The sequence below is a fragment of the Temnothorax longispinosus genome, unplaced genomic scaffold (genome assembly GCF_030848805.1).
Source record: "Temnothorax longispinosus isolate EJ_2023e unplaced genomic scaffold, Tlon_JGU_v1 HiC_scaffold_17, whole genome shotgun sequence".
Classification (NCBI taxonomy): Eukaryota; Metazoa; Arthropoda; class Insecta; order Hymenoptera; family Formicidae; genus Temnothorax; species Temnothorax longispinosus.
In genome coordinates, this window is record NW_027269981.1 from 273932 (window position 1) to 346020 (window position 72089).

The 72089-nt window shown below is 36.6% G+C and overlaps 6 protein-coding genes and 1 long non-coding RNA gene across 11 annotated transcripts; 3 read left to right on the forward strand and 4 right to left on the reverse strand.

Moving 5' to 3' along the window:
- Window positions 1–16693: 16693 nt before the first annotated feature.
- LOC139823730 (uncharacterized) lies at window positions 16694–18706 on the reverse strand. Its single transcript, XM_071796239.1, has 4 exons — window positions 18545–18706; window positions 17933–18461; window positions 17711–17849; window positions 16694–17451 (listed from the first exon to the last, which is right to left on the reverse strand). Exons 1-3 carry the CDS (start codon window positions 18566–18568, stop codon window positions 17713–17715), a joined length of 690 nt encoding a protein of 229 aa, XP_071652340.1. The 5' UTR covers window positions 18569–18706; the 3' UTR covers window positions 16694–17451; window positions 17711–17712.
- A 1976-nt stretch (window positions 18707–20682) lies between these two features.
- LOC139823728 (huntingtin-like) lies at window positions 20683–24676 on the forward strand. 4 transcript variants are annotated; one of them, XM_071796234.1, is made up of 8 exons: window positions 20683–20886; window positions 21003–21614; window positions 21880–22021; window positions 22254–22512; window positions 22583–22766; window positions 22925–23203; window positions 23279–23420; window positions 23492–24676. In XM_071796234.1, exons 4-8 carry the CDS (start codon window positions 22418–22420, stop codon window positions 23998–24000), a joined length of 1209 nt encoding a protein of 402 aa, XP_071652335.1. In that variant the 5' UTR covers window positions 20683–20886; window positions 21003–21614; window positions 21880–22021; window positions 22254–22417; the 3' UTR covers window positions 24001–24676. The 4 variants fall into 4 exon arrangements, with proteins under 4 accessions (XP_071652335.1, XP_071652334.1, XP_071652336.1 ...); XM_071796233.1 differs by having other exon boundaries at window positions 20683–21614; XM_071796235.1 differs by having other exon boundaries at window positions 20683–21614; window positions 22586–22766.
- Window positions 24677–40135: 15459 nt separating this feature from the next.
- On the forward strand, window positions 40136–43101 carry LOC139823741 (uncharacterized). The gene has a single exon (XM_071796244.1). It carries the CDS (start codon window positions 40259–40261, stop codon window positions 42440–42442), a length of 2184 nt encoding a protein of 727 aa, XP_071652345.1. The 5' UTR covers window positions 40136–40258; the 3' UTR covers window positions 42443–43101.
- A 3515-nt stretch (window positions 43102–46616) lies between these two features.
- Window positions 46617–47715, reverse strand: LOC139823746 (uncharacterized). The gene has a single exon (XM_071796252.1). The coding sequence runs from the start codon at window positions 47665–47667 to the stop codon at window positions 46651–46653; it is 1017 nt and encodes a 338-aa protein (XP_071652353.1). The 5' UTR covers window positions 47668–47715; the 3' UTR covers window positions 46617–46650.
- On the reverse strand, window positions 47702–50448 carry LOC139823738 (uncharacterized). The gene is made up of 3 exons (XM_071796243.1): window positions 49307–50448; window positions 47829–49219; window positions 47702–47727 (listed from the first exon to the last, which is right to left on the reverse strand). The coding sequence occupies exons 1-3, from the start codon at window positions 50446–50448 to the stop codon at window positions 47702–47704; spliced, it is 2559 nt and encodes an 852-aa protein (XP_071652344.1).
- A 10412-nt stretch (window positions 50449–60860) lies between these two features.
- Window positions 60861–62840, forward strand: LOC139823733 (uncharacterized). Its single transcript, XM_071796241.1, has 3 exons — window positions 60861–61290; window positions 61568–61789; window positions 62031–62840. The coding sequence occupies exons 1-3, from the start codon at window positions 60980–60982 to the stop codon at window positions 62641–62643; spliced, it is 1146 nt and encodes a 381-aa protein (XP_071652342.1). The 5' UTR covers window positions 60861–60979; the 3' UTR covers window positions 62644–62840.
- A 25-nt stretch (window positions 62841–62865) lies between these two features.
- Window positions 62866–70762, reverse strand: LOC139823734 (uncharacterized). 2 transcript variants are annotated; one of them, XR_011734863.1, is made up of 4 exons: window positions 70423–70762; window positions 68938–70311; window positions 64190–65029; window positions 62866–64096 (listed from the first exon to the last, which is right to left on the reverse strand). It is a non-coding gene; the product is annotated as an uncharacterized lncRNA (long non-coding RNA). The 2 variants fall into 2 exon arrangements; XR_011734864.1 differs by having other exon boundaries at window positions 68938–70329.
- Between the last annotated feature and the right edge of the window lie 1327 nt (window positions 70763–72089).

The following is a 72089-nucleotide window of genomic DNA, read 5'->3' on the forward strand; positions in this document are numbered from 1 at the left end:
GTGCAAGTAGAAACCTGCACATTGCTTTCTCATAGTTTTTAAGTGTGCAAGTAGAAACCTTTGCTCACAAAGCTTCCTCTATTTGTTTTGGCTTCCTCATAGAGGAAGCTTTGTGAGCAAAGGTTTCTAGAGACCTTTGATCACGTATAAAGCTGAGTCTAATCAACCAAATCTTAAAGAATTATATATGAAATAGGGGTAGAAAAGACTGAAAAATATAATAAAATTAGAAATAGATCGATATTTCCAAATTTACGGAAATTAAAGCATAAACAAACATTTCTGCAAAAATTCAAAATTTTATTAAAAAAGAACCCCTTGATTATTAACAATTTTTATTAATTCTATATATTCTTCAGTTTTTTCTACCCCTATTTCATATATAATTCGTTGAGATTTGGTTGATTAGTTCTGGAGTTATAGAAATTTCGGTAAATTTGGCACATACATACACACATACACACATACACACATACATACACACATACCGACATTTTTTAAAATAGCGATTTTTAGAACATTCTGAACACATTGGCAAAAGCAACTAAAAAAAATTTTTTTACGAAAACAAAGCTTTCTCTATGAGGAAGCAAAACGAACATTTTGAGTTTATTGCAACTCAAATTGTAAAAATATTTCCTACTGAAAATAGCAGTATCTATTACGTTGCACCTAAAACTGAAGGGCCTCAACAAAAAATTTCTAAAGGAAAATTAGTGGATTCTTATAGAAATAAACTGAGAGAATGTCGAAAATGTGGATTAATAAATAGGAAAAGAAAGAAATCTCAGGACGATGAAGAAATAGAAGAAGATGCAGAGTCTATTTCTCAGAGTACATGCATAATTCATATCACACACGTGCATACACGTACTCTTACTCATACACATACATATACACACATACACACACACACACACACACACACACACACACACACACACACACATACACAAATATTTATTAGGGTGCATTCCTAGATCACCACCTAAAAGAACTTGATAAACATTAATTATACGTTAGACTTTTTCATATACAAATTATATCATTTTGAAGAAAGTATATAAATATTAGGTGTATTTATTTTTTTCCCGTAAAATCAATATTTATCAAGTTATTTTAAATAGTACATTCTACCAACTCGTCATATATATATTTTTTCTGCATGTACGTGTATATAACAATTTTTAGTTTTCTGTACAGAGTTTATAAAAAATGCTACTAACAAGTTTGTATAAAATTTTGCAGAGGAGAAGGACAAGTGTATAACCCATTTTAATTGGCTAAAATATAATACAGCATGGTTTATGGTACAAAATCATTGGGAGCATTCGCGAGCACTTAGACAAGAACGTATTGCAAAGCTACATATATAATAACTTACATACGTTATTTGAGGAATGGCCTGTTTTAAAGCAACCACACAGATATCCTTTGGTAACTATCTTCTATATAATTAATGTTCTTTATATAACTGTTATCTACTGCAAAAATGTAATGTATTATATTTGTCTCTTCTTACATTTTTTTAAAACAATTTTTCTCTTACTTAAGAAAAGAAATTTGAAGTTCAAAGAAAAACATACCTAAAAATATTAATGTCTACTTTCCAAGATTTCATTCTTTTAATATTTCAATAATAAAATCATTGTCACTTATTTTATATTACGATTTGTGTCTTAATTAACGATTTTTCACGATTAAGTTTTAGAATAATGCTTTATAAATATATTTGTATAACATGTGCCACTAGTAATAAAAGGATTATATAAACTGCATATATTTTAAGAGAATGAGTTATTTTTCTAGAAGTATTTTATATTTTACATAATTATTTGATTACCACATTTTATATATTTTTATTTTAATTATGTGTATGTATGCGTGCACACACGTACACGCGTGGATTTTATCTTTTAACATTATTTACAGATTGACAATGATTATATTTTTTCTTTTGAGGAAACGACTAATATTTATACTGAATGAGCACAATTCTCACAAAAATTACAAAAAGTTATTAAAGAGAATCTAAAAGATAAATATTATTATACATTATATCATGAGAGCACTTTAGATGAGATAACAGAAGGTAAAGCAAAAATATGATATGCATTGAAATATTTAAGAAAACCAGTACCTCGAAAAAAAACCAAGTGGTAGTATCATTAATTTTATTCAAAAATAAATAAAATCTATTCTAACCTAGGTGGTAGTAGCTTTAATTTTTTTAAACAAAATTATTAAATTACAAAATTGTTACTTTATTTAATCCAAGTGATATCTACTTCGAAAAAGCCTAAATAACAAGTGGTATCTATTAAAAAAAAAAAAAAATATGTGAAATTTTTTAATACTGCGCCAATTACAAAAAGAGAATATATACCTAAAAAAAAACCAAGTGGTAGTATCATTAATCTTAAATTCAAAAATAAATAAAATCTATTCTAACCTAGGTGGTAGTAGCTTTAATTTTTCTTAACAAAATTATTAAATTACAAAAAAGTTACTTTATTCAATCCAAGTGATTGATATCTATCTCGAAAAAACCTAAATAACAAGATAAACTCAATCCAAGTGATACGTACCAACCTAAGTGGTAGTAGCCTTATTTCTCCTTAACAAAATTATGTCACAAAATTGCGTTGTCTAACTCAACCTAAGTGACATGTATCTTCAAAAAATATATGAAATCTTTAAATTACGCCAACTACAAAGAGAATATATATATTGCTTTGAAAAATAATTGTAGTGCAACTACTTTTAAAAATAAAACAAAATTGTGTTACCTAACTCAACCCAAGTGGTATGTATCTTTGTATTCCTGAGAGTCTTTCTATCAACCCAAGTGGTAATAGTTTTAATTCTCCTTGATAAAATTATAATATTACAAAGAATTATTTTAATCACAAAGAATTAAAGAGGTAACATTATAAAATAAAAATATTTAATTAAAATAAAATAAATAAATTTTTCTTGTAAAAAACTTGGCGCTGCTTTGTCCAAGGTCAACCTAGACAAACTTGCATAGGTGCATAAGCATATGCATAAAGAGCATAACTGCATAAATATGCATAAACATATTGACGTATAAAGCGTCATCTACAATGGCAGCAGGAGTATACAGTAAGACGTAAGCAGTAAGTTATTGACTAATGGGATTTTTACAATTCAAGAATAATCGACTGTGATTGGTCAATAGAATAGTTTACTGCTTACGTCTTATTGCATACTCCTGCTGCCATTGTAGACGACGCTTAACGCCGTAACTGATACGTTTCTTGTGCGTTGACCCACGTTTCATTACACTACGTTGCCATACGACAGTCTTGTGCAAAGGTTGTAAACCTTAAAAAAGCAGCGCCAAGTTTTTTACAAGAAAAATTTATTTATTTTATTTTAATTAAATATTTTTATTTTATAATGTTACCTCTTTAATTCTTTGTGATTAAAATAATTCTTTGTAATATTATAATTTTATCAAGGAGAATTAAAACTATTACCACTTGGGTTGATAGAAAGACTCTCAGGAATACAAAGATACATACCACTTGGGTTGAGTTAGGTAACACAATTTTGTTTTATTTTTTAAAAGTAGTTGCACTACAATTATTTTTCAAAGCAATATATATATTCTCTTTGTAGTTGGCGTAATTTAAAGATTTCATATATTTTTTGAAGATACATGTCACTTAGGTTGAGTTAGACAACGCAATTTTGTGACATAATTTTGTTAAGGAGAAATAAGGCTACTACCACTTAGGTTGGTACGTATCACTTGGATTGAGTTTATCTTGTTATTTAGGTTTTTTCGAGATAGATATCAATCACTTGGATTGAATAAAGTAACTTTTTTGTAATTTAATAATTTTGTTAAGAAAAATTAAAGCTACTACCACCTAGGTTAGAATAGATTTTATTTATTTTTGAATTTAAGATTAATGATACTACCACTTGGTTTTTTTTTAGGTATATATTCTCTTTTTGTAATTGGCGCAGTATTAAAAAATTTCACATATTTTTTTTTTTTTAATAGATACCACTTGTTATTTAGGCTTTTTCGAAGTAGATATCACTTGGATTAAATAAAGTAACAATTTTGTAATTTAATAATTTTGTTTAAAAAAATTAAAGCTACTACCACCTAGGTTAGAATAGATTTTATTTATTTTTGAATAAAATTAATGATACTACCACTTGGTTTTTTTTCGAGGTAACAACCACGCGTGTACTTGGCGCCCTTTTTTTACCTTTTTTGAAAAAGGTAATTTTGTACTGATATCATGCGTTTTGTAGTGTTACGCATCCTCTTCTAAAAAGGGCATGTCATCCATACGATCTATCGAATCTATCGAAATATTGTTGTCGCTTTTCCGCAATGCGGATTGGTTATCTTGTTGTGCTTACTTCATGACCGGCTGTCATGGCATATTTTTTTTTATGTAAAATGTGTATCTATATTTGATAATAGTTGCTTAATTTTTATTATCAACTTTTTGTAAAAATAATATATAAATATTTTTAGCACCTGTAGGCCATCGTTCTTCTTTCGTAATCATTTTTTGTTTCTCATCAATTTTAGTCCATGATGTCCCTTCTCTACACATACTTGTATAATCGCCATTCTCAATGAACCATCATGAAATATAGCATTCATTACTTTATACTGCTGTTTAGCTATTGATACTTTAGCTGTTGGTATGCCATTTAAATTAAATTTTTGTGGTATTTTTATTACTTTATTATCTTGTAATGAAAACAAAACTAAATGAATAATAACTATTTCTTTTGTCAACGTTAATTCATTTTTAAACATTATATCATTTCCTGCACAATGTTCGCATGATTTGTCATATGATTGACACCAATGTGAAAATGTAGTCTTTAATAAATCATTAAGATCACATTTTTTCTTCAAATTTTTAATAGAAATTGGAACAACTATATTGTTATCAGTAATAATAACTTTCGTATTACCACATGATTTACACCGAATAGTACAAGTAACTTGATGCTCTACCAGATTTCTTACATAATCATATTTTGTACAAATAGCAGTAAGAAATTCGACGGCATCTCGTTTAATCGAAGAAAAGTATTCTTCTAAACTTTTCCGTATTGCATCAGTGTTCAAATTTTCCATATTACTTTCATATCGCTGTGCTAATTTACTTAAATCATCTTGTTTCTTAATATTAAGCAATTTTTTTCTAATAATACTTAAATGCAATAAGCATTGTAATACTGCATTTGCACAGTGCGAATTTTCATCTCTATTTTTAAAAACACGTATCTTCCAAGCAGTATTTTGTCGAACTTCTTGATGTGACTCTTGAACGGAAGCAATTGTTTTCGACAATGTCCACGGAACATCTTTTACTTTTCGAAAACGTTGTTTCGAAATAGTAATCATTTTTGCTTGTGGTATAAATTGTCGTCTTAGCTGATTACATTCGGTAATAACTCTATCACTAACTGTTACAGATGACGGATCCAAATTAATTAAATACAATCCATTCAGAGATTTTACTCGGGATAACGCAACATATGATTGACTATGACAAAATACAGAATTACCTATATCTATAACAGCGTTTCGCAAGCTTAATCCTTGGCTTTTATGAATAGTGATGCCATAACTCAAAGATAATGGAAATTGTTTTCTAACAACATACGCTTTATCCATATCCATTACTTGAAACTTGACACTTACTCTTTCAATAAAATACTCTAAACCAGACGGTAAAAGAAGTTTTATCTTTTCTACATAATCAGTATCCTGCACAACAGAAATAACCGTAGCAATTGTACCATTTACAAGGCCCAAAGTGACATCAATATTTCGTCTTATCATGACTTTAGCTCCAATTTTAATTGTAATTAGTCTTGAAAGTCCAGCTGTTCTAGTATTATCTTCATCATTATCCGTCAATTTTTTTACTACTTTCTTTTTTATATGTTTATCACATTCATACGTATCTTCAGCAATTAATAATATTTCTTTTGAATCAATACGACTTAACATTGCATTGTTAAGAACATCGCACATATGACAAGTAGGCAGTAAACAAACGGTATCAGGTGACAAATTATCAATCAAATTACATAATTCGTATAATCTTGTTTCGAAAGACTCGCCTGTAAAAGATATTTTTCTTTTTTCGAGAATCTCAATATCAGATTTTGTCAATAAACCAATACGAACTCTCGAGAGTAATTCACGATAAGATTCATCTTCTTGCTGGCGCATATTGATAGTTAATTCGTCATATTTAAAATTTTTCCATAAATTTGTAGACGCTATAGAGCCAATATATTTATCAATTTCTTTCTTTGATAATTGAGCAAAAACAAAATTTTCACGTACAGGAGGTAATTGAAGCAGATCTCCAAATAAAAGAATATGCTTTTGACCAAACCAACCATCTTCAGTGGTATTGAATATTTCAGATAGTCGTAAATGTATATACGCTAAACTTAAATTAGATACCATTGACACTTCATCAATTATAATAAGAATAACATCTTTCAGATCTGCCCGTAAAATTTTCAAAACGTGATCAGATAATTGTGTATACTTGGGAGTATCACCATGTGTAACGGGTAACTGCAACGCTCTGTAAGTGGTCAAACCATTGATATTGAACGCTGCTATACCAGTAGGTGCTGCTACAACGGTATCCTTGTTGAGATTTTGTTTTATCCAGCATTTAATTGTTTTAATTAAGAAACTTTTGCCAGTACCTCCTTCTCCACTAACGAATTTTAGTAATTGTTTATTATCCGGCGATGTTACGATGTTGATCACATCGTCAAATACTCTTCTTTGATCTGCGTTTAGATTTGAAATCATTTCAGATACATCGATTTCCTGAACTAATTTTTCACCAAGATCCTTAAAATCTTGCATCGCTTCACCAGCCTCAATATTTTGAACACCTATTGGATTATCGGGATCATCTTGAGACTCGTGCTGTTTTTCTAAATCATCTAAACGTTGCTGAACCAATTGCTTCGCAGTTTCAAATGCTTTTTGCAATTCCTCTAATTTTTCACGATAATACAATGCTTTCTCAAGATCTAACTTTCCCTTGTGAAACGATTCTGCATAAGTATCACATCCATTTTTAAGATCATCCAGTTTCCGCCATGGTTTAAACATAAGCAGCAATGAAAAGAAATAATTTTCCGGCCGCGTATTGACATCATATTTATAGTGATTAATAATATAGTTACGCTGTCGTCGTTTCAGATAATAATAACCATTATTCATCTTGTAGAATTCAATATTTTTACTTTGTGGTTTGATTTTCGTAATATCATATTGCTGTGCACATTCATATAAACACAAGCCTAGGATTCAAGTTCTTCCGGTCTCCGTGGATAATGATCATCTATTATAGATGGACAAAATATGTCTGTGGAATCTCCATCAAGAGCTTCAATTTCCTTATAGGTTTTAACTTTTCTATGTCGTATCATATTAACATCTAACCATCTAATACTCGTATTTCGATCAGTCCCATATAAAGGATTACCTAGCAATGTATCAGCAGCTTCAAGAGCTCCACATTCTCTATTACTCATGACTCGAAAAGCAATCTTCCAAAGACGGGTCGCTAATGATTCGTCTTTCTTATTTTTACTATCAAAGATAACATCAAATATTTCACTTTTTCCTGGTTTATTTATATACTTAGTAATATACCAAGTAAGCAGCGATGCTTTTTCACCGATAAATTGTATATCCATATTTCCTTCCCATGCAGTAAGAATAATAGGATTATAATCATTTATACAGGTTTCAGTATCTGTTCGAGGAAGGTCATAAAGCCTACTTCTATTTTTTAATCGTTTTCTACCTGCTATCGAACTTATGACATCTCTCAGAATTAACGTGTCTGTAACTGAACGAGGAAATCTGAAACGACAGACACGAGTCGTTTTACGTCCTGCTTTTTTAGAACGAAGACAGTAATCGTTATGTTTGTGTAGTTGATACATATTGACTCGCCTGTATAACAATGGTGAAATATTTGAATCTGGCATTTTACAACTTATATGTTGCAAAATAAATTTAGAAACCTCTTCAACAGAAGATTTACCGATAATTGGCGCGTCTTTAATCCAAATTAATAAATGAAAATGTTGTACACCTCTACCTTGGTATTCTCGTCGCCAGAAGTAATGTGTTACTTCTCCGATCGGGTGATCTTTGGAACAAATAAAATCAATCAGCGCTTTGAATTTATTATCAAGAAACCTCGACGTCGACACGGGATCTTTAGCAACGAGTACGCTAATGGGCGTCGAATCGTTAGGCCATTCATTTACTTCACGAATATATGCACCTAAATCTTCCCACATCCATTCACCAGGACTAACTGTAAAGAACCATGCCGCAGGTCCGTATTCTTGCGTCATAGCAATTAAATCACTTCTTGGTCTACGCCAGTATTGTTCCGTATTTCTTAAAGTGGAAAATATCGAACTCAAGTCAGATTCCATATCACCTTTCTGCAATGCTTCTAAATATTCTTTAGCCGTATAACGTTCTCGTTGTATACAATTTATGATAAATACCACGACTTAATTGACGAATATTTGCATCATTTAACAAGAAAAATAAGAATTGTAGACTTAATCTAAATTGTGAATGTTTGGATGTCAAACAACATTTAATAAATTCATGGCTGTGAAGTTTAACCTGTCTAGTTTCGCGTTGTCCATTAACACCAAAAGGAAATAAATCTGGAAAACACAATAGATCTAAAGATTTCTCACGATTATCCAAGGGCAAATCTTAAACTTTTAACATTTTATATAAGGCAGTAGCACTTTGACATAATTTTTTTTTCATATAAAGGATAAATAGTGTATTGCTCGTAATAACTATCTTGACTTTCGTCAAGAATCTGGGTTAAAATCGCTTCACGCTGATTATTTGAAGTAGCGTCTACGTTATTATTTTTTGTTTCTTTCATTGGAACTTTTGAACTCAATTCGTGTTCGTCATTTGATAAAATAGCGTCTACGTTATTTTTTATTTCTTCCATTGGAACTTTTGGACTCAATTCTTGTTCGTTATCCGAAACAGATTTACTATCATTTTCCGTCTCTTGTACTTCAAATTCATTATTATCCAGTTTCTCTAAACATAATCCATCGTGAGTTTCTGAGAGTGTTATATTATTGTAAAAAGGATTGTTACGTTTGAGCCATGTTAAAGCCTTGTGTACCTTTTTACGATCTACGTATTCCTCCCAAACAATTTTGGATTTTGTCGGAACACCTCTAACACGTACGAAGTACATTTCATGATTTTTATTAATTGGATCAGTATCGGAACATAATTTGTTCCATGTCTCTTGTAAAGGTAATGGTAAATGAAACGTTCTACCTTTTACTTTTTGTACCATATTTCTATGAGGCAGTTTTTTGTTAATAACAGTTCCCATTTTAACAACAGTTTGAAAAGCTTTAGCTTTTTGTATAAAAATTTGTTCAAACGTGTTAAGAGATGATATTTCTTCGGGTGTATCACGTACAAATCGATTATTTAAAACGCAATACGCAGGCATTAATCCGTTACGGAATTTTCCTGCACAATAACGACATATGTATTGTGGGGTAATATTATGTTTTTTTAAATGCGCCATTAAATCTCTCCAAATTGGAACATCTAATTGCGTTTTAAGCTTATTAATTTCAGAGACACTTCTCTTATAACAAAGTCTCTCACATGATGCACAAACATATCGAGGTGTGTCCATGCAGCGTTTGGTAAAAGCCTTAAATGCGTTGCTATAGCGAGAAATGATATCGTCATCACTCAAAACAGTACAACTCTGCTGATGTTTGTACATATTTGCTTTTTCTTGTTCCAAAGTTATAATTTCATTTAATGTGTCTAAATCAGCGGAAGTTAAAGCTTTCTGCAGATTTAACATTTTTCGATAGAAACTTGTTATTTGATAAATTAAACGTTTAATATATCTCACCTTTGGAAAATGAGGTGATAGTATTTGAACACAAAGAAACATCGCTTTGCAAAGTTTCATATCAATGTAACAAGCATGTGTATGACCCATTTTATTTAAATTTTTTATTGTACATGTATGAATCTTTTCTAACAATTGTGGTATTTTGTTTAAAGTACATGTACTTATCGTTTGAAGGAATTTTTCATAACGATCGGTTAAAAGCGGATCATCAATTTCACGCAAGGTATTACATTCCCATGATTTTTTTGCTTGTGCCTGCTGCAAAGGTAATACATTCATAGTTTGACCTTTTACGTTCATTACCAAAGGTTGTGACGAAGTAATGTTACGATATGTGTCGATAAAATAATTTTCAGACGAAGCCGTATGTCGCGATATGCCACATAATGCACGTATTTTATCGTCAATTGTAGAGCATTCTTCGGCAAGAGTGAAACACGCTTCTGATTTATTTTTAAGTAAAGCTAATATTTTATAGATATTGCGGACAAAACTGCCTCGAATATGCATACACCAACGTACGATTCTTTCGGCTTCTAATCGTCTTTCAATATGATTTCTAATATCAAGTTTCTTTTCAATATCTTCAATTGCCACAGGGCGAAATTTTATTATATAATTTCGTGACCAAAACTTTGCATATTTTTTAGTAATATTTTTAGCAACATCACGATTTTTTATTGTAGATTTTACCATCTTCTTCTGATAATATCGCCTGTTATAAAGCCATTTGCGATCAGGATCTAAAACTTGTTGTCTATGTCGTTCGCGCTCTATATTTAGAGCATAACGTATACGTTTTTGTGCATGTCGTTTTACACGGTTCTTCTTATATTGATGTCGATCTTTAGCACGATTAATTTCTAAGTTTTGTTGATATCGGCATCGTTTTTTAGCGCGATTATTTTCCAAATGTCTCATGTAAGATTTCCTCTTAGTCGCGCGACGTTTTTCCAACTTATTCTCATGTTCTTTATTTTTAGTAATATTTTCTTCTTGTGCACTTTTTTCATATGAATAACAGCTTTTAACGCGCATAATATTATCTTCGTTGTTGAGGCAAACAGTATTTTTCTCATTACTAATTTTGCAGACAGTATCACTCTCACTATTAATTTTACAGTTAGTATTTTCTTCGCTGTCAAGCCAAACAATATTCTTCTTATAATTAGTTTTGCAGTTTTTAGTATTCATATTATATGTGTTATGTTGATAATCATAAGCTTCCTCATTACACTTATTTAATGTTACTTTTATAGTTTCTTCAAAATCTAACTGATTATCACTTAATTTCTTTTCAAGATAATCAATATCACAAATCTTTTCTTTATAGTTTTTTTTACATTGACGTTTTGCACGTATATAAGCTGCTTTAGCTTCTTTATCTTTCACCACTGCTAGTGGCGCCACTTTGATTGGAAGACTATGTGAATCTTGAGGGAAATGTTCAATTATATTAGTTTCTAATATTTTTATCAGATGCGAACGCATTAAGCTGTAATCATATTTTACCTTTTCTGGTTTAATATTAAATAATATATCACTATAGTGAAACCGCAAAAGCTATTGCAAAAACTCCGCAATCGTTACAATTTAGTTGATGTTGCACAGTAGGGAATTTGACAAGATGTTGCTCAAAGTCGTATGTTGGAAATAATCTTCTCAAGAATTGCTCATGATTTTTGTGCAATGTTCTTTTATTTTGTGAATCATAGATATATATATTTTTTATATCGTAATAGCTACATACCCAATGTCCATCTGTTTGTAATGGATTTGATGAACTGTGCAATATTTGTATATGTTTTCTATCTTGTGGTATAGGATGAATTGTTTTAGGCAATTGTATTCGCCATGTTTCGACAGGTCTATAATCTGAACAATTTCGTAGAAGATTGTGAAAATGTTCTATGTGTGCGTCCGTCAGCCATTCGCCGCGAACAATTATATTTCTATCTGTAGGCAATAATTGTAGGCATAAAGTAATGTATTTTTTTGTATGCACAGACATATTATTTCTTGAAAATAGGATGTTTTTTTATAAATTAATTTTTTGCACTATGTTTATAACTGTAAAAGTGAATTTTTACAAATTCCCTGCTAATGCAGTTTATTTAAAACTATAGCCGTATAAACAGCCAAAATTTAGCGCTGATAGCAGCCAATGTTTGCCAGCGCTTATGGCAGCCGTTATACAGCGCCAGAGAGCAGCCGGATTATATATTTTTTTTTGTTTTGAGATGCGTGACAGGAGACGCATCTTCAAAAGTAATCTGCAAGAAAAAAATATATTTACGTAATACAATAATTTATATAATATTATTTACAATACAATTATAAATACAATCAATTCTACAAACTACGTATTGAATATTTTTGGTTTTAAGGATGTTTTGGAGCACCGTTCCAACCAAAAATATAAATACAGAATATAATATTAAATTTTCATCAACTTCGTAGCATTTTGACAAACTATCCAGAACATTCTTAAACTAGTCTTGAACCAAGGCCGGTATTCATACTCGGTTCTTATATTTAAGACCGTCTTAAGTACAATTTTAAAACGTCATAAATCAATCAAAACCAAATTATAGCATCTTAAGACATTACTTAAGATAGTTAATAAGAATCGACTATAAATACCGACCTAAAGCCGAAATATTAACCCTCTATGTGTATACGTGGGTCTATAGCGTTCGAACTAAAATAACATCTGCTCGTAACTGTAAAACTAACAAGTCCTTGTTTGGCTCGTCTTTCTGAAAAAAATAGGTGAGAAAAGGGACTCACAGACTCAATAGCGCGATTTTGTAACTTGTTATGCCGAACAAGTCAAATCTTGTATGGACATCTAAGACCCAGGTATGCACTAAATGTTGCCTTTTTCTGTTAATAAAATTTAATCAATTATTTATGATAAATATTGTTTTTAGTCAAAACTACGTTCTCTTAAAAGATTTTGACGAAAAGTTGCTTTTCCATTTAGTTATGCCAAATAGTATATTGTGCACCAAGGGGAGAAAGCAGCGTTTTTCAGATGAGTGTGAAAAAGCTTTTGACCCGAGGTGCACACGATATTTTTCACAACCTTTACGGAAATGTTCGACTTTTGAATGCCCGTAGAGTGTGTGCGTTTGGTGTTCCATTCGTATCGTTAAATAGAAAGAGAAAAATAGAGTGATGTGGGGTCCAGGGGCGAAACTCCCCACATAAAACAAAATTAAAATGATAATGGGATTTTATTTAGGGATATTATGTAAATAGATATAATTAGTAATCTCATTATTTAGTGATATTATATTACAATTTTCAGATTGGAAGATTGGATTATTTCCTCGATTTTGTATTGCTAATTACTTTACTTTCTGCCCGCTATACGGGGCAAGAACCAATTTTCTTCCCTAGAGAGGTAAGTAAGCCCTGGCGTGAAATTGGCCACTTTTACCCCTCTTTACAAGCATGGAAAGTCGGACTTTTCGTGGAGGTATTGTGAAAATAAAATTTCGGATTCTTACAAAGCTCAACGGACGAATTTTTTTCTACATATTCTACATATTATATTATAGAAACTTTTACTGCATCAAATATATAAAAATAAAATATTAAATAAACTATGTTTATCAAAATGACTGTAAAATCATCACCTACAATGTAGATAGGTGTTTTGTAAATTTCTTCAAATTTTTTTAAATACTTTAAAGTAGAAAAATAAAAAAATTAATAATTATTTTCCACTAATTATTAATTTTCAACAGAGATGGGCTATATTCACTAATTTTTTATTTAAATGAATAAAAATTTATTTGTTATTCTCTGATCCATTGACTAATGAATAAAAATGTATTCATTATTCTCATATCCATTGAATAATGAATAAATTATTCGTTATGCGATTTACTTCGAATAACGAGTGATTATTAATTTTCTACAAATTCCGAATAATAAATAAAAATTAATTTACAATTTATGTTTGTAACATATAATTTAGTTAGCAATTTAAATTTGATTTTCTTATTACATTAATTTTATTATATTAAATATGTCAACATTTATTTTATTAATTTAATTTGCCTTATTGATGATTAAGGAATATAAAAGATTAAGGAATGCGAAAGAACTATTACATTAAATTATCCATCTTTTTTTATTTTTAATATGTATCTATGTATATGTCTACATTTTCGTATGCAACAATGCATAATTTGCCACGTTATAATAGATTAACAGATGAAAATTTTGAACGACGTGTTCTAGCAGCAAGCAATATAAAAAAAGGTAGTAATAATATATTACATAATATTGTCCTTATCTTGAATCATTCTTATTTTGTAATGATGTATAATATATATATACTATACTTATACTATTATAATTTTCAACCACCTTACATACATACATACATGTGTTGTAGACATATACATAGATACATATTAAAAATGTAGAAAAATAATAATCACTCGTTATTCGAAGTAAATCGCATAACAAATAAATTTTTATTCATTATTTACGAGTAGCCAAATAAGGTATACATTTTTATTCATTATTCAGTAGAAAAGAAAATAACGAATAAATTTTTATTCATTATTCAATGGATAAAAGAATAACGAATAAATTTTTATTCGTTATTCAATGGTAAGGCCCGGACACATAGAAAAACTTAAGCAGTAAAACTGAAGCAGTTAGTAAATTAGCCAATCACAATCAAGAACTTAAGGCACGGCCCTAGCGGTAGCGAATCTATACCGTTGATTTCTTACTGCTTAAGTTTTTCTATGTGCCAAGGGCCAAGGCCCTTACCCGTTGTATACGGGTCTAGACCGGTTTCGCGGATACTTAGATAATTCAAATTTAGGTTAGCTATATACCTACACGACGCGGGTATCCGTACGATACGGCCACCCGAATTATTCAGGGGTACCCACGGAACCGGTCAAGTAGTGCAATTCTGTAACTCGTTATGTGTTCATAATGACAGTTGCACAGGTACCTAAAGTTTAGGGCTGCCGATATTCACTGCCAGTACTAAAAGTCTATCTGTAAATTAATTACGTCACGCACAATATAGATTTTCAGTATTGGCAGCGAATATCGGAACGCAGCCTAGTTTTCGTGTTATAAAAAGAAATAGTTACCCTATTACGGGCCGGATACAGGAAATAGAGAGGCACGATCGCAGGCGCGACTCATCGTTCGCTGGATGTAATTCGTTATGCGGATATCCGTACGATACGGGCACCCAAATTATTCAGAGGTACCCGCGAAACCGATCCAATAGTGCAATTTTGTAATCCGTTATGAATTGTTATGTGTTCATAATGACAGTTGTGCAGGTTTTTAGGGCTGCGTTCCAATATTAACTGCCAGTACTAAAAATCTATCTGTAAATTACGTCACGCACAATATAAATTTTTAGTATTGACAGCAAATATCGGAACGCAGCCTAGTTTTCTTGTTATAAAAAGAAATAGTTACACTATTACGGGCCGGATACAAGATATAGACAGGCACGATCGCAGGCGCGACTCATCGTTCGCTGGATGTAATTCGTTATGCGGATATCCGTACGATACGGGCACCCAAATTATTCAGAGGTACCCGCGAAACCGGTCCAGTAGTGCAATTCTGTAACCCGTTATGCATCGTTATGTGTTCATAATAACAGTTGTGCAGGTTTTTAAGGCTGCGTTCCAATATTCACTGCCAGTATAAAAGTCTATCTGTAAATTACGTCACGCACAATATAAATTTTTAGTATTGACAGCGAATATTGGAACGCAGCCTAGTTTTCGTGTTACAAAAAGAAATAGTTACCCGATTACGGGCCGGATACAGAATATAGACAGGTACGATCGCAGGTGCAACTCACCGTCCGCTGGATATTATTAGCAGACAATTTTACGGGTTTTTTCGCTCTCCCTCAGGTGAGAAGAGACAATTTTACTCACTCACAAAGGTTAATTCACTCACAGAGAAAATGTCACGATATATCGATAACTTGTTGGGTGCGAGAGAGAACTACATTTGTTTAAGAAAACCTTTGTCCGCAATGCGCAAACGAGGATAGCGCGGTGAGCAAGACGTCATCTCTACGCTTGCGCATTGCGAGCAAAGATCATCAATCTACTTTTCTCTCTTGTACTCAACTTGGACACAGATCATTGCATAGGCAAACCTATATACAATATGTGTGTGTGTGTGTGTGTGTGTGTGTGTGTGTGTGTGGGCAATAAAATTAAAACTATAATTATATAAATGCTAATTAGATTTACATAAAATACAAATTAAATACATATTATAATTAATTAATTAAAATATTGTTACCTAGAACATCGCTTGAAGAGCTCTCGTTTTCATTAGTAGTAGGATCATCTGTAGTAGGATGATATAATAATATATACGATTATTTTTATTAAATAATTTGTGTGCCTTATGCTTACTCGCTCGATTAAAAATAAATATCTTTACTTGTGTCTTAGAAAAATATGTATCATAATATACACAATCACATGTACTTATTTAGATTATTAAGTATTCTTATTATACGCCCGTCTGTATTCCCGGTTCTGAGTGTCTTTGATCTTAGCAAATTTCTTGCGAATACAGCGAGAGAAGAAAACGTGTATGTATGTACGTTCGATCGCAGTGATGCTAGAGATAAGACGCGAGTCACGCGAGCGACGCGGCCCGAAATGGTCGAAATGGAGATAGAGATGGGTAGAGGGGATAAAGTTGGAGGAGAGTGACGTTCAATTAAATTGTACTTTTATAAATATGTTTAATACATGTATTTAATATCCATGTAAAATTTACATACATTTAAAAGAGTGGGGAGGCACAAAGGATCAGTAAGATCTAGGTGCCGTCGGGGGCCCCAGTGGAATCACTCACTTTCCTACTACTACTACATACATTTAGCGAATGTAACTAATAGATTATGCAATACGGTTTCAATAAGTCAAATAATCATTTTAAAAACTATATAAAGTAACGCTGGCCACGCAGAAATTATTTTAGATAATGACATTACGGGTAAATAGAAACGACAGTATTATAGATGACGACAGTACGGGTATAAAATTAGGTTTCGTGAATCTTGCAGAGCCTCGCATTGCGTTGATGAGGAATATGAAACCGGTCTACTGTTGACATTTATGGACTGCCCATTTGGTAGTGCTATCGTCAAGGCCATTTTCTAGGTAACACACGTTGCGTCATTGCCGCTCGACGATACTTCGAGCATGTAATGACGTGGTTTTTCAGGCTCGTACTAGCGAAACAATGATCATCGGTTTTGCAGGTGTAATTGATTTCCGGGCATATATCGCAATAGCTCTTCAGTAATCCGTTCACAGAGCACGAGGCGTGGAGTATACAGAGGAGCGCCAGGGCGAGGAGGCTCGCCATGCCGCCGTCGCGGACGCCTTTCATCTAACGCTGCTATATCGCCCTGTGGAACGGCATCAACAATATAAAAACTATCTCTAATATTACACACAATTCAACACACGCACACATGCACATTGATTTGTGTATATAAAATATTTTCTAAAGTTACACACACATCCCCTCCCCCCCACACACACACACACGTGTATGTGCACTATAATAAAATACTAATACATATATATATATATATATATATATATATATATTAATATTTTATATATTAATATTCAATTACACATTTATTACTATTTTCTTCTAACCTTTATTGTCTGTAATTTCCTCGACCTCGATTTCTTCTACCCCAATTGTAGTGAGCAGATGACAATTGATATAAAAACTGCATGAATCGTTCTTGTTGCCGGCGAACTCCACTCCTTCTTCCTCTATGTCTCTGTAAATCTTTACAATTACAAAATTCATTATATCAAGTACAAATTAAATACAATTATAAAATCATAATTAATTAATTAAAATATTATTACCTGGAACATCGCTCTCGTTTTCAACAATAGGATCATCAGTAGGATGATGAACTGCAGGACCAGAAGTTCCAGGACGATCAACAGTAGAACGAGAAGTTATATGATCAACTGCAGGACGAGAAATTCTAAAACGTTGGGCTGCAGGACGAGAAGTTCTAGCCGTTGTAGGACGATCGACTGCAGGACAAGAAATTGTAGCAACTGCAGGACGAGAAATTGTAGCAACAGCAGGACGAGAAATTGTAGCAACTGCAGGACGAGAAATTGTAGCAACTGCAGGACGAGAAATTGTAGGACGATCAACTGGTTGATTATCACCAACGGGATGATCACCAACAGAACGGTCATCGACGGGACGATCACCAGCAGAACGGTCATCGACGGGACGATCACCAGCAGAACGGTCATCGACGAGACGATCACCAGCAACACGAACATCAATGGAACGATCATCAGCAAGATCACATTGAGTCATAGGACTTAAATCAAATTTTGTGAAGTCGTAGTCCAGTAATTCGTCGACTTCCATCTAAAATTAAGATATTGGTTAGATGGATCACATTTATCAAAATTTATGTAATTTCTTTACGCGTTTAATACAAATGTACTTACATTTTTCGGTGTATCTTTCGCCATCTTCGTCTTTTTATCTTTCTTGTATATAGTTATCTGTAATGGTAGCACCAAGGTAGCGTAATAATCCGTTTCCGTTTCGACTATAATTACGTTTGCACGGCTCGATTTACGGCGATGTTATAACGTCGGTGTTATATAACTACTGACATTAAAAGTAACGTTTAGACGGCATTTAACGTCAGTAGTTATTAAACATCGATGTTTATAACTTTGCCGTAAATCGGGCTGTGTAAACGTATACTACGTTTACGCGAGCATTACTTCTGTAGTAATTTACGATAATTTGCTCGTTTACGCGGAGTAAATTATCATAAGTTACTACAAAAGGCCGATGTCACAGTCTCCGATTAACGTGATTCTCCGATTTCTAACTGTCCCCCTAGGAAGAGACGAAGAATGAGTTTAATCGGAGGATCACGTTAATCGGAGACTGTGATATCGGCCCAAAATCTTGATGTTTACGCGAAGGAATTATCGTAAGTTACTACAGAAGCAACGCTCGCGTAAACGTAGTAATAGTCTATGACGCACTTACAAATAATGTGATAATGTATCCATTGCAGAAAAGAGTAAGCCGGAGGGACGTGATCACAAAACAAAATCATAAATTTAAAAAAGTGTGTTTTTTTTCGTAGTGATGTCACAGTTAAAATTTGAAACACGCGATGAGCGACAGTGGCGACACGCGCAACGCAGGCGACGCGCGCGACGCGGCCCGAAATAGTCAAAACGGATATAGAGGGGATACATTCAGCGCGGCGCTGGGCGCACACATACGTGACTTCTCTCTTGTATGAGTGTTATAGACTTTACGTTTACGCGAGCGTTACTTCTGTAGTAACTTACGATATATCACTCGTTTACGCGGAGTAAATTATCGCAAGTTACTACACAATCCCGTTTACGCGAAGGAATTATCGTAAGTTACTACAAAAGTAAAGCCCCTTGCACAATGCCAGGCAACAGGCAATAGGAACAGGAAATAACCAAAAAATCGTTAATTACAACCTAAAAAATTCAAATGCTATGATTGGTTGGCAATAGGCAATAGGCACAGAATTTCCAACGTGACGAAAACTCTGTGTCTATTGCCTGTGTCACTGTTTATTCTGCATTTATACATGATTTATGATTTCTATTCCCTGTTCCTATTGCCTGTTGCCTGGCATTGTGCAAGGGGCTTTACGCTCACGTAAATGTAGTATTAGAGACCGCGGAAGATAGAGACCGCGATGATTGGCATTTGCAAAGATAGGGTCAAAGCACATAACATGGCGTAGCGATATACGACGGTCGTAGTCCCCGACCTGACAGATCAGGATACGCCAAAGCTTGTGCGTTACTTATGTTCACGACTACGACTGTCATATGTGCTTTGGCCCATAAAAGGTTTGCGCTATTCTTATTAATATTTAGGGCAGTATTCATAGGCCGGTATTCATAATCAGATCTTATTTCAAGACCGTCTTAAGTAATATCTTAAGATGCTAATACGGCTCTGTGATTGGTTAATGACATCTTAAGATTGTACTTAAGATAGTCTTAAATATAAGAACCGACTATGAATACCGGCCATAATTGGATCTTATTTCAAGCTTTTTAAGTAATATCTTAAGTTACTAATACGGTAATTTGATTGGCTGAACGAAGCCAATCTTAAGATTGCTTTTGATCAGACTTAAGACGATCTTAGATATAAGATCCGGCTATGAATATTGCCCTAAATATTAATAAGAATAGCGCAAACCTTTTATTTTTGCGAATGCCGATCACCGCTGTATCTTCTTAAGTCTATTGGTCGCGTTCAGCAGATCAAGCCGCTCAATAGCAGTCGAACGTAATTGGCTCTTACTTTTAGAACTAACCAATCAACGCAGAGTCAACAGTTGTGTCTGCTGAACGTACCCATTGAAACGGAGATGAAGAAAATACTCAAGAGAGGAGCCACGTTTGTATACGCCCAGCGCCGCGCTGAATGGCTCTTCTTTTGTGTGAGTATCCCCTCTATCTCCGTTTCGACTGTTTCGGGCCGCGTCGCCCGCGTCGTCCGCGTGACTCGCGTTTTAACTGTGGCATCACTGCGAAAAAAAAACTCTTTTAAATTTGTGACGTTTTGTGATCACGTTTGTAAGTGCGTCATGTTTCCACGGCCCGATTTACGGCAAAATTATAACATCGATGTTATAACTACTGACATTAAATGCCGTGTAAACGCCCTTTTAATGTCAGTAGTTATAACACCAACGTTATAACTTCGTTGTAAATCGGGCCGTGCAAACGTAGTTATAGTCGAAACGGAAACGGACCATTACGGAGAGGTTAGAATCGGGAGTCTGGGCCTCGAAAACGGCGCGGCTCGAGCGGTCCGCGGAAGCGGTGGTTCTCAATGTGATCCTGCTGATGATCGTCCTGTTGGTGATTGTGTTGGCCGCAGGGGGAAGTGATCCGCGCAGTTCCTTGGGCCTAACGCACCTACGGCATTACCGAGTTCAAGACACCGCGGACATACACGTACAATTACACATACACTTATACATTCTCGAGTCTGAAGTTTTACAAGTTTGTGAGTTTGCGAGCCTACGAACGAATTGAATAATGGCCGTTGCACACCGAGAAGGTGATTTTCGCTAGTGTCAATAACCAGACGAAGAAGAAGAAGGTGATTGTGTTGCTGGTGATCCCGTTGGTGACCGTTCTGCTGGTGTGATCGGTTGGTTGCTCTGCTGATAATCAACCAGTTGATCGTCCTACAATTTCTCGTCCTGCAGTTGATCGTCCTATAACTTCTCGTCCTTAGTACTTTGAAAAAGCTCTACACTGAGCTTCTTGCCATATCGAATAAGAGGCTCTCCGATTTGGAAACCCTGCACGATTTCATACAATCGGCTACTGGCGAATTGGTTTGGTTGAACGCAAAGGAGGAAACAGAAATCGCGCGTGATTGGCGACAAGAACCTTAATACGCAGAGCATCGAACAATATTATGAGTCTTTGATGAGCGATTTGGAGAACTGCGACATACAGTGTTCGGCAGTGCAAGATCGCGGTGAGTATTAATCGTAGTGAATATTAATTATAATTTTATAATTGTATTTAAATTGTATTTTATAATGAATTTTGTAATATAAATGTAATTAGCATTTGTATAATTATAGTTTCAACTTTATTGCCAATTACAGCAAGAGCAATGTTAACACTATATTACTTTTACTGCAATTGGCAATTATACTAAAAGCTAATTAGATTTATACATATTATATTCTATATTATTATGTAATCGTATAGTAACATTGTATGTTGTAATTTTAAAGATTTATGGAGACGTAGAGGAAGAAGAAGTGGAATTCGCCGGCAACAAGAACGATTTATGCAGTTCTTATTATATCAATTGTCATCTGCACAATACAATTGAGGTAGAAGAAATCAAGGTTGAGGAAATTACAGATAATAAAGGTAAGAAGAAAAAAGTAATAAATGTGTATTTTAATATTAATATATAAAATACTAATATATATATATATTAGTATTTTTTATTATAGTACACACACGCGCGCGCGCGCGCGCGCGTGTGTGTGTGTGTGTGTGTGTGTGTGTGTGTGTGCGCGCGTGTGTGTGTGTGTTGAATTGTGTGTTGAATTGTGTGTAATATTAGAGATAGTTATTATATGTTGATGCTGTTCCACAGGGCGATATAGCAGCGTGGTAGTTTGCGGTATTTGCGATGTGTGTCCGTCACGATCTGTCATAGACCAGCGGCTAAAAGCGGCAGGATGTCATTCACCGGTCGCACGGTGATTTAAGGCGGCCCCCTCGAAGAAGCCAGGAAAGGTCCGTTCCAGAATCTCCGGCATGGCTCACCTGAACGGGGTGCTGAAGGCTGTGGAGACGCTCAACGCTCTACGGGAGTCGGATGCTCCGTCGGATCCCGGCGCGAGGTATGAGCGGTATAAACACATCATCTCCGGCGACGTGAGAGAGATCGTTCCTTAAACATGAGTTTTCGCTCTTAAACAGTAGGAAGGAGAAGGTCTCCTGTTGCGCGATCATCGTCGAGGGGGTATGCTCGCCGACTGTCAGGCAGAACCCCAAGTTCCCACAGATTCTAAGTGCCACCATCGAAACGCTGCTGGCACTCTGCAACGATGAGGAATCCGACGTCAGGATGGTCGCGGACGAGTCTCTCAACAAGATTATAAGGGTACGACACTTTGCGCCTTCCCATTTTGTACCTGTTATTAAACCGGAGATTGTAGATGTTCATAGACGAAGCACGAAAGCGAGCATATGCGGAGAAATTAAACACTTAAGAGCGATCTATTGGGCAGATAGATATATCATTGATACGTTCTTTGCCAGGCGATGGTCGACAGTAACGTCGTTAAGATCCAGATAGAGCTTTACAATGAGATAAAAAGAAACGGACCTGCACGCATACTGAGGACTGCGCTTTGGAGATTTGGCCTGCTGAGTCACATGATACGCCCTTCGAGGGGTAAAGCTTACGTGGCAAATCTGATCCCGTGTATAGTGATCATCGCGCATCGGTCGGAGGATACTGTGATTGAAACATTATCGCAGTCGTTACCATTAATTTTCAAAGTATTAGGACCATTTATGACAGACAAGGATGTCAAGGTAAGAGTCTCGATGTTGTATGATTATACCGGAGCTACTTCCATGAGCTTGGGAAAACATTAAATCTTGTTTCAGAATTTACTGAGGGCGTTCTTTGAAAATATCTCTTCTCCTCAAGCAGCTTTTCGTAGGGCGGCAGCTAATATGATTCTGACAACGTGCATAAATTGCAGGAAGCCACAGTTCTTTTTAAATTATGTGATGGATTATACGTTAGGTACGCGCTAAATAATTACGCGCTGCATGACGCAGAAACGTTCATTTAATAATAATATTTATCTTATCTAGATATAATAACGTCAGGAAAAAACGCCGACGATCATTCCTCTACTGTTATAGGCGTCTTTGGATGCCTGAGAGTGATTTTACCTTACATATGTAAACCCTCGGAGCCCCAAGATAGCGAGACACAACAGATAGATAACTTGTTACACATTTATGAATTGTGTTTGTACTATACAAAATGGCATTCTGATCATAATGTCATAAATGCAGCTTTAGAGACTTTGGCGCAACTCCTGAAAATGCCGTCAAAGCCGTTGGTGTCTGTTTTATTGTCTTCAAAGGATATAACGCAAAGCAGAATAATGTCGAATCAAAATGCATGCCTTCCATCGCTGGGTCACATGAGCATTTCCAGCGCAAGTACTGCCCATGGCGGAAATTTGGATTCCATTTTAAACTTGCACGAGCCTGATATTCCGGAAATTACTTCAAATGCAGAGTGGATCGCAGATACGGAAACGACATTAAAACGTGTAATCCACAAACGCAGATCGAGTGTACGAGCGACGTGACGGAGACGAAAGAAAAGATGTTAGAGAGTTATTGTCATCTGCAAATCGAAATCACTGACAACGAGATTGCGGAAGAAGGTAGCGATGTCGAAAGTGAGATCGAAAAGTCCGAAAAAGCGCCGTATCCAATCCTGCAAAGTGAACACTCGAAGGAGAAAGATTACTCCGAAGAGACTAAGAGACTGTGAACGGATTACTGAAGTGCTATTGCGATATATGCCCGGAAACCAATTATACCTACGAAACCGATGGTTATTGTTTTGCTAGTACGAGCCTGAAAAACCACGTCATTACGTATGCACGGAGTATCGTCGAGCGGCGATGACGCAACGTGGGTTACCTAGAAAATGGCCTTGACGATAACATTACCAAATGGGCAGTCCATAAACGTCAACAGTAGACCGGTTTCATATATTCATATTCCTCATCAACGCAATGCGAGGCTCTGCAAGATTCACGAAACCTAATTTTATACCCGTACTGTCGTCATCTGTAATACTGTCGTTTCTATTACCCGTAATGTCATTATCTAAAGTAATTTCTGCGTGGCCAGGTTACTTTATATGGTTTTGTAGTGTATGTGCGACGTATGTATGTGGAAGTAGCCACATACGTAGCTAGCGCTAGTGTACCGTAAGTCATTGTAAGTCACACGAATAAAGACAGTAGCTCGTCAGTCGTCAAGGAGTAAACATATATTCGAACCCTGTCCTTGCTCTTCCTATATATAAAGCAACTGGCGACGAGGATGTTCCAGAATAGTCAGTGCACGTGTTCGTTCGAATAGAAAGTGATCATATTATTTATGCCATACTCTAAATGTCGAGTGGCACAGCTTGGATCCAAAATTTAAGAAAAGCAGAATTAATAGCGGTGTGTGCAGCTAACAACCTAGAGTGCAACGAAAACGAGACCGTTGATCAATTACGTTCGAAAGTAAGAGAACACGTCCGCAAGCAAATAAGCAACGGAAAAGAAAAAAAAGTACTGACGGGGGACGATATTGAGGCAGAACAAGATATACCTGAATATAAATACAGAATGGAATTTACAGCAAATCTAGATTTCGATTTGAAGAAAGACGACTGGGAAAAGTTTATTGATAGAATAGAGCAATACTTCGAGGCTAACGATATCACAGACGTAAAAAAGAAAAGAGCAATTCTGTTAACAAAAGTAAATGCGGAAACATACGATGTGATAGCTAAGGTATGTCAGCCGGCAAAGCCAAAAGAAAAAACTTTTGAAGAAATAGTCAAGCTTATGACAGACTACATAAAACCACCAGCATCGTACTTAGTATACAGAAATGAATTTCGCCAGAGGTTACAAACGGAAGACGAATCAATAAGTGAATTTGTAACCGCTCTACGAACATTGACAGTAAATTGCAAATTTCCGGATGCACATAAAGACGACCAAATTCTTGACCAGCTCATTTGTGGTTTAAAAAGTAAAGCAATAAAAGCGGAGCTTTTAAAAATTGACGACCTCAAGTTAGATAGCGCAATTAAGAAAGCTCTCGCATCAGAAGCAGCTAACAAAGGAGCTGATAAATTATTACATAACGAAACAAGCAGAGAAGAATTACACAAGGTGAACGTGTTTCAAGGCCGGGGCAAACCAAATCAACAGAGGCAGAGAGTCACAGGGGAAGTCAGCACTGTCAGCAGAAGGGATCGTCCGAACCAAGGCCAAATACCAGCTCAACGACGACAACAAGGCGACACCCGGTCATCGGTAAATAGATGCTACAGTTGCGGTATGTTTGGACACTGGAGAAACGAATGTAGGTTACGTGATTCTTTGATTTGTAATCTGTGCAAACGGCGCGGTCATGTTGATATAATGTGTCAGGAACGTAGACGAACGCGTAATTATACGACGAATAATGATCGCAAATTAAATTTCGTTAACGCATGTGAGGAACATAACGATTTAGACAATAAGAGCGACACTGCGGCGAGCGATGAAGACGATCTTGCTACGAACGACAAAACATACGGTTTATACAATCTAAAATATGTATCAGGAAAAAAAATGGTTAAACCTCAATTCATGCCGGTCAAAATAAACGGAATAAATATAAATATGGAAATCGATTCAGGCGCGGCAATGTCTGTTATCCCGATGAAATTGAAGGAGAAATATTTTCATAATATTATTATGTATAAACCAGATATCGAATTTGTAAATCATGACGAATCGATCAGCAAACCTGTTGGCATGTTTAAAAATGTGCAAATAGAAGCCAATAATTGCAAATTAAGAACAGATGTTTATGTAACTAAATCGTCAAGCCCGCCAATAATAGGTCGTTCGTGGTTAGAAGCTATAAACTTATGGCCATTGTATAAGGAATTAGAGCTACATTCTATTGAAACTACGAGTAATAATAAGCGATTGCAAGCGATACTTTCGTCGCACAAACGTTTTTTTAAATCAAATAAGGGTATATTCACAAAAGGTAACATAAAATTAGAATTGAAAGAAGGAGTGACACCAAAATATGTAAAGGCACGATCGGTACCGTTTGCTTTAGAAAAGAAAATTGAAAAAGAATTGAATCGTTTAGTTGATGAAGGAGTACTAGAACCAGTCGAAACTAGTGAGTGGGCAACCCCCATCGTCCCGATCATGAAACCAAACGGCGATGTACGTTTATGCGCGGATTATAAAGTAACAGTCAATCCTCATTTAAAAACCGTACGATATGCACCACCAAATTTCGATCACGCGTTTACAAACCCGCGGAAATAATAAGAATAAGAAAAAAAAATACTCCAAACTTGATCTGAAAGATGCTTTTTTGCAAGTACCAGTCGACAAAAATTCGCAACATATAATGACCATCAATACGCACAAAGGCTTGTTCCGATGTCGATTCATGATGTACGGTATTGCATCAGGCCCGGGTTATTTTCAGAAGAAAATCGAAGAGATTCTCAAAGACCTTAAAAACGTAGCGATCGTAGCAGATGATGTAATAGTAACCGGTGACGATGATGAAGATCACCTACGAAACTTGGATCGAGTTTTAACGCGTTTAGAACAATGCGGGTTAAAAGGACGGGTAGAGAAATGTAATTTTTTCAAAGATGAAGTTTCGTATTTAGGCTATAAATTGTCCAACGGACATATCAGCATTGATGAAGAGAAATACAAAGCTATTGTAGAAATGAAAAAGCCCGAAAATCACAAAGATTTACAATTACTATTAGGTAAAGTAAATTATTATGGCCGATTATTCAAAAATAGGGTAGAAACTCTAGCACCATTATATAAGTGTATGAATTCAGAACATTTTAATTGGAATATCGATTGTGAAAAAGCGTTTACAAAAACAAAATACAGGTTAAAACAAATAGTTACTAATTACAATTCTGAGTTACCATTGATTTTGACATGCGATGCTTCGCCATTAGGGCTAGGTGCGTGGATAAGCCAACCGTATTCCGATGGGAAAAAGCCCGTAGCGTTTGCTTCGACAAAATTAACGAAGGCGCAAGAAAAATACTCGCAAATTGACAGAGAAGCTGCGGCTGTTATTTTTGGCATAACAAAGTTTTATGACTATCTTTATGCTCGTGAATTCATTTTACGGATAGATAATAAACCTTTATCGCGAATTTTCTCTCCTGAAAAAGGAATACCAAAAATGGCTGCAAGTAGATTGCAAAATTGGTCATACTTCTTATCAGCTTTCAATTATAAAGTAGAATGTATAGGAACTAAAGACAACATAGTCGCAGATACCCTGTCAAGACTACCAACAAATTATGTCGAACAAAATGAAATTTTAGATTCAGTGCCAAGTTACAGTTACCTACACTATGCCATTCAAAGCAAAATTACATGTTTAGATTACAAAGCCGTAGCTCGCGAAACTAGTAAGGATAAAGTATTATCGCTTGTAAAACGAATGGTAACCAATGGATGGCCCGAGCGTAAAATAAATGCGTGGACAGAAGAACTTAAACCTTATGCATTACGGCGTGACGAATTAAGTACAGAAAAAGAATGTTTAATGTGGGGTCAAAGGGTAATAATACCAAGTAAGTTACGAAGCGATATAATAGAAAAATTGCACGAAAGTCACTTTGGTGTAGTTCGAATGAAAAGTATGGCAAGGTCAGTTGTTTGGTGGCCGAAAATTGATAGTCATATTGAAGAACGAGTTAAAACATGCAAATATTGTATTGAAGTAAATGATAATCCAAGAAGAATGACACTCTCCCCATGGCCTTACCCAACGCAGCCTGGGCATAGGATTCATGCCGACTTCGCAGGGCCATTTTTAGGCCACACATTTCTATTAATTTTAGACGCCTTTTCAAAATGGCCAGAAATATATATAGTTAATAATATGTCAGCAGAGCTCACAATCAAATTATTCAAAGATACGTTTTTGAAGCATGGCTTACCGCATCACGTAATAACAGATTCGGGAACCCAATTTACAAGCGACGAGTTCAAATCTTTCTTGAAAAGCATAGGAACTAAACATACATTCGCGGCACCAAAACACCCGGCTACGGCGCAGCGGAAAATTTTGTAAAAGTATTTAAACGTAAAATAAAAGCCATTATGAATAGTTCAAACATCGATATACAAACCGCCATGCGTAGATTTTTGTTCAATTATCGGACTACAAAACACACAATTACAAACGAGACACCGGCAAAATTGTTAATGGGTCGGGAATTTCGAACAACTTTGGATATACTACGCCCGGACAGTAAAAAAATTATTGAATTGAAACAAGAAGACCAAATAAAAAATTTTATAGGAAATCGCAATGAAAAATTCCAACAAAACGACGTAGTAATGGCCAAAGATTTTCGAAAATACCACCCGAAAATGTCGGAAGCTACAATTATACAAGACTTATCTCCTCGAAGTTGTATGGTAAAATTTAAAGATGGGGAGGAGCATAAGCGACATTACGATCAGATGAGAAAATGGAAAAAGACTAGTTTTAAGAACAAAAATGCAAAAAACCGGAATGGCGGAATAAATGCGCAAGAATCTGAAGAAGAAACGGGTACGAGAAAATCTGTTAGAGTCAGAAAACCAGTAGAGCGTTACAACGCCACTGGATAGCGCAAAACTGTATTGTATTACACATATATATATATATTACATGCATATTAAAAGGGCGAAGGATGTAGTGTATGTGCGGCGTATGTATGTGGAAGTAGCCACATACGTAGCTAGCGCTAGTGTACTGTAAGTCATTGTAAGTCACACGAATAAAGACAGTAGCTCGTCAGTCGTCAAGGAGTAAACATATATTCGAACCCTGTCCTTGCTCTTCCTATATATAAAGCAGGTTTTTTAAATGATTATTTGATTTATTGAAACCGTATTGTATAATCTATTAGTTACATTCGCTAAATGTATGTAGTAGTAGTAGGAAAGTGAGTGATTCCACTGGGGCCCCCGACGGCACCTAGATCTTACTGATCCTTTGTGCTTCCCCACTCTTTTAAATGTATGTAAGTTTTACATGGATATTAAATACGTGTATTAAACATATTTATAAAAGTACAATTTAATTGAACGTCACTCTCCTCCAACTTTATCCCCTCTATCTATCTCTATCTCCATTTCGACTATTTCGGGCCGCGTCGCTCGCATGATTCGCGTCTTATCTCTAGCATCACTGCGATTGAACGTACATACATACATACACGTTATCTTCTCTCACTGTATTCGCAAGAAATTTGCTAAGGTCGAAAACATTCAGAACCGAGAATACAGACGGGCGTATAATAAAAATACTTAATAATCTAAATAAATAAGTACATGTAATTGTGTATATTATGAAACATTTTTCTAAGACACAAATATATTTATTTTTAATTAAGCGAGTAAGCATAAGGCATACAAATTATACATCTAAAATAGTTAATTGTTTTTTTGCAGCAGCATTTTGCTATTCGACTATTAAAAAACTCTGATGTTTATCTGAAACAAAAATATGCAAGTAAATTTTTATTTACTGAAATACGTATGTGATAAATACAAGTATTTTTCTCGATTATTTTATTATATTACCTGTTGGTGATCATCATTTTATTGACGATCGTTCTGCAGCTCGTCCTGTAATTGATCGTGCTACAACTTCTCGTCTTGCAGTTGATCGTCCTATCCTACAACTTCTCGTCCTGCAGTTGATCATCCTACAACTTCTCGTTCTACAATTGATCGTCCTATAACTTCTCGTCTTGCAATTGATTATTTTACAACTTCTCGTCCTGCTGCCGATCATCCTATAAATACTAAATAAATTATATACATGTATAATATAAATATAAATAATTTTAATTACACACACACACACACGCACGCACGCCCGCCCGCCCGCCCGCCCGCCCGCACGCACGCCCGCACGCACGCACGCACGCACGCACGCACGCACGCACGCACGCACGAACGCACTATCTGTCACGTATACTATGTTTACGCGAGCGTTTTACTTCCGTAGTAACTTATACGATAATTCCTCCACGTAAATGGAGATTCTGTAGTAACTTATGATAATTCATCCCGCGTAAACGAGTAAATTATCGTAAGTTACTACAGAAGTAACGCTCGCGTAAACATACAGTTTGACAACTTTTACAAGGCAGCATATACGTACGTGTTTGTACGATTTTGTAGATACACCTTCCTTCTTAAAGATCTCTCGGCATCAGCTTTTTACGGTCAATACTTATATATATTTCACTATCTGTCACGACGCGGCAACGGTCACGACTATCACACACTTACACTTATCCTTTTCTAGGTTGTAAAAAACTGTCACGCACTGCGACAGTGCACGAGTGCACTCTCGTGTCAAAAATGGGAAAGTGACACACCAGCCGCCATTTTTGTCCGACGTGGACGTTTCTTAAAAAAAAATTTTCCACATTTGGACTTTGCATTGCAATATCTTCGCTCGTAGGGCACGTAACGAAAAAAAAGACTCTTATTTATAAATCAAACCCCAAGCTATCGATCGAACCTACTTAGAAGTTGATCCGTTCACTCGTTATTGAGATATCAAAATCTCGGATACTCGCAATTCATGCGTTCGCGTAAAAGAGTCACGGTGCGTCTCGCTTCGCGCGTACTTGGCGCGAGACACTACCGTGTCACTTAATTTTTACTATTTTACATACAACTTTTCTTCCATGTGTACTATATTTACTCTTTATTTTTACTAATGACAAAATATCAAAACTAATGTTTACTAATAACGAACGGTTAATAATAAAAATTTTTTTTATCAGAGTCAAGAAGAGTTATACTCTTGTCACTATTGCCTGTGGTATGTCCTCCTCAAGCCAGAGTCAAACTTGATAAAAACAAATTATGGAAGCCAAGTATAGCTGAATCAATTTCAGGATTTATTTTACATATTAAGGTATAGTACATTACAATGATTTACACACAAAATCAATAATGTAGCGCACGCATACGCCGCATACATGTACACATTTCATATTAAAAACATAAAGTTTCTTATTTTTCAGACGCCAGGAGATATTGAAATAGAAATTCAACAGAAGAGAAATAAGGCACTAGAATTAAAACAAACTGTGCAACCATTTATTATTATCGTTGGTCCAAGTTTAAGACAAATAGACAGTTATTATGTCGTGGTTGACGATATCTTATATAAATTGGAGAATATTTTGAAAGCCATAGATATTTGCTTTAAAGTATTTATGGTATTAGATGTACAATATCCTATCGAATGTGAACAGGTATGGCTGTTTTTTCAACTGTACATTTATAAGCAACAAACTAAAAATGACAAAGTGATTAAATCAGTCCTAGAGTTTCACGAAAAAATTGATAATGCGTAAATAGTTGGAACGATTTCTATTAACACTGAATGACAAGCACTTCTTTCATTTAACAATGTTTTATTGTTGTTTGTGTACGTCTTCTTTTACTAAAATTGACCTTCTTATTAATCATTTATCACATATACATAAATATTCTTCCAACCAATTTGTTTGTAAACAAAATAGTTGTTATCGAGAATTTCATAAATTAAGAAAGTTTAAAAAACATTTATTAAGTAAGCATGTTATTGATCAGAATATTAGTGCATCTCTTCAACATAAATTTAATTTGGAAAACACAGATTTAAATATTGAAAACGTACACACTCAAGATACTGATAATTACCATGATGTAAAACGCGACATTGATAATGGAAGCATCGTAATTAGTCATATAAAGGATCAGTTAAAAGAATCAATGTCTTCTTGTATTTCAACTTTTTATAATGACAAAACTATACATAATCGTAATATTCAAAAAATAATAGATATAACAAAAGAATTTATAGAAGATGATATAAATTTAAGTCTAAAGAAAAATGTAAAAAAAGTACTAGAAAAATCAAATATCGATAATCGCAAAATAATTTTAAATATAGAAAAAATATTTCATGCATATGAAAACCCTTTCCATGGTTTAGAATCAGAATATAAAAGACTTCAGTTTTTCAAAAATAGAGGTAGTTTCATAGAATCCGAATCTTATGTAATCGGTACAAGAAACATTCGTAAACGACATAAAGGACAATTTTCACTTACACCTGTGAATGCGATTGGTCAATTTGTTTCAATTAAAAAAGTATTAAATGGATTGTTCAATATTCCAGGATTTTTAACAACAATATTAAATTATATGCACATTTTGTCTGAAACAAGTAATGTAATTCATAATGTTATTCAAAGTGAAGTATACAAATGCTTGTTGAGACAGTTTCCAGCTGATTCCATAGTACTACCTCTTACTCTATTTTATGACGCTTTTGAAACACAGAATCCTTTAGGTAGACATGCAGGCAATCAGAAAATGGGCGCAACTTACTTTTCTTTGCCTTGTATTCCACCACAATTTTCTTCAAAATTAAACAATATTTTTCTCACTTTATTATGTAACGAAAACGATAGAAAAAAATTTGGAAACAAAAGTGCTTTCTTACCACTTATAAAAGAATTGAAGTATTTAGAAAAAAATCCTGTATTCAGAACTAGTGATAGCAAGGATATCTACGTTTGTCTTACGTTGATTACAGGTGACAATCTCGGAATACATGAGATTTGCGGTTTTGTAGAAAGTTTTGTTGCTAATTTTCCATGTCATTTCTGTAAAATGTCGCGTAATTTATTACGAGAAACGACTACTGAAATCGATGCTCTTTTACAAACAAAAACAAATTACGAAATAGATGTAAGATTAGGAGACGTATCAAAGACAGGAATAAACGAAAAATGCATTTTCAATTGTTTACAAAATTTCAATTTATTCGATAATCTTGCTTTCGATATTATGCATGATATCTTTGAGGGTATATGTCAATATAATTTGTCTCAGTTACTCTTACATTACATATATGAAGCTAAACTTTTTACGCTTGACGAACTAAATAATCGATTACATATATTTGATTTTGGCCTCGAAGATGGAGTAAACCGTCCACCTTCTTTAAAAAAAGTAAAGTTAAAAAAATATCGTTTGGGTTTCTCTGCGTCCGAGACAATTTATTTTGTAAAGTACTTTGGATTGCTAATTGGTGATTTGATATCGGAGAATGATAAATATTGGAATTTATATGTATCTTTAAGAGCTATTATCGATATACTCATGGCACGATCAGTAACAACTGCAGACATTGAATATTTAAACATTTTGATTACAGAACATTTAGAAATTTATATCAATTTATTTGGAAAAACTTTGAAAGTAAAGTATCATAACATGCTTCATTATCATCGAGCTATAAAGAAATTTGGACCATTAATTAACATCTGGTGTATGCGTTTTGAAGCTAATCACCAAAAGCTCAAATAAGCGTATGCGCGTATAACATCAAGTGTAAACTTACCTTTGACACTGATGCAAAAGAATCAATTTATGCTAAGCAATAGAATTTTGAAAGAATTTTCGTTTAAGGAAGAAGTGCTTTTTACATGTGACTCTGTAAACACAATTGAAAATCACCCATTGTTTTTTGAATTTCAAAGCTGTTTACCAAATTCGTCGTTACTATTACTGAAATGGATTAAAATAAATAATTATACGTACAAACCTAATATGACTTTAAGTTTAGGAGTCCAAGATATTTTCTTCGGGATTATTACAGTTATTACTGTTAATGAAAATGAAGAGTTTTATTTTGTAATTAACAAATTTGAAACTCTTGGATTCTCTTCTCATTTTTATGCTTATGAAGTGATTCCAACCAAACACTTTTTGCTTTTAAAATCACAAGATATATGTACATTTAGTTCTTTTCCTTTAGTTAAAAAAATTCGAGATGGTAATTTGTACGTAGTATACGATTAATTGTGAAAACTGAAAAATTATGTTTAATTGAATCCATTTCATTAATTAAAGTTTATTTAGTTTATATATTATAAAAATGATATTATCCAATTATAAAAGTACATCAATAAATTGTTTTAATTCTATTTACTAATTATGTATGCGTTAATATATAGATATATATGTAAAAGACACACATATATATGTGTACACACACGCACAAATATGTAATAAATTCATTTAATATGTTGTATATTTGTATATTTGTATACTTTTTTTTTACCTACAAATTTCAGCTGTTAAAGGTTACAACACGTATTTTATATATACAGGATGTTTCAGAATAGGTGGCCAAACTTTAGGAGCATATTCTACTCACTATAAGGATGAAAAAAAGTCATGAACATGGTTCCGGGAACGCTTCCTTTTCAAGTTATAAACACTCTATTTATAACAAACATGTTTCAGACTTTTAATGAGTAGAATATGCTTCTAAAGTTTGACCTATTTCTGAAACACCCTGTATATATATTGCACGTATAAATCGTAAGAAAATTAATATCTTTAAGGTGGTTTATTCGCGACTATGTGAGTCAAAATAAACCTCATTTTAAAACTTCTAATTTCATACACTTTCATAGTCGACTAAATTCATTAATGAATTTCTCAAAATGATTGTATATCACAAATCGAATAAATAATCAATAATAAAAAAAAGGCGAATGAAAATAGTTCAATTTTCTTAGCGTAGTACAGAAGAGCTTCAGATGTGGCAACGTCGCAACATTCATGTAAACAAATGGTTGCACGTGTATCGTTCGGAGCAATAAACTTAGAGGTTAATTTTATTTAAGTGCAACATTTACTTTTATATCATGAACGAACAACCGCGTTTTAACCTATGCAACTCGCGTTATGAATTCAAAGCGCGACGTTGCCACATATCCGAAGGTTTGTGATCACAGTGAGGAATGGACTGAAATCAATGTCTTTTAACTAATTTTGTGAACATTCTATACGGTTGAGATTGTTGGCTTTGGTACCATATGATTCGGAAGACACTCCTCTGTTTTTATTCTAATTTTCAACCTGATCTGTCTTTTCTATAATTTACTACCATCAATTTATCTCAAAATTACGGTCTCTCACGCGTCGTCCGCCATAAACGCAATGCTTAAGATAGGGAAAAAAGCATATTTTTAGACAATAATATCTCGGAAACTACACGGTCAATCCATTTCAAATTTAGCATGAAGATTCGTCAGTTGCTTAATTACTTTTACTGAAAAAACTGCATCGATCTGTTTTCATAGGTTATATGGACATACCACCTTAAACAAAATGTTTGGTTGAAGTAATTAAAAAATTTAGTTGCTATAACTAAATGAATTATAAGAAATTAATACTTTTAAACAAAATGTTTTGTTGAAGTAATTAAAAAATTTAGTTGCTATAACTAAATGAATTATAAGAAATTAATACTTTTAAACAAAATGTTTGGTTGAAGTAATTAAAAAATTTAGTTGCAATAACTAAATAAATCATAAGAAATTAATACCTTTAAACAAAATGTTTGGTTAAAGTAATTAAAAAATTTAGTTGCAATAACTAAATAAATCATAAGAAATTAATACCTTTAAACAAAATGTTTGGTTAAGGTAATTAAAAAATTTAGTTGCAATAACTAAATAAATCATAAGAAATTAATACCTTTAAACAAAATATTTGGTTGAAGTAATTAAAAAGTTTGGTTGCAATAACAGAATTCTCGTTACCAAACACTTTTGTTTACATAACAAAAGTCATATTGTTATAGATTTTTGGTTGTTACAACAAAAGTATTACGTTATAAGAACCAAATGTAGTCAACAAAGATATTTGTTTACAGCAACTAAAGTAGGGAGTATAAGCCGATTCCACCCCGGGGGCAACGAGGGGGGGTAAGGGGGGGGTAATGAATTTTTGCGGGGAAGTGAGGGGGAGGGGAAAATCAGCTTTTCAAGAATATCTGATTTTGTGGGGGGAGGGGGGTAAGGGGGGGGGGAGTATATGATATTTAAAAATATTGGATTTCGCGGGGGGGGGGGGGGGGGATGAATCACCGGGGATGACTCACCCGCGCCGCGGATCCGCGGGAAGGGAAGTCCGCGTTCGCGCTCGCGGTCGCGCCGCGGTCGCGCCGCGGGGGCCGCGGGAGCCGCGTGGGGGTCCGCGGGGGCCGCGGTCGCGCCGCGGGTGCCGCGCGAGGGTCCGCGGGGGCCGCGGGAGCCGCGTGGGGGTCCGCGGGGGCCGCGGGAGCCGCGTGGGGGTCCGCGGGGGCCGCGATCGCTTTAACGAAAATCATTAAACAGTTAAATACTTTTAAAGCGTGTTATTTTCGTTGGCGTTCTCTTTTCCTCGCGCGGTTCTCTCTCTCTCGGTCCCACATTAATAATTTTTTAGGTAAAAGAAACAAAAAAAGAAAATACCTCAATCTCGACGAGGGGGGGCCCCATGGCCGCGACCCGCCGGCATCCGTCTCAACGCGAGGGAGTCGGCGTAAATTTGTTCCCGCCCGCGTCCGATGGCCAGGAGGTCGAGAGCGTTCCGCAGCGCTCGCCCGCGTGAAACACCGGGTGGCGTGCCCACCTGAACTGTTGGGAGCCGGGGCGCGGGTTGTGCCCGCCCGCGTCCGATGGCCAGGAGGTCGAGAGCGTTCCGCAGCGCTCGCCCGCGTGAAACACCGGGTGGCGTGCCCACCTGAACTGTTGGGAGCCGGGGCGCGGGTTGTTCCCGCCCGCGTCCGATGGCCAGGAGGTCGAGAGCGTTCCGCAGCGCTCGCCCGCGTGAAACACCGGGTGGCGTGCCTACCTGAACTGTTGGGAGCCGGGACGCGAGAAGAGCGCCTTCAAACGCCTCTATAACGTCTTCAAACTGGGGAGCGTCGGGCCCCCCCCAAAATTTCACTGTCTTCTATGTCTGTAGGCACAAAAGGTTCGCGCGGAGGCATTACAAGAAACTTATAATAGTTTATTCACCCGAACACAAAAAAAAACACGTTCATACACAAGAAACTTTATAAAAAAAATATACATGTAACACTTTGCGCGGACTCGACGAGACTGAATTCAATGACGGTTGCAGAAGTCGCCAGAGAAAAAATATAATGGCGGTGTATAAAACTGATAGTCGTAAGACAAAATATGTCTCGCACTACAAAGGCGAGCGCCGAGGTTCGCCGGAACATCGCGGCACCTCGCTTCTATGTTATGATATACGATAATGCAACCGATGCTCCAGCGGACGTCGCATATACGGCTCGAATAGAAATGCGCTCGAAGAAAATATAGTATGATTTATACTTAAAAAACAATCCATCTACGCAGTACGTGAAAAAAACAAAGGAAGAAATGACGTCATCGGGACGATGATCGACCCGATAACGCATCGAACCTGTAGGGACATGTTTGTCGTGAGCAAATGTTTTTTCTAGGAAAAGGGGGTGTCATCGCGTAGACTAAACAGTTTCAAGCTATTTTTTACAACGCAGTACATAAAACAAAGGAAGAAATGATCTATCAATTGGAGCGAGAGAGAGGGCAAAGGTATATATAATGAGGGATGAAGCGCATCGAGCCGCATTAGCATACGATTTGTGAGTGATACATCGGTTGCGACGTGAACATTTTTATAACATTGAGCAAGAAGAAATGACATGTAATCGCCCATGGACACCGGACTATAAAATTGACATCGATGAAATCGAAGAAAGTAGTGACTTTATATACTTCGATCATTTTTTTTATAATGAAGCTTTATTAGATGATATCGCCAAAGCTTTGTGTGAAGAAGATCGAGGAGGAAAATCGACGGATGTGCAACGAAACTCACTAGCGCACTTTGTTCGCGATCGCGAACTCGGGATACGAGGAACCGATAAACGCATTGTTCATAGACAAGGAGTTGTTATCAAGGATTTCGGATATAATAATAACTATTACGGTAGCTCAAAATGGAGAATGTACATACAGGCGCGGAACGAGGATAAAGCTCATACAGCTTCATCTGTGACAAAACCCTTTCCTTTTACAATAAACCTGACTTTAGGTCCGAGTATAAGGAGTGTCACTATTGGGAAGTGGCAATGGGAAATGTGTCAAAGTTTTGGTTGGTATGATGGTGATGAACAATATGTGTCTGCAACGCTATTACCATATAAACCATTGATATCTAATGAAGTATCGCTATTGGGCGACTACAGTTGTCGACTTCGTGGTGATGAACAACCTGAATCTGATGAACAATTTAAATCTGAGTAGATAAAACATGGATCAATTCGAGCAAACCGAACGCGATCTATTGGAGCTGTCCGACCAAGTAGCTACCTTGGGTGAATATTTCACATGGACGCTGCAATGCGCGGAATTCATCGAGCAGCTCGAGACACGTTGTAGTGCCAAACGTCAGCGGCTCTCCGACAATCCAACGATCTGGCAGAGGCAATCGTTGGTTGCCAGAATTGCGCGACTCGAGGGTGTGAAGTTGCGATTGGAAAGACAATTTATCCATAGCGGTGGTGATTATGCGAACGCCGGTACCAGTGGTGACACGCGCACAACAGAACTCGTATGGCGAGAGATCGACGCCGCGTTTAAAAAGCGTATAATAACCGGTGCGGTAATTAATATAGACCATGTAGAACCGCGAAAGTTTTTGGAAGACGCCTGCAGCGTAGTGTGCAAGCAAGTGCGAGACAGTATAAAAACACATAACTGTGTCAAAGTGAACACCATGTTCAATGGGGAGTTTGTGGCGGGTGATAAACGTGACAATAAGAGTTTTAATACAAATAACAGAGAACTCTGTGGTACATCACACTTGCGCGAGTGGTACGAGCTACATGTTATCGAGCCCACATTAGCGAAACTCGAGGAGTTCCAGGAACGCGACAGTGGTTGGGCGTTGACTCGAATCCTCAATTTGACGGTGAGCGTCAACAAGTACAATCCTTTGCGCGCGGGATGTCACATGAAATTGCCTGAAGACATTAAATTGAAGAACGCCGTGATCAATGTGCTGTCTATGGACAATGCGTGCTTTGCATGGGCCGTGACGGCTGCTTTGCATCCAGCCGAAAGACATCCAGAACGGGAATCTTCATACCCGCATTATTCAACGGTACTGAATGTACGAGACATTGAGTTCCCAATGACGTTGAGGCAAATTAAACAGTTCGAACGACTCAACGATATATCCGTCAATGTCTATATCATCGAGGGACAGAAGACTTCAAACGTTCTCCCGATACGGCTTACCGACCACACGATTGATAAAAAACATGTGAATCTGCTGTACATGCAAGACCCACGAGACGACAATGTTGGACATTTTGCGTGGATTAAACATCTATCCCGCCTCGTGAGCTCACAAATTAATAAACATGGACATACAAAGTACTTTTGCGATCGGTAAGTACCTATACTTTTATTAATAATATATATCATTTTATATTTTTTTTGTAAAAAAATTTATAATATATGTGTTTCTTTTTTGCAGATGTCTTCACTACTTCAGTTCGAGCGATAAGTTGCAGTCTCACACTGTGGAATGTCGAAAGGTAAACAAATGTGCAATCCGACTACCGAGCGAGGACAACAAGTGGCTCAGCTTCAAGAACCACAGCAGGAAAGAGCGACTTCCCTTTGTGGTGTACGCCGATCTGGAGTGCGTGCTGCAGAAGACACAACCGGAGACGGAACACGCGTCATACGCCTATCAACATCATCGGGTATGTAGTATAGCATACTACGTACAGTGCTCATACGACGAAACGTTATCAACGTATCGATTTCGTCGCGATAACGACTGCGTCGCGTGGTTCGTCGAGGAACTCAACGGATTGGCGCATCGCGTAAAGAACATCTTGTCCGACATAGTATGCATGGTAGACCTAACGCGAGACGAGTGGGAGACATTTCACAGCGCGACGAAATGTCACATATGCGAACAACAATTCGCGCCTGATGATAATAAAGTGCGCGATCATTGCCACCTGACCGGGCGGTACAGAGGTCCAGCACACTCAACGTGCAATCTGAATTATAAAGATCCTCACTTCATCCCAGTAATATTCCACAATCTGTCGGGCTATGACGCACACTTTATTATCAAGGAGATAGCTGCCGCGTTCGAAGGCTCAATCGATGTACTGCCTATAACAAAGGAAAAGTACATCTCATTTACTAAACACGTGAAAGACACCGCGGAAAAATCTGATTTGCGAAGCGATATACAATTAAGATTCATCGACTCGTACAAATTTCTGAGCGCGAGTCTCGCAAAATTGGCATCCTTCCTAGATAATGATAAATTAAAAATTATACGATCAAAATTTTCCGCGTTATCCGACGACGATTTCAAATTATTGACGCGAAAAGGTGTCTTTCCATACGAATATGTAGACAGCGTTGAAAAACTGGAGGATACGTGTTTACCACCGCACGATTCATTTTACAATTCCTTGACCGGTGAAACCGTATCCGAGAGCGATTACGCGCACGCCACGAACGTATGGCAGCGATTCTCCGTTCGAACCCTGGGCGAATACAGCGATCTATATCTGAAAACCGATGTCTTGCTGTTGGCCGACGTGTTTGAAAATTTCCGCGACAGCTGCGTCGCGAGTTACGGACTTGATCCCGCGTACTACTACACTTTACCAGGCTTTACGTGGGACGCCATGTTGAAACATACATGTATCAAATTTGAACTGCTGACCGACATTGACATGGTCATGTTTATCGAACGTGGTATACGTGGCGGCCTGAGTCAATGTTCCGGCAGATACGCGAAGGCCAACAACAAGTATATGAAGTCGTACGATTCATCGAAACCGTCGTCGTACCTAATGTACTTCGATGTCAACAACTTATACGGTTGGGCGATGTGTAAGCCACTGCCCTACGCGGAGTTTCGATGGGTCGAAGACTCGTCAAATTTCGACGTTAACACGATCGCTTTGGATTCGTCTACAGGCTATATTCTCGAGGTCGATCTCGAGTATCCGCAGGATAAACACGACGCGCACGCTGACCTACCGTTCTGTCCGATGCGTGATAAACCGCCCGGCAAACGGCAGGACAAACTTCTCGCCACGCTGCACGATAAGGAGCGTTACGTCATCCATTATCGCAATCTGCAGCAGTGCATGTGCCATGGTCTACGCGTCACTAAAATACATCGCGTATTGCAATTCGCTCAATCTGAGTGGCTCCGTTCTTACATCGAACTCAATACAAAATTCAGGACACAAGCCAAAAATGAGTTCGAAAAAACATTATATAAATTAATGAATAACGCTGTTTTTGGAAAAACAATGGAGAATGTACGAAACCACGTCGATGTAAAATTAGTGACGAAGTGGGAGGGTAGATACGGCGCGGAGGCAATGATCGCGCGACCAAATTTCCACAGCAGTAGCGTGTTTTCTGAAAATCTGGTAGCCATCGAACTTCGCAAACTCGAGGTGAAATTCGACAAACCGATCTACGTCGGCATGTGCATTCTCGACTTGTCGAAGGTGTGCCTGTACGAATTTCACCACGATTACATGTCTCCCCTGTACCGCAACTCGTGTAGAATTATGTATACCGACACGGACAGTTTGATTTATCATATCAAGTGCGACGACGCGTACGAGAACATGAAACATGATATAGCTCGGTTCGACACAAGTGACTATGCGGTAGATAACGCTTATGATATGCCTCTCGTCAATAAAAAAGTGCCGGGCCTGATGAAGGATGAAAACAATGGGGCCATTATGACCGAATTTGTTGGACTTAGGGCGAAAATGTACGCCTTACGAGTCGATGGCAAAAAAGATTGTAAAAAAGCGAAAGGTGTCAAAAGTAACGTTATTGCGCGCACCATCACATTCGACGACTACACGCGGTGTCTGAACGATGAGATCGAAATGACTCGACCACAGTCGTGCATAAGATCGAAAATGCACGAAGTGTACACTATTAGCGAGACGAAAATCGCTCTGAGTCCGTACGACGATAAGCGATATATCGTGCCGGATTCGACCGATACGTTGCCGTGGGGACATTACCGAATATAACGTAATGTATATAATGTAATATAATGTATGTACGTATGTATGTATGTATGTATGTATGTATGTATGTATGTATGTATATATAATGTAATATAATGTATGTATGCATATATATGTATGTAATGTATGTAGTATAACATATATGTATGTATGTAAGAAATAGTCCTCGAGTAAATATCGTATTATATATGAGAAGGGATATTAATAGAGATATCGCACATGTATTTAGTATTGAATATTTTTTTATTATATACTGTATATGTATTACATATTTCAAACACTTTACATGTATCATTTTTATATTAAGAATAAAATACAGTTTGCACGAATTAAATCACATTGTCTTTGTGTATCCATGAGTTGTGTGATCCATCGAATCCCAGCCATTTCACGTAAACCTCGTCGCCCCTCCTGCGCAGTACTTTCTCCACGAGATACACGTCAGGATAAGTCGCGCGATGCAACTCGTACTCGTAGAACGCTCCAGCGACGGATTTTCCACGATAGTCCTCGAGTAGGTAGGTAACGGGATTGGTATGCTGCACTTTAACGATCTTAAACACCTCGGTGGTCCAATTCGGCGTGTAACCCTTCTCGAAAATTGTCTTGTATTTGCTGACGCGTACCGAGTCGCCCGCTTTGAACTGTGCCGGGCCCGCGATCTTTATCGCGCTGTACACCGTAGCCAAGAGTCTTTCGGCGATCGCGGGGGTAACGTCGACGGGTCGCATGCCGATCGTTCGATGCTTGCGCGCATTGTAATCCGACACGAGTCGCGATAACGCGTCAAATCACTTGTAAGTTCCATTGAGCGTAAACATTTTCCACATGTTGTTTTTTAACGTGCGATTGAATCGCTCGACGACCGACGCCTTCATCACCGAAAACGTGGAATAATGAATGATATTTTTCACGAGACGTTGCACGTCGGTGTTGTAAAATTCCTTCCCCATGTCGGTTTGTAGATTACTAGGGCACCTCCCGCTATCTCGAATTATCTCGGCGATAGCGTCAGCTGTCTCGCTGCCACCTTTACCCTTGAGCGGCACAGCCCAGGCGTACTTGCTCAACACATCGATGACGGTGAATATGTTGTGGTAGCCTCCGTTGAAACGCGAGTACGGACGCATCTCGACGATATCAGCTTGCCACAGGTCGTCGTACCCTCGCACTATGACGTGTCTGCGGGGAAAATTTCATCTCGCCGGTGCATGCAATTTGTCCACCAACCGTCGCTTTTTCGATATTATTATCCCACATCGGTCGATTTTAACGGTCTCATGTTCGGTTAGCGTTTCGTTGGCTGTTCGTAGTCGTCGTTCTTCAGCTGTACGTAGCCGTTTCTGTTTTATGTTTAGTAAATGAGATGTACTTTTCCTTTGTTGTAGGCAGTACATCGATCCTGCCTTCGATATCGCCGCAAATTATTATTATTTTCTTACTTACCGACACCTCGTGATAATTTTAAGTATTAATTAAAAATAAATGGATCATGAGTGATGATTTTCCTTCTTAGAATCTTTTTTTACAAATCAAAATACATAACATTTGAAAAATTACAAAGAAATCGGCAGAGAGGGAGGGGTGGGGGGCTTATACTCAATATCTACATATATTCTTTATATTATTCTCCATTGTGTGATAATGATTACAACATGAGAAATCTAACTTTCTAGCGGCTCAAAAACCATTGGTAAGCAGACCGAAAACGTTGATTGTCTTAAAAATAAACTTGCCAAGTTGGAGAAGCAAGTGATTGATCTGACATAATTATTTGGAAAGTCTGTAGCTGTTGTAGCTGTAAATCTGTGCGGAGTTGCTCCTCACAGATTTGTAGTTGCGTGAAGAACAGCAACAAATGTGGTCTGTCATGTAAATGTGACAATGAAATTATGTCAGATCAATCACTTGCTTCTCCAACTTGGCAAGGGCTCGCGCCCGCTACGCGGCGCATCGTCAGTATCTTTTCGCGTAAGTAAGATTCGACATCGACCTCTATATCTAGGGCAGCAATGTGACAATGAAATTATGTCAGATTAATTACTTGCTTCTCCAATCTGAGAAGCAAGTGATTGATCTGACAAAAAAATTCAAATTAGAAGGAGTGATTATAATAGGTCTTCCACGAATTTTTTTGTCAGATCAATCACTTGCTTCTCAGATTGGAGAAGCAAGTAATTAATCTGACATAATTTCATTGTCACATTGCTGCCCTAGATATAGAGGTCGATGTCGAATCTTACTTACGCGAAAAGATACTGACGATGCGCCGCGTAGCGGGCGCGAGCCCTTGCCAAGTTGGAGAAGCAAGTGATTGATCTGACATAATTTCATTGTCACATTTACATGACAGACCACATTTGTTGCTGTTCTTCACGCAACTACAAATCTGTGAGGAGCAACTCCGCACAGATTTACAGCTACAACAGCTACAGACTTTCCAAATAATTATGTCAGATCAATCACTTGCTTCTCCAACTTGGCAAGTTTATTTTTAAGACAATCAACGTTTTCGGTCTGCTTACCAATGGTTTTTGAGCCGCTAGAAAGTTAGATTTCTCATGTTATAATCATTATCACACAATGGAGAATAATATAAAGAATATATGTAGATATTGAGTATAAGCCCCCCCCCTCTGCCGATTTCTTTGTAATTTTTCAAATGTTATGTATTTTGAATTGTAAAAAAAAGATTCTAAGAAGGAAAATTATCACTCATGATCCATTTATTTTTAATTAATACTTAAAAATATCTCGATGTGTCGGTAAGTAAGAAAATAATAATAATTTGCGGCGATATCGAAGGCAGGATCGATGTACTGCCTACAACAAAGGAAAAGTACATCTCATTTACTAAACATAAACAGAAACGGCTACGTACAGCTGAAGAACGACGACTACGAACAGCCAACGAAACGCTAACCGAACATGAGACCGTTAAAATCGACCGATGTGGATAATAATATCGAAAAAGCGACGGTTGGTGGACAAATTGCATGCACCGGCGAGATGAAATTTTCCCCGCAGACACGTCATAGTGCGAGGGTACGACGACCTGTGGCAAGCTGATATCGTCGAGATGCGTCCGTACTCGCGTTTCAACGGAGGCTATCACAACATATTCACCGTCATCGATGTGTTGAGCAAGTACGCCTGGGCTGTGCCGCTCAAGGGTAAAGGTGGCAGCGAGACAGCTGACGCTATCGCCGAGATAATTCGAGATAGCGGGAGGTGCCCTAGTAATCTACAAACCGACATGGGGAAGGAATTTTACAACACCGACGTGCAACGTCTCGTGAAAAATATCATTCATTATTCCACGTTTTCGGTGATGAAGGCGTCGGTCGTCGAGCGATTCAATCGCACGTTAAAAAACAACATGTGGAAAATGTTTACGCTCAATGGAACTTACAAGTGATTTGACGCGTTATCGCGACTCGTGTCGGATTACAATGCGCGCAAGCATCGAACGATCGGCATGCGACCCGTCGACGTTACCCCCGCGATCGCCGAAAGACTCTTGGCTACGGTGTACAGCGCGATAAAGATCGCGGGCCCGGCACAGTTCAAAGCGGGCGACTCGGTACGCGTCAGCAAATACAAGACAATTTTCGAGAAGGGTTACACGCCGAATTGGACCACCGAGGTGTTTAAGATCGTTAAAGTGCAGCATACCAATCCCGTTACCTACCTACTCGAGGACTATCGTGGAAAATCCGTCGCTGGAGCGTTCTACGAGTACGAGTTGCATCGCGCGACTTATCCTGACGTGTATCTCGTGGAGAAAGTACTGCGCAGGAGGGGCGACGAGGTTTACGTGAAATGGCTGGGATTCGATGGATCACACAACTCATGGATACACAAAGACAATGTGATTTAATTCGTGCAAACTGTATTTTATTCTTAATATAAAAATGATACATGTAAAGTGTTTGAAATATGTAATACATATACAGTATATAATAAAAAATATTCAATACTAAATACATGTGCGATATCTCTATTAATATCCCTTCTCATATATAATACGATATTTACTCGAGGACTATTTCTTACATACATACATATATGTTATACTACATACATTACATACATATATATGCATACATACATTATATTACATATACTACATACATACATTTATATGTTATACTACATAGATATACATACATACATACATACATACATTATATTACATTATATACATTACGTTATATTCGGTAATGTCCCCACGGCAACGTATCGGTCGAATCCGGCACGATATATCGCTTATCGTCGTACGGACTCAGAGCGATTTTTGTCTCGCTAATAGTGTACACTTCGTGCATTTTCGATCTTATGCACGACTGTGGTCGAGTCATTTCGATCTCATCGTTCAGACACCGCGTGTAGTCGTCGAATGTGATGGTGCGCGCGATAACGTTAATTTTGACACCTTTCGCTTTTTTACAATCTTTTTTGCCATCGACTCGTAAGGCGTACATTTTCGCCCTAAGTCCAACAAATTCGGTCATAATAGCCCCATTGTTTTCATCCTTCATCAGGCCCGGCACTTTTTTATTGACGAGAGGCATATCATAAGCGTTATCTACCGCATAGTCACTTGTGTCGAACCGAGCTATATCATGTTTCATGTTCTCGTACGCGTCGTCGCACTTGATATGATAAATCAAACTGTCCGTGTCGGTATACATAATTCTACACGAGTCGCGGTACAGGGGAGACATGTAATCGTGGTGAAATTCGTACAGGCACACCTTCGACAAGTCGAGAATGCACATGCCGACGTAGATCGGTTTGTCGAATTTCACCTCGAGTTTGCGAAGTTCGATGGCTACCAGATTTTCAGAAAACACGCTACTGCTGTGGAAATTTGGTCGCGCGATCATTGCCTCCGCGCCGTATCTACCCTCCCACTTCGTCACTAATTTTACATCGACGTGGTTTCGTACATTCTCCATTGTTTTTCCAAAAACAGCGTTATTCATTAATTTATATAATGTTTTTTCGAACTCATTTTTGGCTTGTGTCCTGAATTTTGTATTGAGTTCGATGTAAGAACGGAGCCACTCAGATTGAGCGAATTGCAATACGCGATGTATTTTAGTGACGCGTAGACCATGGCACATGCACTGCTGCAGATTGCGATAATGGATGACATAACGCTCCTTATCGTGCAGCGTGGCGAGAAGTTTGTCCTGCCGTTTGCCGGGCGGTTTATCACGCATCGGACAGAACGGTAGGTCAGCGTGCGCGTCGTGTTTATCCTGCGGATACTCGAGATCGACCTCGAGAATATAGCCCGTAGACGAATCCAAAGCGATCGTGTTAACGTCGAAATTTGACGAGTTTTCGACCCATCGAAACTCCGCGTAGGGCAGTGGCTTACACATCGCCCAACCGTATAAGTTGTTGACATCGAAGTACATTAGGTACGACGACGGTTTCGATGAATCGTACGACTTCATATACTTGTTGTTGGCCTTCGCGTATCTGCCGGAACATTGACTCAGGCCGCCACGTATACCACGTTCGATAAACATGACCATGTCAATGTCGGTCAGCAGTTCAAATTTGATACATGTATGTTTCAACATGGCGTCCCACGTAAAGCCTGGTAAAGTGTAGTAGTACGCGGGATCAAGTCCGTAACTCGCGACGCAGCTGTCGCGGAAATTTTCAAACACGTCGGCCAACAGCAAGACATCGGTTTTCAGATATAGATCGCTGTATTCGCCCAGGGTTCGAACGGAGAATCGCTGCCATACGTTCGTGGCGTGCGCGTAATCGCTCTCGGATACGGTTTCACCGGTCAAGGAATTGTAAAATGAATCGTGCGGTGGTAAACACGTATCCTCCAGTTTTTCGACGCTGTCCACATATTCGTATGGAAAGACACCTTTTCGCGTCAATAATTTGAAATCGTCGTCGGATAACGCGGAAAATTTTGATCGTATAATTTTTAATTTATCATTATCTAGGAAGGATGCCAATTTTGCGAGACTCGCGCTCAGAAATTTGTATGAGTCGATGAATCTTAATTGTATATCGCTTCGCAAATCAGATTTTTCCGCGGTGTCTTTCACGTGTTTAGTAAATGAGATGTACTTTTCCTTTGTTAAAGGCAGTACATCGATTGAGCCTTCGAACGCGGCAGCTATCTCCTTGATAATAAAGTGTGCGTCATAGCCCGACAGATTGTGGAATATTACTGGGATGAAGTGAGGATCTTTATAATTCAGATTGCACGTCGAGTGTGCTGGACCTCTGTACCGCCCGGTCAGGTGGCAATGATCGCGCACTTTATTATCATCAGGCGCGAATTGTTGTTCGCATATGTGACATTTCGTCGCGCTGTGAAATGTCTCCCACTCGTCTCGCGTTAGGTCTACCATGCATACTATGTCGGACAAGATGTTCTTTACGCGATGCGCCAATCCGTTGAGTTCCTCGACGAACCACGCGACGCAGTCGTTATCGCGACGAAATCGATACGTTGATAACGTTTCGTCGTATGAGCACTGTACGTAGTATGCTATACTACATACCCGATGATGTTGATAGGCGTATGACGCGTGTTCCGTCTCCGGTTGTGTCTTCTGCAGCACGCACTCCAGATCGGCGTACACCACAAAGGGAAGTCGCTCTTTCCTGCTGTGGTTCTTGAAGCTGAGCCACTTGTTGTCCTCGCTCGGTAGTCGGATTGCACATTTGTTTATCTTTCGACATTCCACAGTGTGAGACTGCAACTTATCGCTCGAACTGAAGTAGTGAAGACATCTGCAAAAAAGAAACACATATATTATAAATTTTTTTACAAAAAAATATAAAATGATATATATTATTAATAAAAGTATAGGTACTTACCGATCGCAAAAGTACTTTGTATGTCCATGTTTATTAATTTGTGAGCTCACGAGGCGGGATAGATGTTTAATCCACGCAAAATGTCCAACATTGTCGTCTCGTGGGTCTTGCATGTACAGCAGATTCACATGTTTTTTATCAATCGTGTGGTCGGTAAGCCGTATCGGGAGAACGTTTGAAGTCTTCTGTCCCTCGATGATATAGACATTGACGGATATATCGTTGAGTCGTTCGAACTGTTTAATTTGCCTCAACGTCATTGGGAACTCAATGTCTCGTACATTCAGTACCGTTGAATAATGCGGGTATGAAGATTCCCGTTCTGGATGTCTTTCGGCTGGATGCAAAGCAGCCGTCACGGCCCATGCAAAGCACGCATTGTCCATAGACAGCACATTGATCACGGCGTTCTTCAATTTAATGTCTTCAGGCAATTTCATGTGACATCCCGCGCGCAAAGGATTGTACTTGTTGACGCTCACCGTCAAATTGAGGATTCGAGTCAACGCCCAACCACTGTCGCGTTCCTGGAACTCCTCGAGTTTCGCTAATGTGGGCTCGATAACATGTAGCTCGTACCACTCGCGCAAGTGTGATGTACCACAGAGTTCTCTGTTATTTGTATTAAAACTCTTATTGTCACGTTTATCACCCGCCACAAACTCCCCATTGAACATAGTGTTCACTTTGACACAGTTATGTGTTTTTATACTGTCTCGCACTTGCTTGCACACTACGCTGCAGGCGTCTTCCAAAAACTTTCGCGGTTCTACATGGTCTATATTAATTACCGCACCGGTTATTATACGCTTTTTAAACGCGGCGTCGATCTCTCGCCATACGAGTTCTGTTGTGCGCGTGTCACCACTGGTACCGGCGTTCGCATAATCACCACCGCTATGGATAAATTGTCTTTCCAATCGCAACTTCACACCCTCGAGTCGCGCAATTCTGGCAACCAACGATTGCCTCTGCCAGATCGTTGGATTGTCGGAGAGCCGCTGACGTTTGGCACTACAACGTGTCTCGAGCTGCTCGATGAATTCCGCGCATTGCAGCGTCCATGTGAAATATTCACCCAAGGTAGCTACTTGGTCGGACAGCTCCAATAGATCGCGTTCGGTTTGCTCGAATTGATCCATGTTTTATCTACTCAGATTTAAATTGTTCATCAGATTCAGGTTGTTCATCACCACGAAGTCGACAACTGTAGTCGCCCAATAGCGATACTTCATTAGATATCAATGGTTTATATGGTAATAGCGTTGCAGACACATATTGTTCATCACCATCATACCAACCATCACTTTGACACATTTCCCATTGCCACTTCCCAATAGTGACACTCCTTATACTCGGACCTAAAGTCAGGTTTATTGTAAAAGGAAAGGGTTTTGTCACAGATGAAGCTGTATGAGCTTTATCCTCGTTCCGCGCCTGTATGTACATTCTCCATTTTGAGCTACCGTACCAGTTATTATTATATCCGAAATCCTTGATAACAACTCCTTGTCTATGAACAATGCGTTTATCGGTTCCTCGTATCCCGAGTTCGCGATCGCGAACAAAGTGCGCTAGTGAGTTTCGTTGCACATCCGTCGATTTTCCTCCTCGATCTTCTTCACACAAAGCTTTGGCGATATCATCTAATAAAGCTTCATCATAAAAAAAATGATCGAAGTATATAAAGTCACTACTTTCTTCGATTTCATCGATGTCAATTTTATAGTCCGGTGTCCATGGGCGATTACATGTCATTTCTTCTTGCTCAATGTTATAAAAATGTTCACGTCGCAACCGATGTATCACTCTCAAATCGTATGCTAATGCGGCTCGATGCGCTTCATCCCTCATTATATACCTTTGCTCTCTCTCTCGCTCTCCAATTGATAGATCATTTCTTTCTTTGTTTTATGTACTGCGTTGTAAAAAATAGCTTGAAACTGTTTAGTCTACGCGATAACACCCCCCTTTTCCTAGAAAAAAATTTGCTCACGACGAACATGTCCCTACAGGTTCGATGCGTTATCGGGTCGATCATCGTCCCGATGACGTCATTTCTTCCTTTGTTTTTTTCACGTACTGCGTAGATGGATTGTTTTTTTAAGTATAAATCATACTATATTTTCTTCGAGCGCATTTCTATTCGAGCCGTATATGCGACGTCCGCTGGAGCATCGGTTGCATTATCGTATATCATAACATAGAAGCGAGGTGCCGCGATGTTCCGGCGAACCTCGGCGCTCGCCTTTGTAGTGCGAGACATATTTTGTCTTACGACTATCAGTTTTATACACCGCCATTATATTTTTTCTCTGGCGACTTCTGCAACCGTCATTGAATTCAGTCTCGTCGAGTCCGCGCAAAGTGTTACATGTATATATTTTTTATAAAGTTTCTTGTGTATGAACGTGTTTTTTTTTGTGTTCGGGTGAATAAACTATTATAAGTTTCTTGTAATGCCTCCGCGCGAACCTTTTGTGCCTACAGACATAGAAGACAGTGAAATTTTGGGGGGGCCCGACGCTCCCCAGTTTGAAGACGTTATAGAGGCGTTTGAAGGCGCTCTTCTCGCGCCCCGGCTCCCAACAGTTCAGGTAGGCACGCCACCCGGTGTTTCACGCGGGCGAGCGCTGCGGAACGCTCTCGACCTCCTGGCCATCGGACGCGGGCGGGAACAACCCGCGCCCCGGCTCCCAACAGTTCAGGTGGGCACGCCACCCGGTGTTTCACGCGGGCGAGCGCTGCGGAACGCTCTCGACCTCCTGGCCATCGGACGCGGGCGGGCACAACCCGCGCCCCGGCTCCCAACAGTTCAGGTGGGCACGCCACCCGGTGTTTCACGCGGGCGAGCGCTGCGGAACGCTCTCGACCTCCTGGCCATCGGACGCGGGCGGGAACAAATTTACGCCGACTCCCTCGCGTTGAGACGGATGCCGGCGGGTCGCGGCCATGGGGCCCCCCCTCGTCGAGATTGAGGTATTTTCTTTTTTTGTTTCTTTTACCTAAAAAATTATTAATGTGGGACCGAGAGAGAGAGAACCGCGCGAGGAAAAGAGAACGCCAACGAAAATAACACGCTTTAAAAGTATTTAACTGTTTAATGATTTTCGTTAAAGCGATCGCGGCCCCCGCGGACCCCCACGCGGCTCCCGCGGCCCCCGCGGACCCCCACGCGGCTCCCGCGGCCCCCGCGGACCCCCCGCGCGGCCCCCGCGGCGCTCCCGCGGCCCCCGCGGACCCCCCACGCGGCTCCCGCGGCCCCCGCGGCGCGACCGCGGCGCGACCGCGAGCGCGAACGCGGACTTCCCTTCCCGCGGATCCGCGGCGCGGGTGAGTCATCCCCGGTGATTCATCCCCCCCTTCCTCCCCCGCGAATTCCAATATTTTTAAATATCATATACTCCCCCCCCCTTACCCCCCTCCCCCCACAAAATCATATTCTTGAAAAGCTGATTTTCCCCTCCCCCTCACTTCCCCGCAAAAATTCATTACCCCCCCCCCCCTTACCCCCCCTCGTTGCCCCCGGGGTGGAATCGGCTTATACTCCCTACTAACTAAACAGTTTTGTTGGGCATATTTCAACCAAAAAATTTTGTCGTTACAACAATATTTTGGTTCATACAACAAAACATTTTTCCTAGTGTATCCGGGATTGCTTTACGAGCGCACTATTTTTCAAACAGAGACAATTTTACAAAGGACACGGTATAAACTCTTTTGGATATACCGATAATGTCACATGCATCCAGCAATTATCATGAAACTCATACTTACGAAGATGTTTTCATTAAACACGAAACGATCTCACTGCACGTACATGAAGTTATAAATCTCACAACAATAAGTCTCACTTATAAGTCTCACAACAATAGGCATCACGCAGAGCCAGAAGAAAAACAAAATGGCATGCAGAAACGCGGGCTAACCACATCTGATACCGTTTGTTTCCAGCAGCACGTACCTACACGGCGCCCTTGTGTATAAAATATACCAAATCATTTGGCTAGAAGAGCAAGGCAGTTTTGTTAAAACTACTATAATGTTTTCTTAATATATAAAATAATGTATAAAATCTAAATTTTAATGCATAGAAAGACGAAATTGTACTTATTGGGCATTATTTTAACTTATGTAACAAAAGATTTCATGTAGTTTCTGCGGGTAAAGTAACTAAAATGCTTAATTGTTGTATGTGAGGTCTAAGAACAAAATCATTTGGTCCACAAAACAAATCAGAAAAGTGTATTTAGCAGAAGTAACTAAGGCTACGGTCAACGTGACGCTACAAATGCTTCGAAGCATTCCTCTTCTCTTTTCTTTCAATGAAGAAAGAAAGAGAAGAAGAACGCTCCAAAGCATTTGTAGCGTCACGTTGACCGTAGCCTAAATATTTTGTTATGGAAAACAAGATATTTGGTTGCTGTTAAAAAATGCCTTAACTAAACGGTTTGGTTGGAGACACTAAATTATTTTTCCTAGTGTACATATATGTATATAAAAATCTATGCATAGTAACATAAATTTTCTTAAAGGTGTATCACGTTCAAAGAGTGAATTAAATTAATAAAAGAATACATTTTAAAAGAAAAATATCAACACCAAGTTTTATATATAAAAAATGGAACTCATCACTTTTACATCGGATAAAATGTTGGAATCGGTGCAAAACGAAGACTCGACTGTGTAACAAATTTTTATATTCTTCTTTAATGCAAAAAATATGAATGTTTTTTAATAATTAATAATTTATGTGTACAATAATCATACTATTAATATTTTATTTAATGTTTTACAAATAATAAAAACCTATTAATTTTACTAAAAAATATTTTAGAGAAATTATTGAGTTTCTCGACGAAATTGATGGTCCGAAAATTGTGGGTAAAGCACAACAGTACAGATTACTCAAATTCATTTTGAACAATAATAGTGAACATCGCGTTCAAGTAGTAGCATGGGATTCAGAAATAGAGAGAATTCAGTTTCATTTATAGCCTAACGGGGTAATGAAAAACTTATATCAATTTCTTGTATACCTTATTTTAAATTATTATTTATAAACAATTATTAAAAACAATAACTAATAAAAATAAGACAATGATAACTATATTCTTGCACTTATTATTAATAGATTATTCATATTGATGGGGCAAAGGCTAAGAAGTCAAAAGTTTTAGGCTTTAATCAAGGTACTTTACCCTATGAGTTAATTATAGGACCAAACACTATAGTAAATAAACTTGGGATGTTTTTTGAAAACGAAGATTAATGCACTAAACCAAAAATTAATTAATTTTATAGACATCCCACAGCACTTAAATACATGTATTCGTAAGTTATAATATAATATTATTGAGTATCATTAACTCTCTGTCTGTGTGTACTTTGTATTTTTGGAGAGTACCTAAATGTGGATGAGTTTGTTATGTCTGACGCTACTTTTCTTACACTAAAAAATTTTGTAAAATTTAAATAAATTTATAAAACACCTGTTTACACCTGTTAGACATAATAAATTTATCCTATGTTGCATTCGTAATTAAATATGTTTGTTAATTGATGTATATTAAAATTAAATTAAATAATTAAAACTAATTATTTTTCAGTTGTACGTGGGTTTATAAAAACTAATTTTAATGCATTTACAAATAACTAAAAGTTATGGTTACGGCTTGATTACGGACGGGATGTACAAGTTAGAAGTCCAAATCGTGAATTACAACTTTGAAAATGATTTTAAAAAAGGAAAACATGTAGAAATAAAAAGTTACATAAAAGTTGCAAGTAAGTTGCAAGTTGCAAATTATAAATTTGTCTGGATATACCCTTATATGCCTTTTTTAAGAGCAGAAAATTGCACCAGACTTGTATTATATCGTTCAAATCCCTGTTTTTCCTTATTGTAAATTTTTAAATAAATGTTATGAAAAAATTTGGGATTTTGAAATTTTTTTAGGCAATTTAATTTAAATGCTATACCTTGTGTATGCATATAACTTCATATATATATAATATATATATATATATATATATATATATATATATATATATATATATATATATATATATATATATATATAATTGATAAATGGCGCGCGCGTAGCGCGCGCCTGTATTGTTCTAGTCAAATATAAAAATTTAAAATACATACTCAATTTCATAGATAACCAATAAACCACCATAATAAAAGAACAGTAATTCCGCAATCCCGCGGAATATCTTTCGTCGCAATCGATCGGTATATATTGCTTCGATGTTGAATCTTACTTACGAGTAACGATACCATCTAGCGGTGCTACCTGAAACTACACTTGACAAGAGCGTATGATACATTAGGTCTTGTAGTCACCCGTTAATTTTTCCAAACTTATTAACAGTACGATACAGTGGTAAATATTTCCAAAAATTTATTTCATTTATTTGTCGATTAATTAAAAAAAAAGTTTAAAAAATAACGTACACGCGCACCTTGTACTTAACTATTTTCTGCGCAAAAAGTCTATTTTATGGTCCTACAAGAACAGAACTTTATAAAGGTAAAAAAATTTTATATACATATATTTCCATATTAGTGACTAAACCATTTAATCATTTGTACAAAAGATTTGATGTCAAAAACTGATGCTAACTTATAATCCCGTAAAAAAAAAGATCTTACAAAAGTGAAAAAGATATGCCAAATACATAAAACAAATATATAACCAAAAAGGTATATGTAACGAATATCTGTGATATAAAAATATAAAAATAATAGACATGATAAATATTTAAATAAAATGACATGTAATATAAAATTGATTCCATAAAAATACTTTTTTAAAAACAGGTAAAAACTTGTGCAAATTAGAAATTTGCACTTTACTTCCTCAACAAATTGAGGTGTGCGATTTGAAATTTGCACATAACAAAGTCACAATTTTGAAGTGAGAGAGTAGGAAATTAGCAAATTGAATCCACAACGTATTGTTACGCGCTCAAAGCTCCTCTCTGAGGAACCTTTATTTTATTAGATGCATATTGCTTCCTCATAGAGGAAGCTTTGTTTTCATAAACTTCGTATATGGACCTTTGATCGCATTGTAAAACTAGATCTAATCAACCAAATGTTAATGAATTATATATGAAATAGAGGTAGAAAAAAGACCGAAAAAATTGTTTTTTTAGTTTTTGATGCCAATGTGTTCCTTATGTTCTAAAACGTCAAAAAATCGCTATTTTAAAAAATGTCGGTATGTGTGTATGTGTGCAAGTAGGTATGTGCCAAATTTACCGAAATTTTTATAACTCCAGAACTAATTAACCAAATCTTAACGAATTATATATATGAAATAGGGATAGAAAAAACTGAAGAATATAATAGAATTAATAAAAAATTGCTAATAATAAAGGGGTTACCGATTTCTGTTTAAAAAAACAGCCAAACTTACCAAAATTTCTATAACTCAAGAACTAATTAACTAAATTTTAAAAAATTATATATGAAAGAGGGGTAAAAAATACTGAAGAATATAATAGAATTAATAAATTGCTAATAATAAAGGGGTTATTGTTTCATTATTGTGCATTAAAGGCCAGATACTAAGCTGTCCTGCTATCAATTTATTCTCTTGTCATTATAAGTTGCTGGTTTTATATATTATATGTCATTTTGATAATTATATGTTTTATATATTATATGTCATTTTGATAATTTATCACGTTTTATATACGTTGGAAAATAAGCGAAATATTTGATTGAAATGGAGGAATTAACCAACAAAAATAAGGAAATAGAAGAATTGAGAAATTGTAAGTAAAAACAATAATTGATTTTTTTTTTAAATTTAAAGAAATATATATAATAATAATATTAATAAATAATAATTTTAAAAATGATGGTTTTAATTGATGGTTTTAAAATTATAGTATTGGAAGACGAATGAGATGACTTCTTATTAATGGTAGCAATTAATTACAAAAGGGAACAAGAAGACAGAGGACTGACACATATTGAAAGAGGATCGAATATTGATTTGAGGGATTCGAGGAAACGAAAACGAAAGGATGATGAAGATGAAGAAAAAAGAAGGAAATAAAAAATGTATTGAAATAATTTAATATTTTTAAATGTACTAACGGTGTTAATATAACTCAGAAAGAAATTTTATCATTCGCTTAGGGACCGTTTCTCCTTCCTCAGGGCTTGCTCTAGCATCAATTGAACTTTACTAATCCTGACCTCCGAGGCACAGCTCTATATATAGACAGCGATCGATTTATTCCGTCGACTTAATCCGTCAGAAAATCTTCGAAGAAAACAACGTTAATCGTCGTTGCAAATAGAACAATATTAATGCGTTTGAAGCCGTGAGAATATTGATTGATTCTGTCTAACTAAAGGCACTTAATGTCTAAACAATTAAAACATTTTAAATTTTTAATAAAACACTAACAAAACGAACAGAAAAACAGAATGTGAAAAAAATTATAGTCTTACAGAACTTTACAAAGAGGAAAGTATGTCACTATTAAAGTGTCTCCTTTCATTATAGAAATAACGAAGAAAATATTAGTGACATACTTTCCTCTTTGTAAAGTTCTGTAAGACTATAATTTTTTTCACATTCTGTTTTTCTGTTCGTTTTGTTAGTGTTTTATAAAAAATTTAAAATGTTTTAATTGTTTAGACATTAAGTGCCTTTAGTTAGACAGAATCAATCAATATTCTCACGGCTTCAAACGCATTAATATTGTTCTATTTGCAACGACGATTAACGTTGTTTTCTTCGAAGATTTTCTGACGGATTAAGTCGACGGAATAAATCGATCGCTGTCTATATATAGAGCTGTGCCTCGGAGGTCAGGATTAGTAAAGTTCAATTGATGCTAGAGCAAGCCCTGAGGAAGGAGAAACGGTCCCTAAGCGAATGATAAAATTTCTTTCTGAGTTATATTAACACCGTTAGTACATTTAAAAATATCAAATTATTTCAATACATTTTTTATTTCCTTCTTTTTTCTTCATCTTCATCATCCTTTCGTTTTCGTTTCCTCGAATCCCTCAAATCAATATTCGATCCTCTTTCAATATGTGTCAGTCCTCTGTCTTCTTGTTCCCTTTTGTAATTAATTGCTACCATTAATAAGAAGTCATCTCATTCGTCTTCCAATACTATAATTTTAAAACCATCAATTAAAACCATCATTTTTAAAATTATTATTTATTAATATTATTATTATATATATTTCTTTAAATTAAAAAAAAAATCAATTATTGTTTTTACTTACAATTTCTCAATTCTTCTATTTCCTTATTTTTGTTGGTTAATTCCTCCATTTCAATCAAATATTTCGCTTATTTTAGTAGAATATCGAGAATAATCAGATATCGAAAATAAATCGTGTTTATATGATGAAAACGCTAGTAGCAAAATTCTGTCGATTGTTACGAGGTAATGTACATTATATTAATATTGATTCTGTGTAGCGTCGTAAGTCCACCGCAAAACAGGAAGCAAATGCATCTACGAGGCTACGTACGACTCGCGTTCGGAGAAACGGAGTTCGACCTTTCGCAGTTTCTAGATTATTCCGGAAAGGTGGATGGCTTCGCAGAAGATATTTTGATTTTCTTTGTTTCTGTAATAATAAATCGGCCTCGCTGTGCCGCCTAGGAGTGCGCTGCGCGCGCCGGGAAAAATACCCGGGAGCTTTCTAGTCAAGCGCACACTCATAGCTTTACGACTTCGCGGAGACAAGCCAAAGCGCCTCCTTTTCACCATTGGCTCCGTTAAATCCAAAACTACGTAATAATTTAGAAGCTTACGGAGCGAACCCCGTCTATGTGTGCCCCGCGCGGTCGATTTCAATAGCCACACTAACGTTTTCCGTCGGAGTGCCCCATAAGCATCCAAATTGCAGAATTTTCTATTACGCTTTTCGTGATGAGCCCATAGACCATTTGCCTGCCGGATTTATGCGACCCTTCGCCCGCTCTTTTCATCATTGCCATGAAATTCCACCGGCGAAATTATACAATATTTGAGATCTTGTTCACTCATCTCGTTTACACGGCTATTTTAAATATGCAGGATCCTCGTCGTTCCATTATCTCAACATCCCGTTTTCAAGTTTTTGATTACATTTTAAATATAAACATAACTTAATTAAATGCGAGAGTCGTGACGTGTATTATAGCATATTCAATATTGATGAACAACAAGTACATGATCTCGAAGTTATGTCACCAATTTCTATGCATGATATTCCTCTCGTGGGACCTGAGCAAACACTTGGTGAGTGCGAATTTTTTTTTATGATGTTTACTTTCTTTTAGCTGACAAAGGGATCGTGTTCCCAGGGACAGTGGCAATAAAAAAATTCCACGGATCGATAGGCCAAATGCTCGATGAAAAAGGACGATGAAAGGAAACAGTCTCGCCATTATGTTTTTAAAAGGTAAATCTGTAAGCCATTTGTAGCGAATTTATGAGGTTTATAGCAATTCTGCTGCATCACATACGCAATCAGCGAAAACACGCTTGTTGCTCGTCAAACATCGTGTCGTGCACGATAAAGTGCAATTATATTCGGATATCTGGAATATTTTAAACGCGATCAGAAATATCAAAAGCGCGATTAAATTTCAGACTTTTAAAATTTTTAATATCGGTATTAATATCTACTTATATAAGAGACACTTATTATATTATATATAGATCAAGTATTACGCTATGTGAACTAAATACATTTTTCATCATCAAAATTGTCATGAAACGCATATCACATCATATTGATACATTTATTATTACTAGTTTTTAGATTTAAGCGCATTATCTATATAATATTGTTGCGTCCGTGCTGAGACACCCGTTGCGCGCTGAACTTCACTCACGACGAGAAGCCTGAACTTCGCTCCGCGGAAGCTTCAAGTCGAAGCGCGTCCCTTGATAACGGGACTTATAATTTGTTGATTTATCTCCGCCTGTCAGATTTATCTGAGGACTCGAACCGTTCGGACCTGTTCTCCAGACCTTTTTATGTATAATCGTTCTGAACCTGAATAAATCCGAGATCCTCCTTTTTAAAAGAGTGCTTCTTTCTTTCGCGAATCCGGGAGTGCGCGGCGCGAACGCGAGTGCTTAAGAAATAGCGAAGCGCAGCGCAACAATATTATGAAATTCGGAATCAACTTTAATGTTCACATGAATCCTTGATAACAATAATAAAAAGTGACATATAGGAACAAAACTCCCACAGTCTCGCAGGAAATACAATTTGATTTTTTGGCGACCTAGAGGCAATTACGTTTTATTCGGTATCGCGTAATGTTGCCGTATCAAAAGACATTTGCGATTTTTTATTTCCCATGGAACCACGAGGACTTTTTACATCCAACCAACGAGGTCATATCTTAAAAGGAAAACGTCTTCGCCGGGCTCAATGAACGCAGAAACAGTTCGGAGATAATGGTCACTCCCTACAACCGATAAGACCGTTCTTAATGATAACGGCGTCATTTCGGAGTTTGTGTGGGATTGGGAACGGGCATGATGACGTCAGCTAGCCAATATGGCGGCCATAGTACGGATCGTAAACACGCGAGTGCACGCGAGACACATGTGTGCTCACGCATTTTTGTCGATATAGAAAGCATAAATCAGTGTAAAGTGAACCCAGCAAAACTGAATCATGTTTCTAACATTGTTAGAAATCTGCAGATATGCAGACTCGACTCTGTCGTCTCGGAATATCGTGGAAGGAGAAAAATTACTACAAGCTGGACACATCGTATCTTGTGGTCGTTTACCGCAAATCAAAGACGGATCGATACAATTAATAGCTAGATGTTTGCAAACATCTAGCTTGAAAAGCGGAATTCCTCATAAAATTGAAGGAAGTATCTCAACTAGTGGAGAAATCGGTAAAATGTGCTGCTCCTGCAAAGCAGGAAACAGCGGACGATGCAAACATATTATTGCAGCACTCATGTTTTGTCAAAGGTATGAATTTTTTTTATGTAAGTTGAATCTTATATTTTTTTATAATAATAAGCTTTTGGTATACATGTAGTGTAAGTAAAATTTATAGTATATACTCATGATTTTAACAACTAACATTTTTTCTAACCTCAATGAACAGAAAGTTTTAAAATATAATCAGTTTATCGCATAGCGACTGTCAATTCGCATGCAATTTAAGAAATTATTCTAAGATGATTAATTAATGCATAATTTAGTTTTTTCTATTTTAATGTTTCATTTCTTTTTATGTTTTAAGAGTCGAACTTTCGAAGCTTGACGAACTGTCATGCACTGATGTCGAGTGCTCCTGGAAAAAAAAAACCAAAGAAGCATTGCAACAGTATGAACCGATGCCTTTACTGGATCACCCTTGCATGCAAAAAATAAAAACCGAAGTAGTTAATGTGTCTGCAGAAAAAAGGGAGGAGATAAATCAAAATTGGCTTTCAGTCTCATCAAGCGCTATGAAAAAACATTTGTAAGTTAGTCTAGAGTTGTTATCATTGTACACAATTTTTTTATCAATTTATTTTTATACATTTAATTATACGAAGAAATTTACTGTATATAACCTATATGTGAATGAATTTCAATAAAAAGTGATTGTACAATTTTTTTTACAATTTGTTTTTATACATTTGATTATAGATACGAAGGAATAAATTATTATTATTTTTTATACATTGTTATTATTATTTATTTATTTTATGTTTAATTAGGTATGGAAGACATGATGAAATAGAACTGCATGATAACAGTGTCTCCCACGATTGCACGAATAATATAGACGCAATTATAAGCCGAACAAATACTTCAGAATTTATGAAAAACTTATCAAAATTAGATGTAGGGACCCTTAAAGAGTGCTGTCAAAACACAACACATAGACTACGTAGAGATTACAGACAGATTTGCATAGATAGTGTAAGATCATTTGCCACATGGAAAGAAGAGCGTAAATTTAGGATCACAAGTTCTCGGTGTTATGAGTTGTACACATACGCGAATAATAAGAAACCCAACTGGGAAAGAAAAAGTTTAAATTATTTTTATCCAAAAGAACACTCCAATAAATATGTACAACACGGAATACAAAACGAACCAATTGCTCGCGAAGTATATGAGAATAGTTATCAACTGAAAATGCACCAATGTGGCTTGGTAGTTTCTAATAATAATCCGTGGTTGGCATGTTCACCAGATGGTGTTATTTTGGACGAAAATGGAAATGTATTAAAATTAATTGAAATAAAATGTCCCTTTTATGGAAAAGATCATAACATTGACGATGTGGTTCCGAAGTTAAAATATCTCGATGAAAATTGTACTTAAAAAAAACGCCACATGTACTACGCGCAAGTTCAATTATGCATGGCTATAATTAATGTTCAAGTTACTGATTTCATGATTTTTGCATCCTTCGACAAGACTTATTTAGTCATTCGTGTTCCGGTTGACGAAGAATATGTGACTGATTTAGTATATACCTTAAAACATGTTTATTTCCAGCAAATGCTGCATTTTGTATGTACGTACGAAAAAAATAATAAATGATTCTTGTTTCAAACATTTGTATCAATTTATTTGTAATATGTAAACATTTATTTTTACACAGGAAACTTATCGTCGTTTAAAATAGGTGAACATACGTTTACAAGACCACAAATAATTATAAAAATATCTTCACAAAGATGTATCAAACTAATGGGAAATCTACCTTTCAATATATTAAATACTTTCAGCCTCTGATTACTGCGTTCAATATGAACTCTCGCTTTTGCTATTTGTTGGCTAAGAAGTGCTTCTTCTGCTGATAACTGACTCTTATTTTTTAAGAATGGAGGCCTAACGATTTGAATATCATGTTCTTTGCATTGTGCATCTATAAAAAATCCTCTAGCAATCATTATTCTATCATGTTTTTCTAGCAAACTAAACAAGTTGCTTTGTTCAAAAATTGCTTTGTCCGAAAATCGACCTCCATAGCAACGACTTACGAATGAAATTGTTCCAGCTGGTGTAACACCTGTCATGAACTTTAAAGTATAGTTTGATTTATAATTAGAGTATGTTATCGCTTGACAGCATACAGATTTAGGTTTTTGCAAAAGTATTTCCGTACAATCTAATATTATGCGAATATCAGGAAATGGAAGGAAACAGTTTGGAATATTTCTACGGATCTTTTGTTTTGAGGGCCAATGTATGCAGCTGTCGAAACATGCACGCAGTACTCTAATCATGTTTACAAAAATCCTTCGACACGTTTTTACAGAATAGCAATTGAACAAAGTGCTCAAAAAAGCAAATGAAATATTTTGTTTTAATTTAATAAATGTCAGCATCACTTTTTCCTCTACTGATAACTTACTCTTAGCATTGTTGTACAGTTTTTTTACATTACTCACTATTACATGAAATATTTCAAAATTAGGAATTCCTGTAGCTGTACTTAGTTCACGATCGCTTTTTATTTGATCATAATATGAAGAATAGAAATCCGTTTGAACATCGATGTCCCTAACTTTAGTTTTCTCCTCATCTGCAATTAATAACGTCTCATTGTTTCCCGTGCTGTCAACTCCAACTTCATTGATATCAATGGCAACAGCCTCGTCTGTATCTTTCACTGTTTCTTCTTTCTCCTTTTTGTTTGCTTTTTTCGCTTCTCGTTTTGCAACTCGTTCAGCCCTGGCTTTTGAAGCAGTAGAAACGATCTTTTGCATGGGAAGTTGAAGTGTTGGAACAGCAGATTTTTTTAGACGTGGCCTTTGATATTCTAGCTCTAAGAAAAATTAATATAAAAATGTATAACTTTAATTGCATTTTTATATACATATTTATATAAACAACGTAAACAAAATTGAACAGAAAGTACCTGAGAAAACGTAGTCGCTAGCACTAAAATGTAAGGAGCAAATTTTCGTTCTGCTTGTCACCGCTTTTCCAGTGTGTATAGCCATTATCCAAGCCTTACGCTTATCAATTTTTTCTATTGTGCCGAACTTATTTGTAACTTCCACTGTACATTTTCCTTCTTCTGGAAATTTGTGAAAAGATATTTCCCGATTGTCAGAAGCGAGAGATTTACAGCCGTACACACAACAGTATTCGTGGTTAGAAACTTTCCTTTTTGAAGAAATCACTTTCATTTTGTCCCAACAATTTTTTTACAGTCTACACTAATACATTCAGACACTCCGTAAGAATAGTGACTGTACTTTTATACACGTTTTACGTATTTTTGCAATTTTATCAACAAAACTTCGTGAGCATACATATGTCTCGCGTGTTTACGATCCGTACTATGGCCGCCATATTGGCTAGCTGACGTCATCATGCCCGTTCCCAATAGAGAACTCGATTCGTTTTTCACCTTTTCTTCCCTCTCGCGCATTTTTCAGTCCTCACCTCGCGCGCATCGTTCTAAACGGACGTGAAGTTCCGCAGTAATTCCATGGGACACTGTCATTTAACAGAGCTCTCGTGGCTCGTTCGAGAGCGAATGAATGATAACCCGAGCTCGCATTCGCGCACGAGCCCGCGCGCACGCAAGCAAGCGAGCGATCGTCGATGCATTTCAGCCCTCTCACTAGTTATGCGTATTATGCATAATATTGATTAATTATCAGGTATTGTCGCGGGCTACCCCTGACGCGGCCACGCTGAGCATACCAGCGTTGCCGGCTCCGACCGCGTCCTCTTCCTCGTCGATATCCTGTAACAAGAAAATATGAAACAATAGTATAAAAATACTCTAAATAGTAAATACAAAATTTAAATATTGTATATTAAGGTAAACATCTCAGTAATTAGGCATCTAATTTACATTGCCTACTGAGAAAAAAAGTAATTGGATGAAAAAAATATATAGGTTGATCCAACGAAATGTCTCATTCCGGGGTGCCACTGAAATATATATTTATTGCAATATAATGTTAACATACTAATTTATTGTTTCAACATCATATATTATTCCCTATATATTTTTCTGATTGCTAAAACGGATTACCTGTTGGATTTGAATTAATCACAACTTGAATTCTTTGAAATACAGGTTTAGATGACAAGAAAAAAGATATACAAGAAAGGTTTATTTTTTTCGACTACAATTGGCAAAAATGATATAGTTAATAGGATTACGTATTTACCACCAATAAATTGCAAATTTATTTTTACAAAATGAATATGTAGTTGCCGCAATTATTTTTGTAATTGATAAGACATGGTAATTAATAAAATTGGATTATTTTATTTTACTTAAACATTTATTTATTATTTATTTATTTAGACATGTGGCAGTTGGTAGACTGCTATATAAATAAATAAATAATTATCAATTTCTAAGAGAAAATGTTAATCTCGATAAAAAGCTTGAGTGGCTGTTCCGTAAACATAATTTGTCAAAAATTAAAAACCCATTCATTATGTTTACAATAAAAACGATACTGTTGCTTCTACTTCCTTAGTTAAGGACCACATCAACAATTTAAATATTTTTGAAGTTCACATCGAACCTTCTATGTTTCCGAGTACTGTGAAATCTTCGTTAAACCATATTCAAGATAGGTGGTTCATTAATTTAACCCTTACTTGCCACACTTCTGTAGACGTCACGTACTTGCCACATTGGGGTGGAATCTACCCCAGCGACAAAAATTGTTATAACAAATAAGCTATTCAATATTTTAACTTGCCAATTTTTTTAGAACTTCTTAAAAGCTTACTTTTAAAAGTGATGTAGGTTATATAGCCAAAAATTAAAATTATGTATGATAAAAAAATTAAAATAGCCCCAAAAAAATAAAAAAATGGCTGTTTTTACAAAAAAATTCATTATTTTTTTATTTTTTCATAAAAATGGCTAAAAATTTAGGTGAGTCTTCTACTGATGTAGTACTACAAGAAAAAAAATAGTAGTTTAGTGGCCCTTTAAAAAAAGGTATTTATTTTGAGAAATGAAGGAAGGAATTTCGTGAAAAAATGAACTTTGTGTTATAATCAAAATATGCTATAATATTTATTGTTTAAATTAAACTTTCATGTTATAAACAATAAAAAAGAAGCATTACAATCAATTTTAGTTTTTTTTTTAATTTCTTTTTGCTTTCTCATAGAGGAAGTCCAAAGTGTAGTGGGATCACCTGCACCTCAGTGTGGCAAGTAAGGCTGAATTCGTGTTTTAGTGAATTTTTTGGCACTGTATTTTGACATCAGAGTAAAGAATAAGGTTGGTCCGTCATACATGATGTACCAACCTTATTCTTCACTCTGATGTCGAAATACAGTGCAAAAAAAATTCACTGAAATTTCAAGAATTTAGCCTTACTTGTCACACTGGGGTGCAGGTGATCCCACTGCGCTTTGGACCGACTGCCACAGACAGACTAACGGTCCCGGCGTAATGCCACTAGCTTGAGGGGATAGTGGCATGCTCGAACTATTGGCAGATGTCGCTATAGACCCGCTCCCCATAGGTTTCGGTACTTATAATTAAGGGAATATGGTCGTGGGGTTGATTTGATCCCAGTGTGGCAAACAAGGGTTAACTTCTACAACAATACCGGATAAGGTCCAATGCCTCTTACAGTTAGGCGATAACTTTTCGTTATCTTCCAGTAATATTAAGAAGACCATCATTGAATTTATAAAAAGCATTGAAGGTAACACACGTGGTTTACACATTGATAAGAGGTTGAGCTTGAGAAACCGGTCTATTCCAGTTATTAACAATCTTCTTTCTTTCTCTCCGAAATTTCCTCTATACTTAGAAATTTCTAACCTTGTTAAAGCGACAAAAACTTTTATAAATAGTAATCAGAATATCATCTTTACTCGAGCTGATAAAGGCAACAGCACGGTAGCATTGGAAAAAAATCTTTATACACATAAAATTGCAGATATGTTATCGAACACAAACACATACACAAAAATTAATAAAGATCCTACACTAAAGCTTACAAGACACATTAGAGATACAATAACGAGATGGAAAAATCAAAAATATATTTCGGAAGAAAAATACAAACGATTATTATGCACTGATGGTATTCTTCCGAGGGTCTATGGAGTACCAAAGGTATATAAAACAGGATATCCATTCAGAATTATTATTTTTTCTATGGACAGCCCTACGTATATGCATTAGCTTTTTTCTTGCACAAGATCATCTCTGATAGTATACCTAAACCAAATAGCCAAATCGATAATAGTTTCGAATTAATCAAGAAATTAAACGGAACACACGTAAATAATGATTACGTGCTGATCTCCTTAGATGTGATCTCTTTATTCACAAATATACCAACAGATTTAGTTTTAGAAAGCATTTCTAATAAATGGTCACACATTTCTAAAAATTGCAACATACCCAAGATTGAATTTATTACAGCAGTCAAATTAATTTTAGACTCAAAGTATTTTTGTTTTGACAGTTATATATAAACAGAATTTTGGTTCTCCCATGGGCTCTCCGTTCTCTCCCATTGCGGCGGACATGGTAATGCAGGACTTGGAGAGTAGGGTTCTGCGGCAAATTACTTTTGAGGTCCCGTTTTATTTTAGATATGTAGATGACATAGCGCTTGCTGTACCTTTTTATGCCATTGACACAATCCTTTATTTATTTAACTCTTATCGCCCTAGACTACAGTTTACCATTAAAGTTGGAGGTGACAAACTGAATTTTTTAGACGTAACAATTATTAAAAATGAGAGCGCGTTAGAATTTGATTGGTTCCACAAACCAACATTTTCGGGCCGGTACCTCAATTACTTGTCGCAGCATCCTGTTAACAAAAAAAGAGGCACGATTATAGGTATGGTGGATAGGGCCTTTTTACTCTCTCACCCGAAATTCCATTTAAAGAATATCAAATTTATAATAGATATTCTTTTGCAGAATGATTACCCGATTACTTTTATTTTTAATACAATTAATACCAGAATCAAATTTTTACTGAATAAATGTACACGTATACAAGCCGAATCTCCACCCACGACCGAAGAGGAACGATGTTCTTGGTTTACGATTCCATTTGTTCCGGGGGTGTCAGAGGAATTTAAAAGGGTTGTTCAAGACTTAAATGTCAAATTGTCATTTTACAGCCTAAATAAACTTAATAAATTTATAAAAGTACAGAAAGACACTCTCCCAACTCTATCTAATAAAAATGTTGTATACAAAGTCTCTTGCAAAGATTGCGACGCATCATACGTGGGTCAGACGAAGAGACAGTTAAAAACGCGAATTTCAGAACATCGCAATCACATTAACAGAAATACAACGACTCATTCAGTTATTATGGAACATAGATTGAATCGTGATCACGAATTTGACTGGGAGAGTGTCGAAATCTTAGATAACAAAAGATTTCTTTCTAGAAGATTAGTTTCAGAGATGACCTACATAAAATTGCAGAAGAATGGTATTAATTTGCAAAGCAACACGGATTTTTTGAATCATGCATATACCACTGTACTGAGTAAATTATAGCTTGCGCCTACGAACATTGTTGACAAATTGTATCCTCATTATTGGTACACGTAATATTGTGACGTCGCTAGAATTCTGCCCGACTATTGGTTCTCCCAATACCTATTAATTTGCTTTACTTGTTAACTCACTATGTATATTTCGCGCTCGTGTTTTGACGTTCGACTCGTCTCTCCTCTGCAATCTCCTCACATCATTGTTGATTGCTGTGCCGACGGGATCGTTTAGTTTCGTCGTTTACTTTTTAAACTGTATATTACTCTGTATTCCCTGGCTCTCAGACCGATTGGTGAGTTTCATAAAATTATTTTTCAAAATTGTTACTTTATCCTGACATATTTACAGATATGGATTTTTTAGTCTGTGTTTCTGACCGTTGAATCATGAAACTCGCCATAGGAAAGTGAGAACGCTCTAATTATTGCAACGACTGAAGATGGCTCAAAACTGAGCCGAAACGTATCGAACACTGTTTGGAATGTGTTTCGTACAAGCTCGCGCAGGAGCCTAGACTCTAGATTTATAGAAAGGGAAACGACACTACACTCATAGCTTCGTCGGTAAAGAGACTGTGTATTTCAAAATTAAAATGTGATTTTAATTAATGATTATTTGATAAGAAACTTATAAGTCGTATAAGAAAGTTTGGATACAAACGAAGAAATGCAGAATACAAATCAGAAAAGATATTAATCAGCGATGAATGATCCTTCCTTATAGATTCCAATATTATAATTTCTGGTTCTAAATTACTGTAAGAACACAAAAGTTCTGTATGCTTATCTAGCAATATGATAACGCATTCAAATGCATGTCAGATTTAATCTTATTTAAAAAAGGACCATTCCTATTAAACTTGTCATATATAAGCAAAACACATAAAATTGGCAATAATATACAAAATAAGTATAACTGAAGTACTGTGTCAATTAGTAATCGTTCAGAAATAATCCCTTTCAACAGATAATTAAGAACATTACATATATTTAACGTAATCGAAAGGATGATTATGCTTATACAGTATATTGTACGTGTTTTTATAAGTCAAATATAACGCACTTTATATTTCAATTGACACAGTAACTTCCGCATTGTATCTAGTTATCGAAAGAATATTAAATCGCTTAATAATCAACGCAGTAAATGAATAGAGAATTCAACTTAATTAATAAGAAATATTTCGTAAATAATAAGTTTTATCGTAACGTTAATGAATTGCCAATAGCCACGGTTTCGAATTACAATACACGCCAGTACAATACCGAATACACGTGCACGTCCGTCTTACGTTTCACTCTCTGTAATCCTTATCTTTAATGTAAGTTAAAAGTTCTATATATTGAAAATAAATGTATATACACGCGGGTTGCAACCACTCGAAATGAAAGTAATAATAATAATACTGAGCTCAGTTATATCGAATTCCGGAAAGCTTTATATGAATAGCTACGTAGCCCTTCTGCGAGGACAAAGTCCGTCGCCTCGTGCTCGTGCTTTCTCGAACTCTGTAATCAAAGATCGTACTTATAAACGAACGTCGTGTTCGTCATACCGCTCTAATCGACTTCCTCGATTCTTTAAAGTGATCTTTGGGTTACAATAGTTCGATATGTTACCTGATTGAGATTGCAGTAGATGCCTCTAAAAAATAATGATCTCGTTTCCTTGACCAAACCTCTGAGGGCTTTCTCAATAGCCAAGATGGCCGTTTCGTCCTTCGTCAATGTTGCTACGTCGCAATGGCAAAGCTCGTCCTTCCTTCAATTGGAACGGCCAGAGGAACGTTCGATATCCAGTTATGTTTCCTCTAATATGGGGCGCCAAGGCCTCGTTCGATAGTCGGAAGAACTCTCCGCTCTCTTTGTAAGTATTAAAGCAGCTACGATAACAATCGCGTATTAACGTAGTGAACATTCGATCTCGTTAGAAATACTACGACGCGACTGCACGCTTCGGTAGCCGGAAGACGAATGCTCTCTTGGCGGACTGCACGCCCGTCCTGCCACGCCCACGCCTGCGCGGTATCGTTTCTCCGTGCCGTGTTCCGGCGCTGGGGCGCCACCATATATGTAATACTCCTATATTGCTGACAGACTTACTTTTCTATAGGATGTGTGCTCGCCAACAATACGGTGCAGACGATATTCGTGTCTCACTCTAGAGCAGACAATTTGGCCATTCTGCGCATGCCCGACGTCTGTCGTCTGTAAGGCAATATATAGCTTGCGTAGATGAATACGAATAGGTTATTCACCGAGTATTATGATGTAATACTCGGAAAGAAAAACAACAATCACAAAAATAAGCTTTAGTCACATTAACGACGTACATATTTTTAACATAAATTAAGAATGACATTTATAAAAAGTAGACTAAATTTAAAAAAACACTAGAAATATTAATCGACTCTACTGGCCATTATAATCGTCAAGACAATACGACTACGATTTGGTTTGATTATTATCGTCAAGATGCTCTTTTAACCAATATAAATTGACAATGAAAATTACATATCAATTAGAGATTATAATAGCCAGTAGAGTCGATTAATATTTTTATTGTTGTTTATTATTTGACTGATCGCGAAGTAAAAGTGATTTATTCTGTTTAAATTTTAAAAACTTACAAATTAGTTTTAGAAATCAGCATCTTTTTTTTTAATACCAAGGATGGAAATGTTTCAAAGGAATTGTCAGGATGTATGCAATAAATTACAATAAAATGAAGACTTGGACGAATGTTTTTATTTTTAAAAGTCACAATCCAAATAGTACAGATATCCTCAAGATATCCTGGATTTCTCGAGAACGACTTGTGTTATGTGAAAATACTATTGATTATGAAATAAAATTAACTTAGTATACTTAGCTCGAAGGTAACTGTCTTTTTCAGACATTTTCTTTGCTTCATCGAATAATTTTATGTTAACATATAATTCAATTATATAATTACAAAGTTGGGTCCGATGATTATCAAATATCTCTTGGCTCAAAACATGTTTGTTCATGATCTCATTATCAAATGGAGTGCCTAGTTGACTAAATATCTTATTTACTATGATTGTTTTAATATTTCGACTCAACAATGCGTGGGAGTACTGGCGAAATATTCTTTCTGAAACTTTGCAAATTGAAATAACGTCTTTTGATGGAATAACGAAAGGACCCCTATTTTTCAATTTTGACAAAAGTGGCATACTTTCACCCAGTAATTGTTCTTTGCATATGGGACAATCTATGATAGACATAAGTTTATGCGATACAAACCCCGAAATATAACAAAC

Bases quoted from the DNA above. Each gene is read 5' to 3' on its own strand.
- LOC139823746 (XM_071796252.1), bottom strand. From the start codon at position 47,667: ATGCGTGATAAACCGCCCGGCAAACGGCAGGACAAACTTCTCGCCACG.
- LOC139823728 (XM_071796233.1), top strand. From the start codon at position 22,418: ATGGCTCACCTGAACGGGGTGCTGAAGGCTGTGGAGACGCTCAACGCT. The intron at 22,513-22,582 runs GTATAAACACAT...GCTCTTAAACAG, and splicing joins CCCGGCGCGAGGTATGAGCG to TAGGAAGGAGAAGGTCTCCT. The intron at 23,204-23,278 runs GTAAGAGTCTCG...ATCTTGTTTCAG, and splicing joins TGACAGACAAGGATGTCAAG to AATTTACTGAGGGCGTTCTT.
- LOC139823741 (XM_071796244.1), top strand. From the start codon at position 40,259: ATGGTAGACCTAACGCGAGACGAGTGGGAGACATTTCACAGCGCGACG.
- LOC139823738 (XM_071796243.1), bottom strand. From the start codon at position 50,448: ATGGATCAATTCGAGCAAACCGAACGCGATCTATTGGAGCTGTCCGAC. The intron at 49,220-49,306 runs GTAAGTACCTAT...TCTTTTTTGCAG, and splicing joins ACAAAGTACTTTTGCGATCG to ATGTCTTCACTACTTCAGTT. The intron at 47,728-47,828 runs GTAAGCCACTGC...TATATTCTCGAG, and splicing joins CTTATACGGTTGGGCGATGT to GTCGATCTCGAGTATCCGCA.
- LOC139823730 (XM_071796239.1), bottom strand. From the start codon at position 18,568: ATGGCGAAAGATACACCGAAAAAT. The intron at 18,462-18,544 runs GTAAGTACATTT...TCTTAATTTTAG, and splicing joins CGAAAGATACACCGAAAAAT to ATGGAAGTCGACGAATTACT. The intron at 17,850-17,932 runs GTAATAATATTT...GTAATTGTAAAG, and splicing joins AAACGAGAGCGATGTTCCAG to ATTTACAGAGACATAGAGGA.
- LOC139823733 (XM_071796241.1), top strand. From the start codon at position 60,980: ATGTTTCTAACATTGTTAGAAATCTGCAGATATGCAGACTCGACTCTG. The intron at 61,291-61,567 runs GTATGAATTTTT...TTATGTTTTAAG, and splicing joins GCACTCATGTTTTGTCAAAG to AGTCGAACTTTCGAAGCTTG. The intron at 61,790-62,030 runs GTAAGTTAGTCT...ATGTTTAATTAG, and splicing joins AGCGCTATGAAAAAACATTT to GTATGGAAGACATGATGAAA.